The sequence below is a fragment of the Solanum dulcamara genome, chromosome 1 (genome assembly GCF_947179165.1).
Source record: "Solanum dulcamara chromosome 1, daSolDulc1.2, whole genome shotgun sequence".
Lineage (NCBI taxonomy): Eukaryota > Viridiplantae > Streptophyta > Magnoliopsida > Solanales > Solanaceae > Solanum > Solanum dulcamara.
The window spans coordinates 36,944,141-37,016,229 of NC_077237.1; the positions used below are offsets into that span (position 1 = coordinate 36,944,141).

The window sequence follows — 72,089 nt, forward strand, 5'->3', positions numbered from 1 at the left end:
ACAAAAGTTTTTTGAAAAGGAAACAGTAACCAACTTGAACTAGTCCTCGGTCAATGAGGACTCACCACAACACCTTAGGATTGGAAGCCTACTAGTTATGTGGATGATCAGGATCTTCAACCTCAACCCCTATATTATGAGACAATGTAGGCAAAAGGTATGCATTAGTATGTTGGAATGTACTAAGTATGAGGGCCTGACATGCAACGTAAATCATGGATTACAAAGGTCAAGTAAAACACATGATAAGATGGAATACGTAAGGTCATGAGAAAATCATATTGACCAAAGCATTTAAAAACATAAATTCAAATCATAACATACTTGAGAGATCATACATATGTGGGATAGGAACCATAACCGACAATAAGACCATGCGAGCTATAACATGGAATCCGATGATACCCACATCGAGAAGGAGGAGACCACTTTGCCAAAGTAGACTCCTAATCATGAACATGTGCTATTTGTGGATCCACTAGCTAGGACATAAAGGCAACCTACGGTGGCACGTAGTTTATGGGACATGAGGTGCTATTAAGGCTTTTGGTAGGGCCCCCACCTCAAGTCCACTCGGTGCTAAATTAAATTCCACAGAATACATACATAACATAAGATCATAATATCATATATCATAGTCATGATCATAGGCTTGAAATCATAGAGTAGCTCATCTTCGTAACATACTTGTAATGTGAGAATTGTTTTTTGATCATTACAATCATATTTACATAATTCATATCATTAGGCCTTAAGTCACCACATAGGACCCTAAGTCACCTTACTTCATAACTTGTATGTAATTCCATAATTTGAGACATACTTATAATTCATGATCATAATGGAAACACATAGTCATAATTCATACTTTGAAAATTCATGACCATAGCTTGAACTTTGAAATTAGGGTAATTTTCAAAGAAAACACAACCGCTACTAGTTCAAGATCATTGGTTGGATAGTTCCGTTCATGCACCTTAAGATGCCTTGAAGCATACTATTACCTTACCAATATGCCTTAAGATCCTATACCACTCCTCACCACCACATTCAATCAACCTTGAGACCTAATAAAGAAGCACCTAATGCACCACACATTCTCCCACATGACATCAACACCATATTCAAGCCTAGTTCCATAACAATTCTAATACACTCACTCAAAACCCTTAACAAAAAGTCATCAATAGCCTACTGCAATCACTCACATATCGACAACCACGCATTTAAGCCTACCATTCTAACCACTTTATGCCTCCCTTGAAGTCAACATCTCTTAAGAATTTTAAAATCTACCTTAGCATCTCTATATCCACATTTGCATTAACTCCTTCCAAAGGCACACCAACATACTCTTACCTATATATTGCACACAACAAGATCCATCTAGCTCTTTCTCTATTTCTATAACCTTAAATGGGGTAAGCATGTTGTAATTTATCACAATACGAAACAAACACTCTCTCTATCTATCATGACCCATCTACTATCATTTACATTGGAACACACAACCGACCTTGATAACTAAGTACTCCATCTCCCCCTTGCATGAATAACCAAATATTATAGCAAGGTAAGGAGTCACAAAAGATAATGTAGCACCCGGATCTAACAATGCATAGATATCAAAGTCAAAAACTTTAGACATACCAGAAACAACATCAGGTGAATCCTCTAACTCCTGACGAGTCTGAAGGATATAAAATCTGTGTTGGCACTGACCGCCACCCGAAGTAGTAGAACTATGATCTGGATGACCTATAGTCTGGGTTTGAGCCTAAGCCTGGGGTCTAGTACCTCTTCTACACTCTCTTGCATAATGACCTGGCTTTCCACTCCTATAGCAAACATCCAATCCCGCTAAGCATTCTTCCCTATGGTTTTTCCCACACTTAGAACACTTGGGAATAGTAGATCCACTAAAACCACCACCGTATTTGGATTGAGAATTCCCACCTTCACATCGAGCCTTGTTGGAATCCCTCCCTTTCCTAAAAGCTACCAGACAGACCCTCTCATTATGTCTACTTTTTCCACAACTATAACAATTTTTTGTACCAGCCAAGCACTTCCCTAGATGATTCTTACTGCACCTATAGCATGAGGAGTAGGATTTTTCCTTTCCATCACTCTTCCTTATATCCGAGCCGGATGTTTCCCCTTTTGAACTCTTCTGACAATTAAAGTCATTTCCTCTCTTAACATCCCTTTTGCTCAACTTTTTCCTTTCTTTAACATTCATGCTCATAAGAATTATTTTTTGTTTATTTAATTAAGCGGTCATAGCTTGAGCCAATAACATAAGGACATATCGAAGCTCTATATTAGAGATATTGATGCTTGAGGATGGGTCAATTAAAACAGAAGGGCTACCATAATACCCAACCTCTTGGTTGGTTTCTTCTTGATGAGACATACTCTGAAATGCATAGGACACGAGTTATAAGGAACTCCTATAGAGTTCAACTCTATTGCACGACAAGACCATAAAAGAAGTGAAGATTTCCTAGAATGCCTCATAACCTCCTATTCATAGATGTGGCGCGCTTCACACCAATGAACAAGACTCTACTCAATGCGGCATGTTAGACACCCTAGGACACTTGAACCTTGTGCTCTGATACCAAGTTTATAGTGACCCAACCTAGGGCCTAGTCATAATATGACAATCGAGATACGAGGGACCCTAATCATAAGCCATCTCATCATACATCGCATATATAAGGTAAAGAAAAATATAAAGATGAGCATAAGTAATCATTAAGTGGGGAATGGGACTAAGAAAAATTAACTTTATAAATGTCTAATCCAAACTACACCAATGAGTACCATCTAAACATACCTCTAGTATAATATTTGACGGGGGCTTAGAACAAGATTCTAGCTCACCCTAACAATAGAAGAAAGTGAAGACAACAGTAATCATGAATAAAATTCTTATCCTCGGTAGAATGAGGACTCACCAAATTCATTGAAATCTAGAGAAATCTCTAGCCACGAGTAGGATGATCGAAAGTGTCGTCCATCCCTATATTATGAGGCAATGTAGGCTAAATATGTGTTAGTACGTTTGAAGTACTAATTATGTGACATATGTATGAATAAGTAAAAGAATGTAATCAATATTTTGTAAAATGCATGATCAATCATAATGAATATGAGTAAAGTTTAAAAGCAATTTAAATCATAAAAAACTCTTGGTCAATGCATATCATAAAACTTTATCATAAATTCATAACTTGACATCTTATAACTTCAACTTCAACTTGTGTGGGATAGGACCATTCACCACAACTAAGACCATGCGAGTTATTACATGGAATTCGATAAATTCTGCATCGAGACAGGCCGATGACTCCTGCATTAAAATAGGGGAGGATACCTTATCAGGGCATACTCCAAAGGTAACTTAACTCAACTCAACTCAATAGGGCTGTATTGATCCATTAGCTAGGACATGAAGACAACCTATGTGGAAAACGTAGTTTAGGACTTTAGGTTGCTACTAGGATTCCCTTGGATAACCAACTGCGGTATCCAACCGAACCATACCTAGAAGTCTTTCCGATGCTTAGTCAATATCCCAATGAAAACTTATTAAAACATACTCATAACATAGCAGGGAAAGATAGCAACTACCTATCAATCTATCTTTAAAACATATTAGAAATAGCTTATCCACTTGGTGATTCATAAGAATCCATAACTTCGGTGAGAAATGTCCTTATCATCATCTTTAAACATCTTTTGATCTTAGCTTTGATCATCATCATAACTTTAAGTTTAGAATAATAAATCTCAACTTTAACTCATATAAAACTTTCATTGAAAATTATTTAACTCATGATAACCTCATAACTCATCTTAAATTCATAATCATAGCTTGAAAATATAGCTTTCTACATAGGTATAAATCAACATAAAATCATGCAATTCATATGAGAACATGCATATAAAGATCATTGATAACATTTAAAAATAAAATCAAATCATTCCAATGCAATTTATCAAACTAGAGTTCATAATCAATTGTAAATTGAATAAAAACTTGAGAAATCTTTGGGATTTCATGGGTGGAAATATCCCATAAATTAATCACCACATACCTTGTTTTAATTCCCTAGGAATTAAAGAAGAAACCTCGTAGAAATCTAGAAACCCTACTTTTTTTTCTTGAAGAAGAAACCTTGAGAGATTTTGTTTTTGCCTTAGAAAATTTTAGGAGAATGAATTGAATAGGAGGGGAATTTAAAGAATTGAATATTTATATACTTTGAACTTGGCTATAAAAGTGTCTAGGTTCATCAAACTGATCTTTGAAAAACAAACAATTACCCCTCATTAAACTCTGGTCTTGTGACCTATGAGACCATTCTTACGGGTCGTCCAAATAATGACACGTCATCAAAATAACTCATCCTGCAAATCTAAGAAAAAGGCCTAAAAATCAAGGTGGTTCTTTCGACATATCATTAATCCTACAACCCGTCTAGGAAAGTCGAAGACTTGGCCCAAGGAATATTTGAATCAAGGCTCCTAAAGTTGGCTTACGAGGATTTTCTTTGACCCGTTAACTTGAGGATGACTCATCTTGGCAAGTCGTAGCATCTCTCTTGATAGCAAAAACAAACTTTGGTCGAAGGGTCACTCTATGACTCAACACTATGAGCCATAAAGATCTTTACAAGCCATATGGGGACTCGTTCACCTAGATAGGTTCAAAATTTTGAGACTTTTCTCCTTGGTTCCAACTTACGAGGTATTACATATCGATCTCCTACCCAATACGTAACCCATCTCTATTCCTTCTTACTGAATGGCTCTGATAGAATTGAAAGAGTTAAAGGATCGGTTGGAGGATTTTCTAGGTAAGGGTTTCATTAGACCAAGTATCTCTCAATGGGGTGCTCTTATTCTCTTTGTCAGAAAAAATATTGTTCTCTTCGAATATGTATTGACTATCAGCAGTGGAAAAAGGTTACAATTAAGAATAAGTATCCCATTTCAAGGATTGATGACTTATTCGATCAACTTCAAGGAGCAAACTACTTTCTAAATATTGATCTCCAATCGGGTTATCATCAACTCCGAGTAAGGGAATGTGACATTTCAAAGACAGCATTAAGAACTCGGTATGGTCAGTTTGAATTTTTTGTTATGTCTCTTGGACTAACAAATGCCCCTGCAGCTTTTATGCATTTGATAAACAGAGTGTTGAAACAATATTTGGATATATTTTTGATCATCTTCATTGATGATATTTTAATTTAACCACGGAGTGAGGAAGAGCATGCCGATTATTTGAGGATTGTGTTACAAATTCTCAAGGACCGTCAATTCTATGCAAAGTTTAGTAAGTGTGAATTTTGGTTAAGGTCGGTTGTGTTCCTTGGTCATATTATTTTTGGAGAAGGAATTATAGTTGATCCAAAGAAGACTGAGGCAGTTAAAAATTGGCGTAGACTAATGACTCCTTCTGATATTCGGAGCTTTTTGGGCTTAGCCGATTATTATAAATAGTTTTTGGAAGGTTTTTCTTCCATTGCATCACCCTTGACTACTTTGATCCAAAAGAAGGTGATATTCCAATGTTCCGAGGCATGTGAGAATAGCTTCCAAGAGTTGAAAGATTAGCTTACCTCCGCTTCAGTGTTGACTTTACCGGAAGGTTATGATAGATTCATTGTGCATTGTGATACCTCACGATTTGGTATTGGTGGTGTTCTAATGCAAAATGGTAAAATAATAGTTTATACTTCAAGGCAACTCACGCCACATGAGAAGAATTACCCTACTCATGACTTGGAGTTCGTGATAGTGGTATTTTATTTGAAATTTCGGAGACACTACTTGTATGGCGTCCATGTAAATCCTTTCACCGATCACAAAAGTTTACAATATGTGTTCACTCAAACAAATGAAGGTTGAGTATCAAAAACTGGGAGGCTTGGCTTAAGACATTGAGATTCCTACTTAAAAGTGGGAAACCTTAAATATGGATTTCATTACAGGTTTTTCTCGTACTCGTAAGAACCATGATTCCATTTGGGTGATTGTTGATTGAATGACTAAGTCGGCTCATTTTCTCCTAGTTGAGACTTCATATTCAACCAAGGACTATGCAAGATTGTATATTCGATAGTTGGTTAACCTTCATGGTTTTCCATTGTCTATCATCTCAAATCAAGGTACTCATTTTATATCCAGTTTTGGAGATCCTTCCAAAAGGGTCTTGGTACCCAAGTAAAGCTTAGTACAGCTTTTTATCCAAAAACAGATTATTAGGTCGAGCATACTATTCAGACACTAGAGAATATATTTAGAGCATCCTTTATTGATTTTAAAGGAAATTTGGATGACCATTTTCCATTGATAGGGTTTGCTTATAATAACAATTATCATTCTAGCATTGAGATGACTTCATTTGAAGCTTTCTATGATAGGCGATGTAGTTCCCCTATTAATTGGTTTGAGGTAGGTGAAGTTGCTTTAATAAGATCCAAGTTGGTATTTAAGGCTATGGAGAAGATTAGACTCATTAGAGAAAGACTGAAAATGGCCCAAAGCCGATAAAAGTCCTATTCAGATATGAGAAAGAGGAAGCTTGAATTTGAGGTTAAGGATTGGGTCTACTTGAAACTTTCACCCATGAAGGGTGTGATACATTTTGGTAAGAAAAGGAAGCTAAGTCCTCGCTATGTTTGTCCATATCATATTTTGAGGCGAATTGGTAAGGTGGCTTATAAGTTGGATTTATCTTCAGATTTAGCATCAGTGCATTCGGTGTTCCATATGTCATTATTGAAGAAGTTTGTTAGTGATCCTAGCTCCATTTTACCATTGGACAACATTGAGGTTAAAGAGAGTCTTTCATATGAAGAGGTTCTGGTTAAGATCTTGGACCAGCATGTTAGAAAGTTGAGAAACAAAGAAATAGCTCTAGTTAAAGTGTTATGGAGGAATAAAAAGGTTGAGGGTGCTACATGGGAAGCCGAAGTCGATATGACATCCCGATATCCTCATCTCTCTCCTTCTATGCCTAGGTGAGGTATTTAGTTCCTTCATGATCCAACCAGCCCAAATCATGTGTTTAGTTGTTCTTATGGTTTCATATGTATTCATGTTCATGAAATAAGTTTTAAAGTCATGTTTTATCTTATGATTAAAGATTTTATGTTTTATGCATTATCGAGATGTTTTGCATTCATGTTGGGTTGTTATGTTCCTTTTCTATTCCATTCATGCTAGCTTGAGTCATATTCAAGGAAGAATGTTCCTTAGGGGGGAGATATTGTAAGACTCGGGAAGTTAAAAGGATGGAAAACAAGGAACAAAAGATGAAATTCCTGAAAAATTCAGATTTTGGCACCAGGTGTTAAGCACAAAGGGCATCACGGGCCATAGTCCACACCATTCTTCATGGTGTGCCACCGTGGTCAGGTTTATAAAACTCAGTCATGTAGGGAAGGAACCACAGGCCGTGGTGAGCACCACAAGCCATGGTAAGCACTATGAGTCGTGGTGTCCTCTATGGTGGCCCCTCCCCTAAGGCCCTCAGTAACTTTCCTAAGATAGAAACTAAGCCTCATCGCCATGGGTTGTATAGACTTTCAAGGATCATGGTTGGTTCTGTGATGGTCATCACTGCAGACCCTCCTAGATATCCTCCACCACGCCTCAAGTTCATGGATCGTGATGACCTCCACGGACCATGAAGATCTCCATGGAGGAAGTCTTGAAACTCTTCCCTGCAACCCTAAGATTTCTCATCTAAGTCAATTACCACGGGAGACCACAACGAATCGTGGTACCCTTTACAGGTTGTGGTGTGTCCCGTGGTGGCACTCCTCTTTCAAGCTCTTTTTTCGAAAAAGTTAAAGGTACTGATCATGATTACTACCATAGACCGTGGTGAGTTACACGGACTGTGGTGGATCCTCCGCGTAGTGCCAGTTTCCAGTTTTAATGCAGGGTATTTTAGTCATTCACTATATTTTCATTAATGTATATGGATGTTTTATGGATTAGATTCATTATTTAATTATCCTAAATACTCCTAAGTCTATTATTTTCCCTCATTAATTCCCAAACAACTTTAACACTTCTCTCTCAAGGTTTCTTCAATAGTTCATCTTCTTCATCAAGGTTTTGGATAGGGCTTCTTCAAGAACAAGTCTCCTTTCCAAATTAAAAGTTCAAATTCATTTAAGGTTTGTGGGGATTGATCCACGGGTTCCTTTCACCCATGGAGTCCCAAGGTTTCTTCAAAAGATCTCTTGAATTTCAATTAATTTCTAACCCTAGCTTTGATCAATTGCATTGGGCTGTTTAAATTAAGTTTTTAATTGTTATCAATGATCATTATAAGCATGATTCTACATTAATTGCATGATTTTCAGTTGAATTCTGAATGCCCATGCATGAAGCTATTTTCAATTATGATTATGAGGTTCAATGATGATTTACATGAGTTTTTATTATAAGTTTAATAATTTTCAAAAGAAAGCTTTTATAAATGAAGTTGAGATTGATGATTGAATAATAAAAGTTATGATGATGATCAATTATGATCCATTATTATGGTGTGATAAGGATAATTCACACACAATTATGTTTAGATGGTGATAAAGACAATTCTCACCAAAGTTTATGGATTCGTATGAATTACTAAAGTTAATGAGCTACTATAATTATTCTCATGATGAAGTTAATGATGATGTTTTGATGTTTCTAATGAATTCCGTTGGGATATTGACTAAGCACCGAGAGGACTTCTAGCTGGGGTTCAGTCTGATAACGTAGTTAGTTAGCCAAGGGAATCCTAGTAGCAACCTAAAGATCCAAACTACGTTGCCCCTGTAGGTTGCCTTCATGGCATAACTAGTGGATCCACATATAGCTCACAAAGTTAAAGTTGTTCTCATAGAGTCTACCTTGGCAAGTAGCCTCTCTCTTCTTGATGTGGGAGTTACATCGGATTCCAAGTTATAGCTCGCATAGTCTTAGATGTCGATTAAAGGTCTTATCCCACACAATTTCAATTGAGTTATGAGTTCTTATAATGAATATGACATTCTTTTAATGGATTGACCAATGAGATGATGCTTGGTTGGAGCCTTTTGGGGTTTCGATCGTCGTGTATGGCTAGGCCCTAGCTCGGGTTGTGACACTTTTTATCTTTTCTTGGCCCTTCTTCGCACCTTGTCTGGCTCAACATGCAGAGGATGTATTTTCCTATCTAAATATTTCATAGAAGTTTTCTAAGTATCTTTGGGTAGAACAAGTAATTTCCTCTAAGTATGCAAAAAGGCACATCTCTACCTTTTAATATGGAGATGAATACTCATAAATGCGCCTTTCATAATCTTCACTATATTGACTTCGGAACACTGTCATAATCTCTGGACATATCCATGCACTATCCCTTATTTCCTTCGGAGTTGATGAAATGGACAGTTCGCACGGAGCTAGTTAGTGGGTAAGATCAAATAGATCTCTTAGCTGGAAGCTATCCCTTTTATAGTGCCATGCCATTCTTCCTATGCCTTTCTACTGCCATTCCTACCTTTTCTAATGAAAGAAAGTGTCACTACCCGACCTAAGGCCTAGCCGTAATATGTCAATTGAAACCCCAAAGGGCTCCAACCAAGCTTCTTGACATATCTCAAGCATACATAAGGTAAAATAAATATGAAAATAACATAGGAAGAGTCTAAAACATGATCATAAAAGAGATGTAAACTTGACTATATAGACTCTACAACATATGTCCAACAATGCTTTCACTATTTAAGATGGGAGAGGGCTAAGACATGTCCCTAGCTCACCATCAATAAGAATATAACAAAGTCTTTAGAAAGGAAACAACTCATAACTAGTCCTCGATAGATGAGGACTCACCAAAACTCCACTGATATGGAATCTCAACTAGCCACGTGTGGGAATGTGATCCTCAACCCCTACATTATGAGACAATATAGGCAACAATATGAGTTAGTACGTTTGAATATGTTAGTAAGTATGTGGGCATGACATGCAACATGAATCATAAGATGCAATGATCAATTAACGTACATGATGAAAGAGAATAAGTAAAGTCATGAGAAAACCGTAATGATCAAAGCATTTAAGAGACATAGTAAAATCATAGAGGGAGTATACATATGTGAGATAGAATAATAACTGACAATAAGACCATGCGAGCTATAATATTGAATTCCGATGTCTTCCCATACAATGGTAGAAAGGGGAATCTATTTACCAAGGTAGACTCTACCCCGCTAGGTGGGTCATGTACATACGCTATATGTGGATAAGGTAGCTAGGCCAAAACGCAATCCTATGGTGGCACATAGTTATGATACAAGAGACTTTGCATAAGAACCCCGTAAGTTGATACCCTACCTCAAGTCATCATTCGGTGCTAAGTCAAAACTCACAGAATACATAACATAGTAATCATGCTTAGCATATATCATAATCTTATTTATAAACTTCATAATTCATAGAATAGCTCATTTTTATGTCATGCTTGCAGTGTGAGTATAAGCCTTTCAACATCACAATACCATACTTGCATAATTCATGTCATTAGGTTCTTAGGTCACCAACATAGGGCTCTAAGTCACCTTTCTTCATAACTTGCATGTAATTCATATCTTTGAATATAATTATAATCCATGATCATAATTCATACTTGAATTTAGAGTAAATCTCGTATACATAGTCAATTTGAGTGAAAACCATAAGAATACTTTGAAATCATAGAACTTCATTGTCACGACCCAAGCCTAGGGCCTATATGTGATATGGCGAATGAGACACCCGGAGGAGCCTCACCCAAGCTTCTTAGAAATCATATAGCTTTTCATAGGTAATGACATTAAAAAATGCACGAAAAGTCAAAGGGGAACAGGACTACGGGAGAACATCATAATGATAGATTCGTTATAGACTTTCAAACATCATATATCTATGTCCAACAATACCTTCTACATCACAGACTTGGTGCGGGCTAAGACATCTCCCTATCTCACCCTCATAATAAAAGAACAAGTACTAGAAAGGAAATCCAAACGTTTATACAAATCATAAGCTTGAAGAAAATAGGGGTTTGTTCCCAAAATATGGGAACTCACCAAAGTAGTAGCCTTCAATGATCAACTAGCCACGTGGGGTCCCTACATAGTGATATCATATAGGCAAAAGAGTATGTGTTAATACTTTGAATGTACTAAGTAAGTAGGCATGCAATTCAATGAAAATGTTAAGGCATAGAACGATAAGATACATAAGTATATGCATGCATGAGGAAACGACATAATTAACTTTAAAACATTCATTTTGTTGGAAGATGATCAAAACCGACATTTAAGACCATGCGAGCTATTACATGGAATCCAACATAATCCCTTATATTGGCACGGGGAGACTACTTGCCAGGTAGAGCTCCATCAAACTTTAATCATTTCTTTAACTTTAACTTTAAGGGATATTTGTGGATCCGCTAGCCTAAATAGCCTACAAGGGATCCTATGGTGGCACTTAGTTAATGCAACACAAGACTTTACTTAAGGACCCCTTAGGTCGAGTCCCCATCTACATGCTACATTCGGTGCTAGGTCAAATCCCACGGAATAATACATATCATAGAATCATAAATATACATATGCTTTAAGATATCAAATCATCATTCGGTAGAATAGCACATTGAAAATGTTTAGTGATTCAAATATGCAAGAATGGTTCTTATTGCATAGAGAATCCATTATTCACATCATTTCATCTTTCTTTCATTTCATAAGACTCCCTTTCTTATCAGACATTATTTTCATAAATATTCATTTGGAGTCAAGATTTCAAATCAAACTTCATAGAAAACATATTAAAACTAGGTGTGTTCTATTCAATTGAACTTTCAAATCATTAACATCAATGCCAAAATCCATGAGAGTAATAGAATGTATCAATTAAAACATCTTTAAAACAACCCACCAATACACTTTAAAACGCCTTTCATGCTTTCATATAAGAATATTTGATAAATCAACCATTTCATGAAATTTACACTCAACATAAACTAATATAGATAAATAAACTTCAAGTAGTAAATAATCTATACATTTGAAATCATAATATGAAAACCAATAAAATTCATCATTTGAAATTTAGTTGCTAGGTTTAAGAAAATACTTGGGCTCCATGGGTGGAAGAACCTATGAATGAGACCCAAATACCTTGAGAATAAAACCCTAATGTAGCTTTGAAAATGGAGACTTGAAGGACTTTGAATGAAACCCTAGACTTTGCTTGAAATATTTAAGAGAACTTTGAGGGGAAGGGACTTTGAATATTTCAGTCTAAATGTTAGAATGAGGGATTAGAATAGCTTAGGGTTCTTAGATAGGGTTCATTTAGTCCCCAAAATGACCATGTTTTGAAGTTCAGATACGGGGAAAAGACTTAAATTCCCTTTAAAAATCTAGACGGAACTGACCCTATGACTTATTCCTATGAGTTGTAAAAGGGTCGACGAGTCGTAGAAACGACTCGTCCTGCAGGGTCTGAGGAAGACCCAGAGAACTGACCCTCAAGATTTCTTCTATGACTCATTTCTATGAGACGTAGAATGGGATCGTCCTGTAGTGTCTGAAGAAGACCCTGAGGACTGACCCTCAGAAGTTCCTCTATGACTCGTCTATTAACAACGAGTCACAAACTCAAGTCGTCCTACAGGGTCTAAAAATCTGCAAATTTCAAGGTCTCTAAAGTTTCTTAAATGACTCATATAAACTTCTACGAGTCGTCAAGTGGACTCGTAACCCCTTTTTCCCTTGATCAAATTTTCAGGCCTCATGGTGAGTCCTACAAGTCAGTTATACGACTCATAGGTCATTTTATGACTCGTATAGTGAGTCGTAGAACCTGATTTCCTTCCCTTTTCCAAAATTGTTCCTTTGCTTCGACGTTTCAACTTATGGGGTATTACATTCATAATCATACTTCATGTGACTCATAATTAAAAATAGCTTCATGCATGGGCATTCACAATTCAATTTAAAATCATGCAATTTATGTACAAATATACCTATAATGATTGTTGATAATAAAATAAAACATAATTAAAATAGTCATCAAATTAGGGTTACAAACCCAATTGAAATTAATGAGATTTTGAGTCAAAAAAAACCCTGAGACTCATGGGTAAAAGAAACCCATGGATCAATCCCTACATCGCTTGAATGAATTTGAACTTGGAATTGAGAAAGGAGACTTGTTCTTGAAGAAACCCTAGCCAAAAAATGAAGAAGATGAAGATCTCTTGAGGAACCTTGGGAGAGAAGTCTTAAACGTAATCTTAGAGTTTATGAGGGAAAAAATAGACTTAAGAGTATTTAGGAAGATTACATAATGAATCTAGTCCGAAAATGGCCACATACATTAATGAATGCAGGGAAAAGACTAAAATAACCCCAATAAAATTAAACATGGAACCCAAAATGGGCCATAACCATTGACCGTGGAGGGTACTATGGTCTGTGGTTCCCTCTGTGAAGTTGGACTTGGAATTTAATAAAAGAGATTTTTGGTAGGCTTCCCACCACGGCCATTGTAGGACACCACGGTCCATGGTGGTCTTCCGTATTCTCGGGGCTTGCAGGGATAGTTTCAGGACCTCATTCATGGATACCATGATGGTCCGTGATGGCCATCACGGTCTGGAAATCATGGGCATGGTGCAGGACCTGCAGGAGGGTCTATAGGGATGACTTGTCCTGCAGGGTCTGAGGAATACCCTGAGAACCGACCCTCAAGACTTCTTCTATGACTCATTTTTATGAGACGTAGGATGGGCTCTTCATGTAGTGTTTGAAGAAGACCCTGAGGACTGACCCTCAAAAGTTCCTCTATGACTCGTCTATTGACCACGAGTCACAGACTCAAGTCGTCCTACAGGGTCTGAAAATCTGTAAATTTCAAGGTCTGTGAAGTTTCTTAAATGACTCATCCAAACTTCTACGAGTCGTCAAGTGGACTCGTAACACCTTCTTCCCTTGGTCAAATTTTCAGGCCTCATGGTGAGTCCTAGAGTCAGTTCTACGACTCATAGGTCATTTTATGACTCATATAGTGAGTCGTAGAACCTGATTTCCTTCCCTATTCCAAAATTGTTCTTTCGCTTCGACGTTTTAACTTACGGGGTCTTACATTCATAATCATACTTCATGTGACTCATAATTAAAAAATAGCTTCATGCATGGATATTCACAATTCAATTTATAATCATGCAATTTATGTAGAAATATACCTATAATGATTGTTGATAATAAAATAAAACATAATTAAAATAGCCCAATGCAATTCATCAAATTAGGGTTACAAACCCAATTGAAATTAATGAGATTTTGAGTCAAAAAAAACCTTGAGACTCATGGGTAAAAGAAACCCATGGATCAATCCCCACATCGCTTGAATGAATTTGAACTTGGAATTGAGAAAGGAGACTTGTTCTTGAAGAAACACTAGCCAAAAAATGAAGAAGATGAAGATCTCTTGAGGAACCTTGGGAGAGAAGTCTTAAACGTAATCTTAGAGTTTATGAGGGGGAAAAATAGACTTAAGAGTATTTAGGAAGATTACATAATGAATTTAGTCCGAAAAATGGCCACATACATTAATGAATGTAGGGAAAAGACTAAAATAACCCCACTAAAATTGAACATGGAACCCATAATGGGCCATAACCACTGACCGTAGAGGGTACTACGGTCTGTGGTTCCCTCTGTGAAGTTGGACTTGGAATTTAATAAAAGAGATTTTTGGTAGGCTTCCCACCACGGCCCATGTAGGACACCACGGTCCATGGTGGTCTTCCGTATTCTTAGGGCTTGCAGGGATAGTTTCAGGACCTCTTTCATGGATACCATGATGGTCCGTGAAGGCCATCACGGTCTGGGAATCATGGGCGTGGTGCAGGACCTGCATGAGGGTCTATAGGGATGACTTGTCCTGCAGGGTCTGAGGAATACCTTGAGAACTGACCCTCAAGACTTCTTCTATGACTCATTTCTATGATACGTGGGATGGGCTCGTCCTACAGTGTTTGAGGAAGACCCTGAGGACTGACCCTCAGAAGTTCCTCTATGACTCATCTATTGACAACGAGTCACAGACTCAAGTCGTCCTGCAGGGTCTGAAAATCTGTAAATTTCAAGGTCTCTGATGTTTCTTAAACGACTCATCTAAACTTCTACGAGTTATCAAGTGGACTCGTAACCCCTTCTTCCCTTGGTCAAATTTTCAGGCCTCATGGTGAGTCTTACGAGTCAGTTCTACGACACATAGGTCATTTTATGACTCGTATAGTGAGTCGTAGAACATGATTTCCTTCCCTTTTCCAAAATTGTTCCTTTGCTTCGACATTTCAACTTACGGGGTCTTACATTCATAATCATACTTCATGTGACTCATAATTGAAAATAGCTTCATGCATGGACATTCACAATTCAATTTAAAATCATGCAATTTATATAGAAATATATCTATAATGATTGTTGATAATAAAATAAAACATAATTAAAATAGCCTAATGCAATTCATCAAATTAGGGTTACAAACCCAATTGAAATTAATGAGATTTTGAGTCAAAAAAAACCTTGAGACTCATGGGTCAAAGAAACCCATGGATCAATCCCCACATCGCTTGAATGAATTTGAACTTGGAATTGAGAAAGAAGACTTGTTCTTGAAGAAACGCTAGCCAAAAAATGAAGAAGATGAAGATCTCTTGAGGAACCTTGGGAGAGAAGTCTTAAACGTAATCTTAGAGTTTATGAGGGGGGAAAATAGACTTAAGAGTATTTAGGAAGATTACATAATGAAAGCTCAACTAGCCACGTATGGGAATGTGATCTTCAACCCCTATATTACGAGACAATATAGACAACAATATGCATTAGTACGTTTGAATGTACTAAGTATGTGGGCATGACATGCAACATAAATCATAGGATGCAATGATCAATTAACGTACATGATGAAAGAGAATAAGTAAAGTCATGAGAAAACCATAATGATCAAAGCTTTTAAGAGACATAGCAAAATCATAAGAATCATAAAGGGAATATACATATGTGGGATAGAACCATACCCGACAATAAGACCGTGTGAGCTATAACATGGAATCTCGATGTCTTCCCATACAATGGAAGAAAGGAGAATCTACTTGCCAAGGTAGAATCTACCCCGCTAGACGGGTCATGTACATACGCTATATGTGGATCCACTAGGTAGGACAAAAGGCAATCCTATGGTGGCACGTAGTTATGAGACAAGAGAATTTATATAAATACCCCGTAAGTCGAGCCCTCCTTCGTTCAAGTCATCATTCGGTGCTAAGCCAAATCCCACAAAATACTTAACATAGTAAACATGCTTAGCATATATCATAATCTTGTTCATAAACTTCATAATTCATAGAATAAATCAATTTCATGTCATACTTGCAATGTGAGTATAAGCCTTTCAACATCACAATATCATACTTGCATAATTCATGTCATTAGTTCCTAGGTCACCAACATAGGGCCCTAAGTCACCTTTCTTCATAACTTGCATGTAATTCATATCTTTGAATATAATTGTAATCCATTATCATAATTCATACTTGAATTTAGAGTAAATCTCGTATACATAGTCAATTTGAGTGAAAACCATAAGAATACTTTGAAATCATTGAACTTCATAATCATACTTCATGTAACTCATCATTGAAAATAGCTTCATGCATAGGCATTCATAATTCAACTTAAAATCATGCAATTTATGTAGAAACATACGTATAATGATTTTTGATAACAAAATAAAACATAATTAAAATAACTCAATGAAATTCATCAAATTAGGGTTACAAACCCAATTGAAATTAGTGAGATTTTGAGTAAAAAAACCTTGAAACTCCATGAGTAAAAAAAACCATGGATCAATCCACACATACCTTGAATGAATTTGAACTTGGAATTGAGAAAAGAAACTTGTTCTTAAAGAAATCCTAGCCAAAACTTGAAGAAGATGAAGATCTCTTAAGGAACCTTGGGAGAGAAGTCTTAAAAGTGATCTTATAGTTTATGAGGGAAAAGAATAGACTTAGCAGTATTTAGGATGATTACATAATGAATCTAGTCCAAAAAATGTCCAATATATTAATGAATGTAGGAAAAAGACTAAAATAACCCTCATTAAAACTGAACTCGAAACCCACAATGGGCCATCACCATGGACCGTGGAGGGCACTACGGTTTGTGGTCCCCTCCGTAAAGCTGGACTTGGAATTTTAGAAAAGAGATTTTTGGTAGGTTGCCCACCACGGCCCGTGAAGGGCATCACGGTCCGTGGTGGTCTTACGTGGTGGCTTCCTTGGACAAACATTCTTGGGGCTTGCAGGGATAGTTTCAAGACCTCCTTCACGGAGACCATGACTGTCCGTGAAGGTCATCACGGGTGTGGTGCAGGACTTATAGGAGGGTCTGCAAGGGTGCTCACCACGAGACCCACCACGATCCGTGAAGGGATACAGGCCCGTGGTGGTCAAGCGTGGTCTCTTCCTTTGGAAATTTTCTGAGGCCTTTAGGGGAGGGGTCACCACGGAGGGCACCACGGCTCATGGTGCTCACCACAGCCCCTGGTCCCTTTCCTGCAGGACAGAGGTTCAGGGACTCCACCACGGTGGCACACCACGTGGCATAGTGCGTATCACAGCCCGTGATGACCTTTGTTGCCATCACCTACTGCCAAAATCTGTATTTTTTTAGAATTTCATCTTTTGTTCCTCGTTTTTCTTCTTTCCAACTTTCGGGGTCTTATAGATGGATATTCTCTTTCATCAAGAAATATTGCGCCAATTGACTCAATAATGTTTGACGTCATAATTTTTTATCTATAAAATCAACAACCAAAATTATTAAATAAAATTAAAATTACTAAAAAAAATTATACAAAGCAGCAGATTCAACAGTTAGTTGTATTTGTTTCACAATTTTTGCACTTATTTCATTCATCTGATGTAGCAGTTGCTAAGACATATGTAGCAGTTTTTATAATTAGCAAATATAATACATAGTTGTTTAGACAGTTTCAGCAATTTCTTCATGTTTACCTGATTTTCGGATAAATTGTTATGCTCCATCTGTGAAATCCAACATCTTACAAATGTGCGGCGGCCCCTGGATCATATCCCTTATTTGATTGAAATGATCATTGAATTCATCTACGCTATACCTTTTGCCGCTTTATAAAAGTGGTAGACAATTTTTCCTTTGTGAAAGTTATTTTGGATGTTTTCTCCGAGGTGCCTCATGCAACAACCATAATGAGCCAAAGGAAACACAATTTCAACCATTTTTTTAATACTTGAATGTATGTCAGAAATTATACACAATTCAAGGGTATCATCCATAAAGCTTCTCATTTTTTCAAAAAAAATACCTGTACGAGGCATCACACTCAGTGTTTGCTACACAAAATGCCACCAGAAAAATATGATTCTCTGCATCTTGTGCTACGACAGACAACAACACTCCTTTATATTTACTATTCAAGAATGTAATAAAAAAATATGTGAACCTACCATTTTCATCAAGTTTCAAATCCGTCTTACTTTTCGAATTTACTGTCGTAGGCATATAACGGTAAGCATCAAGCACAGTATAATTGTGCTCATATCTCCCCCTTACCAAAGCCTTAGCAATCTCACTCCCCCTCCAAACCTTCTAAGAACTAACCTTGCAGCCCAAGTCAATACAGATTGAATTCTCAATATAATTTGTAGAAGAGTCTTTATCTTAGGAAAACTTATCCTTGAAGTATGGACCGACGATTTTTGATGTGGCATGTGGTTTTTGACTTGTATAATGTTGCAAACCACATATATGCATTTTTTCATGCATTTTGATGTAAAATCTATTAGAACTTTTAAGCTTTACAGCTTTCAGCCATCACTTGATTTTGGGATGTACACATTTGACACAATACGCAATACACAAGTTGATAACCTTTTTCATTCTAAAATTTTTCTTTACACAAGTAATTTTCAAGGCAATATCTAGTTCATGCTTATTCTTGAATGACATACCGATGCAAAAATCAGTTTTGTCAGATTGAGCATGACTAGATGACTGTGATATTTTTGGTATATTACTACCAACTTCAGGAGTAGGAATAGGAGTAGAAGAAGTATTTGTTCATCGGCACTTTTTTTTTTGGAATATTCATGTTCACCCAATCACATTCATCATTCAAAAATTGTTGATCTTGACGGTTCTCAATCACTATTTCAAGCACATATACCCTTAAAATGGGTTTACCTTCTTCTTCCATATAAGTACGCAAACTTATTTGATTGTTTATCTTAAAAGGAGCTACCTTTTGTTTTTCACCGTGACGATGTATGTAAGTGAAAACAACATCTTTCAACTCACAATTCAGTTCACAGTAGAAATTGATTTTGTTTGCAAAATTATCATACATGATATCTCGATCCACGATCGTCGCTATTGTCTCTATCATTTTTTTTATTTTTCCCACACCAAATATAATGATTGTTGGACTCAACTCATTCACCATTGCAATCCACTCCTATTAATATTTTTCCTCCATTGATGGTGTTAAAGGTAGGTACCTATATTATGATTCAAAAAAATTGGTCATAATTTTCTTTTGGTTCTGTGTGCAGTTTATTCAGCAATTGCTAAAAAATATTCAGCAGTTTCTGAATATATTTCAGCAATTGTTGTATTTATTTTAATAGTTGATGCAATAATTGTTGAAAAAACTTCAACAGTTGTTGTATCAACTGCTGCAACTTCTGAAGCACCTACAACAACAATTGTTGAACCGATTTTAATTTGTAGTAACTATTTCAATAATTGATGCAACAATTACTAAATGTGTTTTAGCGACATATAAAATATAAGCAACAATTAGTGCACCAATTGCTAAAATAAATGCAACAATTATTGTAACATATACAATAGTTGTATTTGTTTCATCATTTGCTACATTTATTTCAGTTGTTAATAAAGCAGTTGCTGAAACATATGCAGCAGTTGCTGAAACGAATACAACAGTGACCGAAATAATAGGAAAAAAACTCAAATGAGTAATAGACACAAAACAACAATATTTACTTACCAAAACGATTGAAAATCACCCCTCAAGCAATGCCCAATGCTACACCAATGAAAATTTAGTTCCAAATCGAGGAAATTTAAAATAATTTCCAAATTTAAAAAAAAAAAAAAGAGGTGCTCTACTCTCTTCTTTCTAGCACAATAATACCAACAACATAATACAAGGAAGAAGGAGGAGAAGGAGAAGAGAGGAGAGAAAAAATGCGCAAAATGGGATGGTAGTTAAAAGAGGCGGCACCCTTTTTCCTTTTTAGGTCATTAGAATTTTATATAATATTGGGTCAAAGTGTTAAAAAAAAAATCTTGAAAGAAAGGTCAAAGCTCATTAATTAGTAAGCATAAAATTATCTACAACACTCAATTTTTAAAATTATTATCACTTTTTTTAAATTCTAACACGTATTTGTCATCCTTAATTAAATGTCCCAGGAAACTAGGCCAAGAGAAGCCCGTGTGAGGAATTCGAGCTAATGACTATAAGAAAAAGACGGCTAGTGCAACTTTGTTCCTAAGCTTTCTTTCATCTTTTATATTGAAGGTTTTTAGTTCTAGTGTTGTGGTACTACATAATTGTTGTAGTTTGAAGCTTGAATTGTCGTCCAATTATTGCTTGGTTTATTTATGCAATTCTGCTCTTAGTCATTTGATTCTCTAGCCAACAATTATTTAGTATCTACAGATCTAATCGAACTTGAAAGTGAAATTCTAGATTGCATAGACGACGATTGAACAAGGCAAGTTCTTGAACCTGTACATTGGACAACCGATTCACAATTAGGACATGAATATACTTCATTGTCTTGGTTGATTGTTTTTACAGGAAATTATTAATGTTTTCCTGTTAATACTAATTCCATAAGAATATAGGTTAACTTGAATAGGCAAGTAAGAACTTGAAAAATTCTTACGAGCAATATTAACTTTATCAAGCAATAAAACAGATAGATTAGTCAATTCTAGTGAACATCTCCATATGATTGTTAGCCTCCATAGCCTAGAATCTCTCGTCTCATCAAATTCCACGGACGGTGTTTACAATTTAGCTACTTAGTTTATAATTTTGTAGTAGTGTGTCGATCATACTCGATTCATGGAAATCATTTGGACATATAATTTGTAATAGCTTAATTTAGTTAAGAGATAAGTGTCAAAAACACACTTAATCTATCCCCATTTTTTCAGTTTCTTACATAAATTATTGAGAATGTGAATTTCATACCTAAATTAGCATTTATTAGTTTGAGAAACACATATCTCTTTTTTATTCTACTCTCATCATAGTGTGTGCATTACACTCTCTTTCATTTAATTTGTAATAGCTTAATTTAGTTAAGAGATAAGTGTCAAAAACACACTTAATCTATCCCCATTTTTTCAGTTTCTTACCTAAACTATTGAAAGTGTGAATTTCATACCTAAATTAGCATTTATTAGTTTGAAGTCAAACCATGGTTTTAGCATATGCTAGATTAATAGCGAGCCGACCAACACACTCCATGACCTCCCTACGTGTCTAAGATAACACCAACTGTATGGATTGCAAACATCAATCCTTTCTCGAAAGGGAAATCAAAAGATCCCAAAACAATGATGCCCCTGCACCATAAATTTCTGTAAAATATAACTCTTATAATAGTTGAAACGACCTATAAAGATATATGTATCTTTCCAGAGAAATGAAATAAGCAGAAATTGAAACATCAATGACAATTAAGACATCTGTGCTGTCTCGTACAAGCAGAACGTAAAAGTGCACACTGCACCCACAAAAGTTGGTCAATGTTTCAGATGAGCAATCACACTGCTTTTCTTTTTGCATGTGTCCATTTCAAAGTAAAATTCAATTTTGGGAACTCAAAACTTGTTGAGACAACTAGTCATTACATAAAAAAAACTAGAAGAAATCTCAAACAATGAACAAAACTGAAAAAGTACTTCATGATTAAAATTTTACTGTAATTTAATATAGTCAAAACTACTTAAACATTATGACACCTAAGAAGGGCTAACACAATTTATAATTAATGTGCGAGGCCACATCCTCTGGAAGAAGGCAACCGGGAAGTTGTCGGGACCTGGGTTCAGATTCTACGGAAGTATAAATCGATAATGAAGATAAACCACAGAAGTACTTGCACAAACTTCAACTTACTCACCTATCATCTTCTTCGTACTACAGTATTTTGTGCACGTTGAGCCCCAATTGCCTGTTGTCCTTGAGCCCCTGCTTGTCCACTAGTCTGTTCTTCAGCCATGTTCATTGCTTGGGTCATAGCATTCATAACAATGAGTCCGAGAGGGATCAAATACATCCACTGAAATAAAAACCACAAGAAAAGGGTAAAAGATGAGTACAGGAAATATTTACAAGAAACTCATTCAATCAGACTCACATATTTAGCCCAAAAAGATCTCTCTGGAGGGTGCACTTCGTCGCCCTCTGCATTCTCTCCAACTACAGCTTCTGAAAATATAGGTGTTCTGTTCCAAAAACATTTTTATTACTGACTAGGTTTAACATTCAAACAAAGTTCTAGCTACTTCAAGAAAAGTACTGGGATGAATTCATGGAAATAAGCAACTAAAGCATCATGGCTCAGGGAAAAATTGCGCGAACGTTTTCGGCTTTGCCTTATCATCCTTTTCTTCTCTGGAGAAACTCAAAGCAAAAATATCTGTAATGCTGGTACTAAAAGTAGGGACATAGAGCCCGTTTGGATTGGCTTTAAGTTGGTCAAAACCAACTTAAAGCCCTTTACAGCTTTTGGACGTGTTTGCCTAATGCTAACTTTAAGTCAGAAAGTTCTTAAAGTCAGTCAAAAATGAAAAGTTAGGATTCCTAACCTTTTTTTTTCTAAGTGCTTAAAGTCATTTTCTTTGACCATGAAAATTACTTTTATATCCCTTATATTTTAACTAAATTCCCAAACTACCCTTTTTATTCTTTTAACCCTAAAATTCACATAATTTTCCTCATTTAAGCACTTTTATCCAAACACTCACCTGCTTATTTATAAAAATAACTTTCAGCACTTTAAAGTTCTAAAAGCACTTCATACATAAAAATTACTTTTTTTAAGCCCATCCAAACGGGCTCATAATCATCTGATATACTGTTCCCTAGACATTTTTTTTAAGTTTCCCAGAAGGAGCAAGAGAAGATTCCTGTAATCCTCCACCCCTTGTAACAACCCGTACCTGTAGGCCAAGACTAAGAACGATTTTGAGCCGTACTCTAGTCATATGCTATCAGTGTTATAAAAAGCGACGAAGCGCTCGCTTTACGCATGGAGCGAAGCGATAGCTTGTTGCTCGATGCGACGGTGGAGAAACGAGCACTTCTAGGACTGAAGCAAGAAGTGCTTTCCCAGAAGGAGCAAGAGAAGACTCCTCCCCCTCTTCTTCTTCTTCTTCTTTTCTTCTTCTTCTTCTTCTCTTCGTTTTCTGCTGCGACCATGATAGAATTTTCTTTTTCCAATAAGTTGTTTTGTAATGCTGCTGTCGCATTACTTTATTTTTTTTCTGATTTAAGCTCTCTGCTACTGCATTGCACTACTCTGTTTTTTTATGCCACTGTAAATTTTCTCTGCTTCGTATATCTTTCTCTATGATTGTTATGCTCTGTTTTTTTTTCTGATTTGCAGTATCATCTACTCTACTACTGCGTTGCAATACTGTTTTTTTTCTGGTTTTTTGATATTCTGTGATTTGTCTCTGCGTTTTTTTCCGCTGTTCTCCTCTGTCTCTGTTTTTCCCCTTTTGTTTGCTGTTCTGTGACTTCTACCTCTGTTTTCAATGTTCAGTTTTTTCTTGTAGTAAGCTCTATTTTCTTATTCAATGGCACAAAAAAGAGATCCAGCTTGGGCATATGGAACTCTAATGGGCAGTTAACACAAAAGTCAAATGTGTCTTTTGTGATATGACATACAACAGCAGAATATTTCATCACAAAAAACATCTTATTGGTGGTTATAAAGATGTAAAAGTATGCCCAAAGGTCCCGGATTCTGTGAAGGAAGAAATCAAAAGAGTATTCTACCCAAACAAAAAAAGAGTTTAAAACTCAAAAGAACCATGAAGCATCCATGGTTAATCTTGTTGATGATGATGAAGTTGAAGTTGAAGTTGAAGTGAGTATGACAATGGGGCCTCTCTCAAAATTTCAAAGAAAGCCTTCAACTAGTGGAAGTGGATCATCCATGGGTAGCAACGTCAGGGGTCCTCTCAATCTCTATTTCTCGCAAAAACCAAATAAAAAAAAGAGAAAAGGTGGACATATTGATTTAGAGGGCTCCAGGAAGATTTTAAGGGATCGTGTTGTATCTGCTTTTGCTAGGTGGATGTATGATGCAAGGCTCCCTTTCAATTGTGTTAATTACACCAAGAGTTTTGGTGAATTCATTGGGGCAGTAGGCTGATAAGGCCCAGGAATGAAGCCCCCACCTATCACAAGGTAAGAGTTCCTTGTCTAAAAATGGAGGTGGAAAAGACAAACAAGATTGTAGAGGATTATAAGGTTCAATGGAAAATGTATGGATGTTCCATTATGATGGATAAATGGACAACAAAAATTGGGAAAATGGTTATTAATGTTTTGGTGAATTCACCAAGGGGAGTGTGTTCATTGAATCTTATGATGCTAGTGACTCTTCTAATGATTCTAATAAAATGTTTAACTTGTTTGAGAAAACTATCTTGAAAATAGGCAAGGACAATGTTGTACAAGTTGTGACTGATAACGCAAGTGAGAATAAAAAGGCGGGTGACATGTTGAAGTGTCCCGCATATTTTCTGGTCTCCTTATGTTGCTCACTCTATCAACTTGATGTTTGGCAACATTTACAAGGAAGCCCTGTATTCTACAGGTACATGTGAACAACGTGATATTTAGTTTTCTTTTTTAATCTTCATGTTAACTTTCTATACTTATTAACTAAAAAAAAATTTGAACAGTTTTCGCTAAGGCTATTAAGATACATTCTTATATCAATCAAAGGGCACTGTTGTTGAACATGATGAGTTGATACACAAAGCAAAGAAATTTGGTAAAACCCGCCAAGACAAGATTCACAATAGCTTTTTTGACTTTGTATAGTTTTTGGAGAAAAGGTCATGATATACCCCTTAACTTTGACATTTAGAGCTGATATACCCCTTAACTTTGACATTTAGAGATGATATACCCCTTAACTTTGACATTTAGAGCTGATATACCCATCGTTATGAAAGTGGCTCATATATACCCATATTGTTACACAAATGACTCACTTATACCCTCATCGTTACAAAATTAGCTCACATATACCCTCCACCGTTACAAAAGTGGCTCACATATACCCTTTTCATTTTAAGGAAGTGAAAAAATTATTTTTTTAATTTTTAATTTTTTTAAAAGATCATGTACGAGTATATTTTTTTTCCAGAATGTCAAAAAAATAAAATAAGAAATATATCCATACATGAAATTTTTTTCTAGCAAAGTTCAGGGGTATATTTAATATTTTTAACAAATGAATTATTTTTTGACTTTTTTTATTATCATTATTTGAGCTTCTTATTCTTATTTCATCTTTTTTTCTTTCATTCTTTGGTGTAAAAATAATAGAAATAAAAAGAAATAAGTGTGAATGGAAAAAGAGAAAAAAGTAAGGAAAAATTTTAAAACTATTTTTTTGTGGTTATATTGTAATTTAAAACTAATTGTTTTGATGCTATATTGTCATTTAGTTTTTATATCCGTAAAAAAATAGGGACACGTATAATAAATTTTACAAGAAAGGTAGTGATAAAAATAAATTTAACCATCAAAATAATAAATTCAAATTAGCCGTTAAATCAAAAAGTAAAAAAAAATTATGTGTGAGAAGAATCAAATATACCCCTTATGGATTATTATTTTTTTTATAAAAAACTTAAAAAAATAAATTTAAATTAATCTTTTCACCTCCATTAGAAGAAAAGGGCATATGTGAGTCATTTGTGTAACAATAAGGGTATATATGAGCCACTTTCATAACGAGGGGTATATCAGTTCTAACTGACAAAGTTGAGGAGTATATTAGGCCATTTTCCCTAGTTTTATATGCAAAAGAAAAATTTGAGAACCTTGTGTATGTCAACTGAATGAAATGAGAGTGTCTATGCAAAGGAAACTCTTGGGAAAGAAATTGTGAGACACATCATTGGTCCATATTTTTGGAATGACATTGTTCAAGCACTTAAAGTTGGTGGTCCTTAAGTTAGAATACTTCGTTTGGTAGATGGGAAGAAAAAACCACCAATGTGCTACATCTATGAAGCCACGGATAGGGCCAAAGAAGGTATTGAAAAGGCATTTAATTATGATGACAAGAAATATGGGAGAGTTTTTAAAATCATTGATGCAAGGTGGACGGATCAACTTCATCAATCTTTGCATGCAGCGGGACATATTTTGAACCCGTGGATTTTTTATAAAAATAATGACATGAAGACTTTAGACAAAGAAGTGTGGGCGGGATATCATGCATGTGTTGAGAGAGATCCAGATCCAAATTTGAAAGACAAAATATGGGAGGAGCTTGGTGTGTACATGAAAGTTGATGGGCTACTTGGAATGAAATCAGCCCTTAGACCCATAACCCTTAAGGTCACCAAATGAGCATTTCAACTTTTAATTGTGTTAAGGTCACCAAATGAGCCTTTCAACTTTTAATTGTGTTTAGAGCTTTAACTTCTAAGTTATTACTTATTAACTTTTACAATAATTCTTCTACAATTGAATAGTGGATGGATTATGGTTATAATGTCCCAAACTTGCAACAAGTTGCTATTAAAGTTCAGAGTTTAATTTGTAGCTCATCCGGTTGAGAGAGAAATTGGAGAGTGTATGAACATGTGAAAAACTATTAAATTATTACTAAATTAAATAGGATCTTAATTGTACCAAGTCCCTCCTACTTTCTACAACCTCTATGAAATTCATACGCAATTTACAGATTACATTCGGGTTCTATTTTCATTACTGTCATTACATTACATACTTTCCACGGAAGTGCTATTCTTGATATGTGATGAGTTGGTATTTTGCCAACTCATTAGACTCAAATTCATGAATTATTGTTGTGTTTGGATGCTAATTGAAAGGGTTTTAGGCCCTAGTTCTCTTGTAGGTAGGCATTCTTTAGAGAAATCAAGTTTGGAGAATTTAAAGCTAAAAATCACTGAACCACACCGGCAAAGGAACCGACATCCCACAGAAACCAACAGGCGTCTCGCCGACTTGACTAGAGCAAAGTTGCCTCAGTACCGACGTTTCATTGGCGTGGTACAAAGCTTGATTTGCATTCCGCCGATCTCAATGCAGATGCTCTAAAGAGAACTGGAGGATAAAGTGGCGATGGGACTGGCGCTACACAAACTTGGATCGGCATTCTACCTGTCCAGCATAAGTAAGAAGACGGAAGCTGAAGGACGAAAAGGTACTTGAGGGGTGAAAACGTACTTGAGGATCTACATACACTGAGAAGATTGCAACAAAGAGCAGTCAACTTCAATGGGTTGCAAACACTATTGTTGTGGGTCAACCGGCATAGGCAACTATGGGAGGTGAAATCTCTCGTCATGATTCAAAATTTGAAGCCAAACTCTGGCTTGAGTTTGTGTGTGCTCGGACCATGCCTTCCAAAAATGATCAAAGGGTCCATAATGAGACTGCTATACTCATTGCTTGCTTGATGACTAGTGTACATGTCAACTATGGAAAGATAGTTGCAGTACAAATGCGAAGAAAGGCACGGCAAAAGGCTCTCTATATGCCCTTCATGGTCCTAATCAGCAAATTATGTGCTCGCGCACATGTGAGGTATTTTCCTTTTGATGTTGCTTCACCCGCTTTTAGGGTGATTGATATGGATCATAAAAGAAATAACGAAGCACAAAAGATCAAAAAACGTAAATTGCAAGTCTTGGGTGATCATTCTTCCATTCTTGATACTTCGGATGCACCAACTCCCGACGAGTCGTGACATGCCTCGATGAGAGAGGAATCTATTCCGAGAAGATCATCATCACAACTGCCACCCGATCAAAGTGCCTACCGCACATTAATGGAAGTAACCTACTCCAATGACCGCAAACTAAAAAAGCTTGCACAGTCTTTACCTGCCATGCTTGTGGCCACTGCTGAAAAGAGCGATGAGGAGTTTGGTTAGTAGTGTAGACAATCTATGCAAAAGGGTTGATGGTAGAAAGTGTTATTAATATTCTGAAGACTGATATGAATGACGTGAAAGGGAAAGCTCCTTTAGATGAAAGTGATATGGCTATGTTGGACACCCTTGGACCAATAGATGCGCTGATGCAAAGCATGGGAATCTCCTAAGGAGTAGCTGATGAGGAAGTAGTGGAGGTACAGCGTGCTATGGAGGCATCTTTGAGGACAGCTTAGTCACAAGGAAGTGGGGAGTCTAGCACACATTCGAGCAGCGCGATGATGACACAGATGATGAGGATGATGCAGATCATGATAATAATGAGGACTGGAGGAGTGATCTAGGGGTGATTTCCCCATTATTACCTTCTTATGAAGGTATTAGGGACAATGCTAACTTTTGGTTAGGGGTGATTAGTGATTATTTGTGTTGTGATTTTAATGCCATAATTGACGGATAAGTTTTATTATGTTTTGAATGTATGATAACTGGTTTAAGAATCCTTTCCTATGGTTGATGAACTATGTTTTGTGAGGCATCTTATGGATGATAATTAAGGTTACCCGGGTCAATTCTACATTTCTTTATTGTTCTACTACCCATTCTTGGAAACAGCGCTTAGTGCCACCAATAGGCCTTGTTCTCTCAATGAATTTATGAGCGTGTGATTCAAATATCGTCTTTGTGAATAGTAGTTAGTTGAATTAACTCCGAGGGTTTTCTTTATTCCACGATTTTTTCTCAAGAAGCAAAATTTTTCTTATCTTTTATATTTCTTTTGAGGCCTTTTGTGTCGAACCGGGTTGGTGTTTCTCTATGATAGATTGAGAGGCAATTTTCTTAAAGGAAAAATGCCAAGTTTTAGTTTTAATTTGAGTCTTGTGTCACATCTCTTGCAAGAGGGACCAGCAAAAATTTTTTGGCAAATAAAGGTTTAAAAATGATTTCAAAAGGGAAAAAGGAAATTTGAAGTAATCTTGTGTCATGGCTTTAAAATTCATTGTTTGGCATTGTGATTTACAAGCGGGAGTGGAACTTTTTGCCATTGCAGTTTGTCAAAAGTTATTTGGTTCAATTGATTTTGAAACTAGCTTGTGATTTTGTGGGCTGTGATTAGGAGTGTGCAAAAACCGAACCGAAAAAATATTATTGGGTTATTGCTAGTGGGTTATTGGGTTAACATATTTTTAATGATTTTATAAAAACAAATTATCGGGTTAACGGTTCGATTTCGGTTTTTAGTATTGGTTTATGGGTAAACCTATAACCCATTAAAAAAGTATTAATTTACTACTTTACCCTTCATAAATATTAATAATTAACCTCACTAGACACTATATGTCTATATCACTACTCTACACAGTTTACCCATTTTACAGTACTATTTCACACCGCATTAATCTTTACTCTTTTCTCAAAACTTAAAAATAAGTTTGTAATTGTAGCTTTTACAAGTTTGTAAACACATATAATTTGATTAACATCAAAAATTTCATATTATGTTTTGGATGTAACATGTAATTGATGTAGCCTTTGTACTACATCTGTTGTTATTAATGCAATTTCTCATTATCTTTCTTGTTTCACTATATCAAAGCATTTACAATTGATTTGCTTGTTTCATGAATGAAAGAATGTGAAGGAAGACAAAAATGTTGGTGCTAGCTCAAATGTGTGCACATGCCTTCGGTGAAAAGAAGAATGGGTGTTTGAAATGGGAAAACTAAAATGGGAGAAACAAGGTGGAAGCGAATCGAAAATGTGAGTGGGATACTCGATTAGTAAAAGCATTAGGGAGGCATCTTAGTCACTTGACCAAATGATACCATTCCTTTTGCCCAAGCCTAAGTTAAACCCGCAAGTCCTTGGGGATTTTGAGCCTTGTCGATCTACATTAGTGGCAATCTACATATAGGGCAAGCCTATGGTTTAATGTGTGTATACTCGACTTCGTTTGTGAGAGTGAGCTTTTTTGGCATGATCTATAATTCCTTGAATTGACATTCTTTATTGTGTGTGGAATTCTCTTGTATGAGTGGCATTGCATCCTTAATGTGAATAGAGATGTCTTGATTTCAATTGAGTTGCATGAATGAGATAAATTTGTGTGAATCTTTAGGCAAACCTTGAAAAATTTGTGTGAATCTTTAGGCAAACCTTGAAGGTGGATGCCATTGACTTGAGATGCTTTGAAATTGTGCTTTAATGAAAATTGATCCTAGTTTTGTGCTACAAAAGTATCTTGTTGGAAAGAAAGAAAACCTTTACCTAGTGAATGGTAGTGCAATCAATTGTGAGTTGTGTTTGTATATAGAGTCTAGTTTGATTATGCAAATCCTATCTTAGGTGTAGCTGAGCTTAAGTTCTATGATTAGTGAGTGCTTTCCTTGAGAACAAGCAATAGTTCAAGTTTGGGGGTTTGATGAGTTGGTATTTGCCAACTCATTAGACTCAAATTCATGAATTATTGTTGTGTTTTGATGCTAATTGAAGGGGTATTAGGTCATAGTTCTCTTGTATGCAGGCATTCTTTGGAGAAATCTAAGTTTGAGAATTTGAAGCTAAAAATCGCTGAAGCACACCGGCGAAGCAACCGATGTCCTGCAAAAACCAACAGGCATTTCGCCGGCTTGACTGGAGCAAAGTTGCCTCAGTACTAGCGTTTCATTGGCGTGGTACAATGTTCAATCAATGTCCCGCCGATCCCAACACAAATGCTCTCGAGAGAACATGAGGATGAAGCAACGATGCAACTGGCACTACACATACCTGGATCGACGACAAAAGCTGAAGGGCAAAAACATACTTGAGGGTCAAGTGCTTTCTTTGGAAGGTTCCAAGGACTGAATTAGGATTTGTGTAATTATGTACCTTTATGCTTTTCCCAATTGGGGGTAGTTAGGAAGAGAATTTTAAATACATACTTTTTAGAATAGAGTTAAGAACTACCGTTTGCTTGTAGAGGACGAAACCTCAGATTTGCATCTTTCAAAGTTGTGATTTTAGATTTTGATAATCAAATTAGCTTGAAATAGAGATTTCTTTTATGGGTATTGTCTCTATTTCTTCTATTATGAGCAGCTAAATCCTTAAAAAAAGGTGTGTATGCAAGATGTGGGTGTAAACCCCCAATGGGTATTGATTGATCATTTCTAAAATTGATTGTATGGGATGGATCTATTGTTGTCTTGATGGTTTAATCTAAAATCAGTGGTTGCAAACATTGATTGACCTCTCTAAAACTATTTTAGCTTTTGAAAGCAAAATAGAGTTGGGTAAGACACAATAGTGAGGACTTGGTGAAATTATTCTATGGGTTTGAGCCAGAGATGGGATAATTCGAATTATTTTACATTTAATGATATGAGCTATAGATAGTCTATCTACTCAAGCAATGTTTGGTGTTTTATTGAAAAGGATCTTGATGTTTGATAGAATTCAAGGGACATACCTATGATAGTTCGAGAGAATGTAGAATGTAGAATGTAGCCAAACCAAACACTATCCATGTATCAATCAATTTGGTAGTGATCAATCTTTGCCTATTGAGTTGAAACCCCATCGCAATGCACACACCCCTAGTGTTTTCCAACCTTGGTAGATCTTATTTTTGTTGATTCCCTCTTTTTGATACTCAATATTGACTCCTTTTAATAGTCCTTACAACCCCCCATTTTTTATATATATGGTGTTGAGAATTCAATTTGCTAGTTCATTTTGAATTGAGAAATCAACTGAGAGTGATCCCATCTCCCAATTCTTATGGTTCAACCCCGACCTCTAAAGTTGGGTATTGTTTTGCAATCGACCGCCTATGTCTTGAAAAATGGGACATAGTTGAACGTTCATAAATATGCTATTTGCCTTACATACTCGATACAATTTTTCGTACTAACGCCTACTTGTTGAGGACGTTGTGCTTCATTTCACAAGTTGACCAAACCACAGACTGATTGAGACTACGAGCTGTGAATTGGTGAGCTACATCTCTTCCTAGAGTAGCCGAGTCTAGTATTTTGAAGTCATATGAATATCCAAGTTTATGGGTAGGTCGGGCCCTGTCCCAACCATAGCACGGTTGTCAGACTCTTAGAAGCTTTTGTAGATAGGTGACACTTGTTTTGTCAGTTGATTTCAGTGGTCTAGTGTGGTATATATATATATATATATATTGTCGATGACTTCATGGCTAGGATGACCATCTCTATTCTTCTATTATTCCTTATTTGTCGATTATGAGAGTTACAAGTTGGTTCGCTCGATCAGGTGTGGCATTGAGTGCCGGTCTCGCCTCTCTAGGTTTGGGGCGTGACACCCCACTTGACTAAATTGACAGATTTGGCTTTTCAATAGTCAAATCAATCTATAAAGTGACCCAAATACATTTATTTTTTCAATATAAAATCCAAGTATTTGGAAACTATAAGAAAGATACTAATCGTTGGAAATATTTTTCAGATGATAATGTTTAAATTATAATGTTCCTATGAAATCTCCTTGGAGGTTTAATAAGGCTGCCTTTCTAGAAGAGAAATAACAAGCTTTCAAGACAAATGGTGTAAAATTAACACAACCAGTAGATCATTTATGAAAAAAAATACACTCTTATGATAGTACAAGTTCAGGGTGACACGCAGTGTGCCAGGTACTTGAGGCTTCTCTAAAGGAGATTACTAGCTTATATGAACTCCCTGATAACAATGCATAGCATCATGATATAATATATTTACGTAAGTTAATTTGTTAACTCTGTTTACTTGCTTTATGCAAAAGAAGTATACAAAGTCGAAGAAAAAAGAAAAATAAAAAATTACAGTGACTTGCCTGGGTGCCTGCTCAGTAGGTTTTAGGACTGTATGCGAGTTAAAGGACCATTTTGCAGGCTGAAATAGAAGCACCAAACTTAATATCAGTCATAGGATTAGCATCTTATTACATGAAATTCCATTCCTCTCCAGCACCATAAAAATCTGAGAAGGGAAACAAAGAGAAAAAAGAAAAAGAAAAAGAACATAGGCTTCAAATACAGGTTTTTAAGGGGTTCATGCTCTTGAATTGTTAGGAAAAATACACCTGCCACATGGTGAAATCGTGAAGTACTAGCTACAAACATATATGACCATTTCAAAAGAATATTGATATATGAGGTCTACAAGATTACCCGCAAAAGAACATGTGTAGAAGAGATATATGTGCAAGTTGGAGGAGGTTTGTATGTATTAAGCCTGACGTTAATGTTACTTGTTCTAAAGTTACATTAGTGATTGTTGTAATTGGAAATTGTGTAGCAGCCCTACAACTCGGGGAAACTTTATTCATCCTGTCAATAAATAGAGGAAGGTCAGTCTTGATTATACCGGAAATTGCCTTGAATGCAGGTTGGTGTGACATTGCATTTAAGATAGAAAACTTCATTAATGCCCCCAAAAGGCAGGAGATTGCAGTCCCTCCAAGATTGACAGAATTCAACTACCCCTATGCTAAAGCCGTACAGGAAAGTAAATGAACTTCTAAGACCATTTGCAAAGCAGAGGTGAGAAGCAAGAAGGGTAGAATAGAAATAGATGAAATTTCGGACCCTCGAGGAGAAGGACTACTGACTAGATGAATGGCTGGTAGTATAGAACTGGATTGCAAAAGAAAACTACACTAGCAGATATAAGGAGGTGGTCAAACCTAGCCTGGAAAAACACCTTTGGGGTCAATATATACGAGATGTACGATGAAAATGTTCTGTTCGAATTTCCCAACAAACACAAGGCGGAACAAGTTTTGAAAGGTCAATGGAGCTGGAGGAATATGAAATTCAACCTTGTAAAGGTGGTCACGACGGTAGGATGTACATCGAGTTCCATTATCAGAAAGTGAAATGCATTAGAGCAATCGGGGTTCCACTACATCTTTGATCTCACAAGGTCTTCTATGAAATTGGCCAAATCTGTGGGGGTTGGGTAGACACAGAAGAGGAGACAGAAATCAGGAACCATTTGAAGTGGGCAAGAATTCTAGTGGCTAACGATGGGAGAAGTGTGCCAAATGAAGTTTCCATAGTTCACAATGGCATAACCTTCGTCATCTCGATTTGGGTCTGAAAAAAACCTAGATTTGAATTTCTGCCGGAGTTGGACAGCGGAGTTGCCGAAAAAGAGGACACTAGTAATTATCCAGTCCATGAGTTTACCCAAAAGAAAAAGAGGGGAATGGTCTGTGGTGAAAGTCTGGCTGTCCAGAAATCCCACTTATTTAGGGATTTGACTGGCAGAGACCATGTGGGGGTCACATTCCATACAGCTGGATCCAGTGGCCCCATTGAAGCATGTGAGGAGCACATGCTGAACTTAAGTGATTTAAATTTATTGGGCCAGACCCAAAAGCCCAAGGAAACTTCTTCTTTTAACTTCAAAGATGGGTCTGATCTTGCAGCCTTAAGTAATATGTAATGACATAACACTTCAGACGAGTGTTTGTCAAACAGAAGTATTAATTGAGGCCATTAACGACTCCTTTCAACATAACTTTGACCAAGCAACCATGCAAAGTTCAGCAGACATGGAGGCCCCTCTCAACAGTGTCAAAGTCGTCAGAAAGGAGGTCAGGGAAGAAGATTCTAACATGGTTTTGGTAGAATCAGAAAATCAGGGGAATTTGAGGGAGAAGGTATCTCGAGAACAAGGTGACAGGAATAAGATCGTGATGCACACCACAACGGAAACAGAGGTAAAGTGGGATATTGAAGATGCAGAACTAACTGAGTGTTCAACCTCAGTTGTTGATTAAAGAGAGAGAGAAGGAGACCTCACTGTGGATGCAACAGAAGATGTTGAAATTAGGCAAATTGCTGGGGGCAGATTTCCAGGAACTACTATTACAGGTCGAAAGTTGTAGAATTGCTAGAAGAATGGAGTCGGATGCAATGTGCAGAAAAACAAGAGTCAAAGGGGCACAAGGATTAAAGAGCTTAGTAGCTTTTGATGTGAAATTCAAAAGCGGAGGGGAAAGGAAAAAGGGGAGGAAGAGTTTACAATCTGTATGATGCAGATTAAACTAGGTTCATGGAATGTGAGGGGATTAAATTGCAGGGACAAAAGAAGATTAGTCAAGAGTATGTTGACTAGCTGGAATGCATACATAATATGCATTCAAGAAACAAAATTGCAGGGGAGCTTAACTGAAATAGTTAGACAATTGTGGGGAGGCAGATGGGTTAATTTTGCTTGTTTGGAGGCTAGTGGGAAAATAGGGGAAATATTGATGTTGTGGTATGGAAGGGAGAGATTCTAGAAATAGGATCACACACTCTTACTTGCAAGTTTGAAGCTCAACTCCAGAATTTATGTTGTCATGTTACCGGAGTTTATTCTCCGAATTGCTATATTGAAATGAGATTAGTATGGGAGGAAATAGGGTCGGTTAGGGGACTAATGGAAGGGCCAGGAGCATTCTGTGGGGATTTTTATGTATGCAGATACATATCTGAAAAAAGAAATTGCACTAGAAGAACAAAAGGGATGGAGGAGTTCTCAGACTTTATTGAAGATATGAATCTCATAGACTTGCAACTAGAAGATGCAAACTACACATGGTTCAAAGGGGACTTACATGAAGCTGCTTCAAGAATTGATAGGATGTTAATCTCGACAGATTGGGATGATAGTTTCAATAATTTGAAACAGATTCCCTTGCAGAGGATTACCTCCGATCACACTCCTATTGCTCTACAAGGGGGGTCTTGGGAAAGAAAGAAAAGTTACTTTAAATTTGAAAATTGGTGGTTGGGTACTGAGGGCTTTACAGACAGAGTCAGAGGTTGGTGGAATAGCTTCAGCTATGAAGGAAGACCTGATTACATTATGGCCTGTAAGATGAAAGCCTTAAAGAACAAGTTCAAAGAATGGAGTAAGAGTGAGCAGGGGAACCTTGGGTCGCAGAGGAAGAATTTTCTAGGAAAATTGGTTGCTCTAGAGACAATATCAGGGATAAGAATGCTTACAACAAAGTTAAATTGTTGCTCGAGTATGAAGATCTGATTAAGAAAGAAGAAATTGCTTGGAGGCACACTATGGTTGAAGGAAGGAAACAGAAATACTATTTTTTTTCACAAGGTTGTCAATGCTCACAAAAGGTACAACAATATAGACCAACTTTGTTTTCAAGGAGAAATAATCCAAGAGAGTGCTAGAATTGAAAGGGAGATGGTAGAATTCTATCAAAGCCTACACACTGAAACAATTCACTAGAGACCTGCCTACCATTTTCCAAACTGTCCAGTTCTAACAACGGAGGAAAAGGAGAGTATGCAAGGAAGGTTCGAGGAAGAAAAGGTGTTTAGATGTCTAAAGATGCGTGCTACAGACAAGGCACCAGTGCCTGATGGCTTCACCATGGGATTTTTTATCAAATGCTGGGAAGTAGTGAAACATGACATCATGAATGCTTTCCATAATTTTCATGAGCAGGACATGTTAGAAAGGATCTTCAATGCTACCTTTATAGCACTCATTCCAAAGAAGAAAGGTGCCAAAGAGCTGAACTGCTGAAGGATTTCAGGCCAATCAGTTTGATAGGTAGCATATACAAAATATTCTCAAAAGTACTCACAGAGAGGCTTAAAAAGAGCGATGGCAAAACTGGTGGATTCACAACAAATGGCCTTTATTAAAGGAAGGCAAATCATGGATGCAGTTTTGGTAGCTAATGAAGCAGTGGGGTCTAGACAAAAGCCAGAAATTCTTTGCAAACTTAATATAGAGAATACGACCATGTCAATTGGGTGTATCTATTGAGTGTGCTAAGTAGGATGGGTTTGGACAGAAGTGGATACACTTGGGTAAAATTTTGTATATCAACTGTGAGTTTTTCAATTATTGTCAATGGATCCCCAACAGGGTACTTCAGGCAACAGAAGGGCTTAAGACAAGATGACCCTTTGTCACCATTCTTATTCTTATTAGCAATGGAAGGTCTCAACAGCATGGTCAAAACAGCAAATATGAATGGATGGTTAAGAGGCTTCAATGTGGCCAGAGAAGGAAGGGATAACCCTGGAGGTGACTTAGTTGCAGCATGCAGATGATACCCTCATTTTTTGTGATGTAGATGAAGAACAAATCAAAATTCTGAGGGTAATATTGATTCTATTTGAAGAGATGTCTGGACTGCACATCAACTGCAGAAAGAGCTTTCCATATCCTATCAATGAGATCACAACCATGGAATCCCTGAATGCAATTCTGGGTGGAGAGATTGGTAGTCTACCAACGGTGTACTTGGGTATGCCTTTAGGAGCAAAATCAAAGTCTAAGGAAATTTGGAATAGTCTACCACCATCAACTTCTACTACCAACCACCATAATCACTAGTTACTACCCACAACACCATCCTCAATCTACACTCACAACCACCACTGCTAGCAGCCGCCACCACCACCACCAATCGTCATATAATTATTTTAAAATATTAGATTAAATTTGTACTTTATCAAACTTAATATTTATTATTTGCTAACGGAAGACAAATTTTACACATTCAGGTGTTGAAAAAAAAATACAAGGGAAAAGGGTCTGATATACCCCTCAACTTTGTCATTTAGAGTTGATATACCCCTCGTTACAAAAGTGGCTCATCTATATACCCTTACCGTTACAAAAGTGATTCGCATATACCCCTACCGTTACAAAAATGGCTCACATATACCCTTTATCTAGCAGAAGTGAAAAAATTAATTTTTAATTTTAAAAAAAAATCTATGTAAGGGTATATATGATCCTTCTAGCAAAGTTCAGGGGCATATTTAGAGGGTGTTTGGATAGGCTTATTTTTGGGTGTTTTTGGCTTTTAAGCACTTTCTAATTTTTAGAGGTGTTTGACAAAGACAGAAAATGTTTTTAAGCACTTTACTTTAGGCTTAAAAAGTAACCAAAAAAAAAAGCCAAAAGTCAAGATAGCTATCTACTTTTGGCTTTTGGCTATTAAGTCACTTAAAAAAAGCTTATCCAAACATCCCCTTAATCTTTTTCACACATAAATTATTTTGACTTCTTTGATTATCATTATTTGAGTTTCTTATTCTTATTTCATTTTTTTATTTCATTCTTTGGTGTAAAAATAAGAGTAGTAAAAAGAAAGAAGTATGGATGAAAAAGAGAAAACAATAAGAAAAAGATTTAAAACTAATTTTTTTGTAGCTATATTGTAATTTAAAACTATTTTTTGCAGCTATATTGTAATATAGTTTTTGTACCTGTAAAAGATATTTGGGGCATCTATAATAAATTTTACAAGAAAATTAGTAAAACATAAATAAATTTGACCATCAAAATGTAAAGTTCAAATTAGTCGTTGAAACACAAAAGTCAAAAAAATACATGCGAGAGGGATCAAATATACCCCCATATGGATTATTCTTTTTAAACAAATTAATTTAAAATTAATTTTTGTCATTTCCATTAGAGAAGAAGGGTATATATGAACCATTTGTGTAACAATAGGAGTATATATGAGTCACTTACATAACAAGGGATATATCAGCTCTAAATAGCAAAGTTGAAGAGTGTATCAGGCTCTTTTCCCAAAAAAAAATCTTAATTATTAAGTACAAATCTTAGCACATATTAATATTCAAATGTGTATTCAGATTCAGACATCTAAATCTCAATGCACATCTTAATTTTCAAATATGCATTCAAATTTAGATGTCTTAATTTTAATAAGAACAATGAGGCCGTAAAGTTAAATAGATTGGCATGCTATGCAACCACCTGGTACAAAATGAGAGTGCCAAAAGTGTTGAGATTTATTTTCGGATTAGTGGACCCATTATATGACAAGATAGCATTCAAGATGAATGACTTGTCACTTAAGGCAGCCATGGAACATTCTAGAGAATTAGAAGATAGGGTCAGGGGAAGAAGAGTATCAGGGGAGCAAGGTAAGAAAGTCTAGGACAGAGGTTCCTTTGAGAGGCATTAGTTCTAGCAAGGGAGGTGATGTACATGGACAAAGGTAGAACGTTCAAACTACAGAGAAAATAAGAATTGATGTGGGGAAAGAAACTTCCACAATCCATAGATTTTACTTCTTTTTTGTATATTTTGGTGCACAACTGCATACAAGATATTGTAGGGCTCATTATCAGCCGAATTTTGAACCATGCACCAGTAGCCCTCAGGGGTTTCTAGATTATTGCAAACTGTCTGGTTTCTCTATTACATACCTCCTTATGGGATGGTATATTTTTTCACAATAGAACACTTCACTTGTAAAAAGTATTTAAAAGAAAGTTGTGTGAAAATCGTTTTGCCTCAATCATTAGGTCTAAACCCAAAAATCAAAGTGAAGCAAATATAGAGGTTTGTTGAAAAACGAAGCTCTATTTCCATAGGAAATCCAAAAATATTATGTTATCTTCCAAAAGGAAATTACCAAATAGCTTTTGGTAGCAGTTCTTAGATACTAATAAATGCTATCAGAGGAGAACACTTAAATTGGAGTAGGAATGACTGTCCAGACGTTGTACTTAAATTTAAGTTACCATTCAGACAGCTTACAACTTTCAAATAGAGTACAATCAATCTATTGCCCTATCAAAATTTCAAGCTCAAATTCGGGTACTACAGATTACTCATATGTGATATGCTTCATATAAGTTCGGTTGAAAGAATGGGCAGGTTGGAAGGTGGATAGGGGTATAAGACTTATGGATCATACTTACAAACTTCAATTGACGAGGGTGCTGGCATGCACCAGGGGAACCATAATTAACAGCCAAAATATTCACACCGACCTGCAATGAACACATTAAAGTCAAATTCCTGATAAGGATAAAAATGAAAGATTTGCACAACAAAGAGTACACTGTATCAACTTAATTTGCATAGTAACGAAAACTCCGACCTCACATGTCTTTACTGAAATTCAAGAGACAATACTTAAACTAGACAAGGTAAACCTCCTTTCTGCCTTAACAAATGCTGCTATCCAAGACAAAATCATATTCTTAACCAGCTCCATCCAACAACAAAAAAAGAAAGAAAGGAAAAGGGAAATGGAAAAAACATATTATATCGGAACCAACATAGTCCACTCAGGTAATGAGTATTGGGTTGAATATTACCATATGTATGACAAAGTGCTCCTCCAAACCATCCCGAGGAAGACACCGCTGAGGCAAACATAGTAATAGCAATTAGATAATAAGCATGTCATTTGAAGCTTGCAGTATTCCAAGAAAATACCAGAATGATATGTCAAATCACAAAGTAAATTCAACACGTGTGAGTTGTGACAAGGGAGAGCACCCAAGTTAGATGTTTACCCTCCTCAAAAACAGAAACTGGTGCATAGAGCCATAATATGAATGATCTAGTTTATCCCCCTTCCCAAATTTTATTCCACTGTTTTCCTAGATGTGAACACTTTTGAGAAAAAGTTGTCAAGAAGTCCCTTGCCTACTCAATGAATAATTTTATTCTATAGAAGTCTACGGCTGTCTGGCTGCTCCGCCGCCTCAGCCTCTAGTCCCCAGTCTCTTCATATTGATCTTTATTTTGTACCCTGGATTTGTCAATTTTTTTTAAAGTAATTATCCACAATTACATAAATCTTCCTAGGGAAATATAACCTTTCAGAAGAACAACCCAAACAAGAGAGCTTTAACTGCACATACGCAAATGCAGTAGCACCAGGAAGAAGATTAAGTTCCAATATTTCTATTAAAACTCTTTGAGAAATTGCAGCATTAAAGTTGGACATATGAAACTTCTTCTTTTCTGACAAAGAAAGTTTACTGGCTAAAACGCCCTTGCTAGGTAAAAGAAAACATCTCTAGAAAGTTGTATTAAATCACATGAAAGTTTCTTCCCTGAAAGAAGGTGTCCACATAAAATGCCCTTGCTAGACAATTGCTCTGTCATTTACCACAATACTCAACTTTTTAACCCTAAGATTTCATTGTCATAGGGAAACATAAGTACCAATCAAAAAGATTCAATGTCATAAGGCATAAAGGCATGGGCATGCATCAGATCACACAAAAGCAAAGTATTCATTTCATTTCAAACTACTCCTTCCTTTTGAATTTCCAAATGTATAGACAATACACATCACAAAATGCTAATAGTTCAAACTTACTGCTTTCACTGAGGAAACAACGTATTCTCTGCCAGGAAGGTTCAATATGTTGGATGGTACTCTTATTCTGTAAAAGTCATCACCTTTCAAGAGTTTCTGCATCAAATAAACTCACAATGACAAGTCACAAATACAAAAAAGGCATTATGATTGTAAGAATGGAAAATTCAATTACTTTGAAACCCTCCTTCTCTGTTCCAGTAAAAGCATTTCTGGAGAAGCGAAGCTTTGTCAGCGTTTGCATCTGTGACAGAAAGTGTCAAAGATCTATTACTGGCCGGATGATGAAAAGTCAAACTTCATCGAAGACATACTCAAGTAATTGCCAAAAATCTATTGGTGACAGTAACCAAGTGTTTTTAAAGCAAAAAACAAGTGACACTATACACTCATATCTCGACTTGACAACCAAAATTGCGGAAAATGGAAATTTAGAGATCGATGGTGGGGACATGTGAGCTGAAGTGAAAAGCAAGAAGAAAAGTTCGCGCCTCTTTGAAGTGAAGTGCACAATTAAGGGTAATAAGAATAATGTCAAGCAACTATGACTTTAGTACAAAAACATTAAATTGCAATTAAAACAATAAATTTCAACATCCAATATACAATATTGCGGATATCACCTACTCCTTAGAGCTGATGTTCATAGAGGCAACCAATTTTCATTGCAATACCACCCATGAAGCAATAATTCCTCGCTTCATTGCTTTAAGCAACGAAGCAATGATTTGTAATAAAACAGAAACCAACACTGAAGACATACTCTCTTATAGACACACACTCACCTTAGCTATTGTATTCTCTCTCCAACAAAATTTATGAGTCCAATTATATGGAATGACTATTAAGATAAGACTTGAGAAGTTCTATTATGTTAAAATGACAGTACAACAAAACTAGAGACAATTCAACGCCTTGAAGAATTTGAATAAAAGTGGGGCTCAAAGCACCATCTTGTTAATAAAATAGTGAAAAAGTATTACAAAGTGTAGAGAATTGGTTTCTGTTTTAAGTAACATGTCTATGGAACAACTTTAAATAAAAAGGGCAATTAATCTGGAGCAAAGGGAGTCCGGAGTAGTTTCTAAATATTAGTTAACCACCATCCTCAATAGTCAATAGAGTAACAACTTCATGCAATTTTTCTTTTCTTATTAGAATTAGGTAAATTATCCGCGCTTTGCGCAGTGATGAACTGCCTCATCAAGCTTACATATGATTATTCGATAAAATTCATATTTTTTGTGTGTACACTAAATTGTCGTGAACATTTTATAGCTTTTCTGAAAATCTTAAAGTACATTTGTTTTTTTGTTTTTTTGTACAAAATATATGTGAGTCACAGAAATAATACTTAGCCTTAGCAATACAAAATATGAGTTGTGCAACCAAGTGAAATTTTACTATGAAACAATCATGTTACAGTGTAAAACGTGTAATGCATGATAGTTTCACACATTTTAAATTATGGTTTTTTTTAGTTTAAATCTCCTCAACTGCACCTCTTCACATCCCTAACCCATCTGCCATCCCAACTTACTTTACAAATTTACTAAAAAGTTCAATATTTATGCTAATTGTTTTTAACTTTTTCACGACTTTTAGCTATTTTAAGACATTTCTCGTAAATACAAAAAAAAATTATTTATTTTATCATGTCAAATTTTTTTTTATTAATAAATTTGATTGAGTGATTTTATAAAAGAAAAACTCAAAATTGAGTGATTTTATTAATACAAAACAAAGTTGAATACAACAACAACATACACAGTGAAATCCCACGAGTACAAACAGGTGCGACTCTTGTGCCCTCCCATCAATATTTAAACAACCTTATTCGACAACCAAAAGGCTAAGTTTCCCTAGTCCCTCTGTCCAAATAAAACTCTTGCAAGTGACATCTGGTCAAAGTCATCCAAACATACTTCACTTGAAGTCATTATTGTGTACAAATTTATATTTTTTTTTATGACCATGATGTCCGAGCCAGCTTTTGCGCATCTCAACTAATTCCACGGGATGCCTGTCATCTCCCACCAGCAATAGGTACCAGGTAACTCTGTCCACCAAATCTAGGACAAATGGTAAGAGTCACCTAGTGTTTTTTGTCTCCGATGAATTTTGAACCTGAAACCTCTCAACCAGTTCATTGACCACTACGTCACACCGTTGGGTGTTGTACAAATTTATATTTTAATGGAGAGGTTAATTGCATATTACTTCTTTTTACTTTTTATCAAGATAAGGTACCACATTGCTATTCTTTTATTAGGCTGCAAATCAAAAATATGGCCTCGTAAAAGAAACACACAACTTGCTGATATCAATCTATTTTGTGCAATTTCATATTACCCAATAACTATAATAAAAAATAGTTATTGGGACAGTTACAAGAAATAATACAAATTACAATTACTTAATATTACCAATCTGTTTTCGGCAATCTTTATATCACCCAACAACTTTCATATAATTACAATTAAGGAGACAGTTACCAAAAAGAAATGATACTACTGATTACCTTTAGGGAGACAATCATATGAAAGTTTTAACAGAAAGTAATTAATTAATAAACAATTATTAAGGGAAAAGACCTGGGAACCATGAGAAGAAGATTTGAGGCGAGCAGTAAAGGTGCCGGCAGGGGAGAAGTCGGAATCACCAAAGGCATGTTCCAGAGGGAACTGGATCTTTGAATCTGAATCGGGGACCAACCTCCTCCGGGTCGACTGAGGTGTTGCTGAGTTGACGTTATTGGGATCGGTTCGGGATCGGATTCCACCTTCGAGACCAAACTCCTCGTCGTCGGCAAGAAGCTCGTCGGACTGGAAACCACGAGACGTCGTAAGGATCAACAGCAGGAAGAAACCCGCTGCAACTACAGATTTGGTTCTCATTCTTGAAGGAGTTGGGAAGAGGGAAAAGCAAACACGATTTTTTCGGAGTGCGGACTAGCCGATGTGAAGACTTCTAATAAAATCAAATAGTGTTGATATAATTTGGTTTGGTGTGAATAATAAAACCAAATAGTATCACTCAATTTGTTGTTTGATTAGTAAATTTAAAATAATTTATTTTAGGATTAATATTAATAATTATATTAAGATAAGTTATTTTTTTCTTTTGTATAGTAATTTTGGAATAAAATAGGTAATATGACAAATATATTTCTTTAAAAAAAATATATCTCATTTTTCATATTCATGTATATTAATATTATTTTTAATAGGAAAAAGGCATAAATTTTCCTGTAAAGTTGTATCGAAAAGTCAGTTACACATTAAATTATCATGACGACCTATTATATATCTAAACTATCTAAAAGTGAAACTATTACGCCCTACAACTGACGTGGAAAAAATAAATAGCAGCGCATCAGATCCTATAAAGTAAAAAAAAAATAAAAAGTAAAATCACCTCACCCCCCACATCCTTTCTTCTTCACACTCATCTACACTCTTCTTCTTCACACCCACTTTCATTTACTCCCATTTTGAATCTTGATTTTTTTCTTTCAAAACCCATTAAAGTAAAAAAAAATAAAAAAAAAAATCACACACCCCACGTCCTTTTTTCTTCACAGCTACCTACCCTCTTCTTCTTTACACCTACCTCTATTTACTCTCCATTTTGAATCTTGATTTTTTTTCTTTCAAAACCCATTAAAAAGAAGAAGAATTCTTCTCTTCATTTTGATGGAGAAGACGATTGGGGTTTGGGGAGGGGGGAGGGGTCGGATGGGTGGTTAATAATTAATTAGGAGTTAATTAGTATAAAATATACTTAATAAAAGAAAATTTAATTAATAAAGAAAAGAAAAAAAAGAAAAAAATCGAATGGGTAGTTAATAATTAATTAGGAGTTAATTAGTATAAAATATAGTTCATAAAAGAAAAGTTAATTAATAAAGAAAAGCAAAAAAAAAGAAATATAAAAAATTGGATGGGTGATTAATAATTAATTAGGAGCTAATTAGTATAAAATATAGTTAATAAAAAAAGTTAATTAATAAAGAAAAGAAAAGAAAAAAATATAAAAAATCGGATGGATAGTTAATAATTAATTAGGAGTTAATTAGTATAAAATATAGTTAATAAAAGAAAAGTTAATTAATAAAGAAAAGAAAAAAAATATAAAATATTATAATTTCTGACGTGGCAATGACGAGGCACACACGTGGCGTCACGTGGCAGCGAGTATAATACACTACATACTATGAGAGTGGTGTTATGCCTTCAGGTGTGTAATAGTTTCACTTTTAGGTAGTTTAGGTATGTAATAGGTCGTCATAATAGTTTGTGTGTAATTGACTTTTCGGTACAACTTCAGGGGGGATTTTATGTCTTTTCCCATTTTTAATACTATGAATAATAACATTCACAATATTCACTACTCCTTATTTTTATTATAATTCTTCATATTTTTTTATTAAAAAGTTACACTATATAAATATTGTTATAAGTACATTGAATAGTGAATTATCCATTCGGTTTATTCATGAACTAGCAAATTCATGTACGAATCTTTTAAATGTTAATGTATCTACTAGTTTGGGCATTTAATATGGTGACCTTTGGGATGATATCTCAACCTATAAATAGAGGTATTATTCACAATTGTAAGTGACACTTGATCTCTTTCATCTACTTGTCTTATCTTCTTTTCTTTATAGTTATATTATTGTGAGATTAATAGTACAACACGTTATCAACACAAATTGTCTCTAATTTTAATTTTGTTCACCACGTTATTCAAATTGAGTTTTATACCAATTATTTGATGGTGATGATGAGATGGAGTAAATAGTTGTTGATCAAATTTATTCGACAAAATAAAAAACAAGGAAAACCAACAAATTATATGATGCTAACCCTATAGTAAATCTGGACATGTGCTATATATATGTCACTTTAAGATGCTAGAGTACAGATGTATGTTTTATTTACATATTAAGTTCTACTTTATTCAATAAGTTGATTCAAGCTTGCAGATGAATCACCGATGAGGAAAATATCATTGCCCAAGACTAGATACGCATATACTCATGCAGCAATTGATGGAGGGAGTCGAACTTGTGAAATTCAAGAAAATTTTTATTTTGTGTCTTAACGAAAATTAATTCACTTAGTTATATAATGATAAAATAATAATAATATTTAAAGGCTTGAGGTTGATTCTTAATATATTTGGGCCTACTATGCCATTGATTGAAGGGTGAGACGATTAATTCAAGTCACATCATACCAAAAGGATAAGACATCAGGTTAAAGTCTGAATGCACCATAACGAAAAACATTTGATGGTAAGACGGTAGATTCAAAACCGCACCAAAAGGGTAAGACATCAATTTGAATTTTGATTCACCATGATGATAGGTATTGGGTTCGAGTCTCATATAACTATGGTCTAACACGCCTTATATGGATAAGACATTAAGTTTGAGTCTCAATGCACCATAGTGATGATAAAATGATGATTAAGGTAAAAATAATATATTTTTTGATGAAAAGTCATGACATTCATCCCATTGAATTTGCTCCATTCCCTGAAGTGAATGTGGTAGCAGTACATGATAAATTTGAAATTCGCCTAATTGATTTGCTCTATTCTACTATATGAATGTGGTAACAGTGAATAATAAGTCTGAAATATGACAAGTGATTGAATTTATGAATAAGGGTGTGGAGATGCCGGAAATTAAAGAGGTTATTTAATTATATTTTAAAGGTTTTTTGTACTCGGGTACAAGTTAAGGAACTTGAGACGTTGGTTGTTCTACCATCTGAACTCTTGAAGTTTGCATTGGACTGTTTACATGCTAAAAGGCTGAGATTTGTGTATAAACTTGTACTTGTACTCTTGTTACCTGCTGGTATATTTGAAAGCTTATCTTGGTACGTATCACGATCCAATTTCTTAGGCCGTGATGGCACCTACTAACACTTACCAGCAGGTAAGCCTAACCCTTAACTCTTAGCTCAGAACCATAGGCAACGGGCTATCAAGCAGAAGATGAATAAATAATGCGAAAAGTAAGGAACAATGAGAAGAAAGTGAACAACTGAACAAACACAAGAAACCACCCAAGACCTGACATTAGTCAGTAATCAAGCATCTAAATCAAAATAGAAGTACAAGCCTTTTACAAATACAATACAAGTAAAGACAGTCTTCGAAAATAAGTAAAAACTATCCCTATTCTGGCATGGATGGAAATCAGCAACTCCGGACGCTAGGAGCTCACCAAATCTTCGAATCAGAAGCTGCTCCACACCAGTCCAAATCAATGGCGAGAACCCGTACTATAATCTACAAGAGCAGAAGTATAGTATAAGTATCAAACGAATGGTACTCAGTAGGCATAGGCTGATGGAGCTCCACAGATAAGACAAGTATAAATCACAGGTAATCAGGAAAATATAGTACAAGTAAACAAATAAGATCGAACACAAGGTAATATATATAACTAACTATAAAAGACAGAGTCAAAGAACGCACCTGCATGCATAAGCCACAACCTATTTACAGATAGGAGCACTAAAGGAGCAGACTAATCAAGGATAGAAGCACCGTCTATCATAGCTAACCACATATCAACTAAGAACCAAACCAACTGATTCTAACAGGAAAACCCCTACAACAACAACCCATACTAAAACACACTACAAACTAACTACAAGTACAACAAGAGATAAGAACATGTATAATCAGACAATAACGAATCGGACCCCCATACCCCCAAAAGGTACAAACATACCCCCTACCCTCATAAATCAGGGGACCACACCAAACAAGTATACTGGTGATAGGCAATGCTAATGAATTCAAGTTTGTAGTAAAAACCAGAAACATCATCGGTGGCTCTCAGCAATCAACAAGTATAACAAGTGTATAGACCCACCCTGGCCCTCGGCCTGTCAGGTGGGACCTATACGACTCCCTTATCCAGTTCCGTGGTGCACCGGCTAGAGGGGCCTATAGAGGACGCGGGAAGTCCATATACACTACCTAAGCCCAAACCAGGTCTTACATAGACATATAGTATCCCCATAGTGATAATGGAGAGTGAGTGGCCAAGCCGATGTAGAAAAGGGTCATGCCACACCGGATAATCAAGTACAGGCAAAAGGCATCCCAGATGCAGCCAAAGTATAAGGGAGACATTATGCCAGATATCAATAGAAACTGAGCGCATCCTCAATTCCTCTAAACTGCCAGTATAAAACAGAGCACTTCCTCAACGCCTCGTAAATCTCAAATCATTTTATCAAAGTAGTCTAGGTGGTACGACTCTCGTTAAAAACTAATTTAAAAGTAGAAAAAGTATAAGAATGTCCTCTTAAAAGTAGTAGTGAAAATCCAATGAAATACCAAGATCGTACCACAAAACGAGTGAATATGCTCAATCAATGCAACCATGCCATCACCAGCATCCAAACAAGAAACACACAAGACAAACAGTAACATCGAGATAAACCATACAGTCAAGGCAAAAATGGACTAAACTAGGATCCAATCGCTCCTCGAGCACGGCTTTGGGCCTAATCAAAATGTATTAGATGTAGAGGCATCCTAAGCCTACCGTTGAATAAGAGCGAACAATCGAGACATGGCTTAGAATCAGATAGGGGAGAAATATCTCTAGGATCGATGCCTTACCCCAACATATGCCATCTTAGCTCCCAACGAGCATAGCTAAGCCAAACCTATGGCTACGATAAGCCACATAGGTCTCCGGCACTAGTACTAAGTCACACCAGCAATCTCAAGCTCCTACTAAGGGTGGTAGCGGAACTGAAACTTACCGATATCGGTACTGGTCCATTCCGATCTGATAAGTTTCGGTAGGTGTAGGGGTAGGGGGTCCGATAAGGGGAATGGGATAGGTGGGCGTGGGGGTATCGATCCAATTTGTGTCGGTACCGGTTCGGTTCGATCCAAAATTTCCTCCAGAAAATTTAATTTTTTAAAATATAAATTAGCCGTTATATAGCCGTTGGGAGGGTCCACCCCAATGGCTCTATTAGCCCATCAGGCCCCTAAACACACCCTCTATCCCCCTAATTTTTTATAATATCCTAAAGTTTATAAAAAATACAATTAGGTCCTATTTTTTAACTATAAAAATCCTCACCCCTTTACAATTTTTTCACACTGCTTTCTACTCTCTCAACTCTCAACTCTTTCAAGTTTCATTACTTCTAAAATATTTTATTAAGTGTTCTTAAATTCTATTAGTTGGAAAATTTTGGTGGATTATTTTAGAGCATGTTCAAGCTTCAAGTTCATCAATTTTTGGCTTTTACGTCTGCTTTTACGCAGAAGTTCGGTACATTCGTTCAAACTTATAATTTGCATCTCTTTAGTCTTCATAGTTTACTTAATTATTTGTTTGTGTTTAATTTATTTATTATATTTAATTTACCTATTTCTATAATTTTAATAGTTTACTTATTTAGTCTTTACTAGTTTACTTATTTATTTGTTTGTCTTTAATTTACCTATTATATTTAATTTTCCTATTGTAAAATTTTAATATGAATTCAGGTGACAAATATTTTAAGAAAAGGTAAAAAATCAATTTTGGGTAGTGTTTGCTAATGTTTTAATCGAAAAAGCTAAATTTGATGGTAGTTTTTCTAAATTTAAAACTAGACAACCACCATTACGTATTAATACAAATGATTATATGGATGTAAATGAAACTTGTTTTGATATTGATAGTAATACTCAATTAGACCATGCATATTTAGATAGAAGATATGGTAATTTTGATGAATCACTAGATGATGATGATGATGATAATGTAGTTAATAATGATATTGATACTTTTGATGATGATGAAACTGAGCCACCTACAACTACTAGTCCTTTTCGTGCTCCCGCTCCCACTTCCCCCTGTACATCCTAATAGAGCTAAGCCTAAGTCTAAACGTAAAAAAAATCTGTTGTTTGACAATTTATGACTCAAAGTGAAGATAAAACTAAAGCAATTTATAATAAATGTAAACATATCATGAACCATAAAACCACGCGGAAGGCTGGTGGTACAAGGCATTTACGAAATCATTTGATGGGTTGTTGTAAAAGAGAATTTTTGGAAGCTAATGCGATAGCGGATGCAATTAAAAATGGTATGCCCCTTTCTGATGCATTTGTGGGAGTAGGTGACTTTAACATGGTATAATCGACATTAAACCCTTCTAATGTTTCTAGCCTTAGTACAGATCGATCATATAGTAGAGAAAGAGATCTAGAAGAATTGGCTAAAATGATTGTTGTTACTGGATTGCCTTTTAGTTTTGATGAAAATCCTGATTCTATTCATTATATTAGATTAGTGTATAATCCATCGTTTAATGATTTTTCAAGAAACACTATTAAAAAGGCCATTTTTGATTATCAAGACCAACACTTTTATTATCTTCGTTGCTTATTTAATTGTAATACTTGTAGAATAGCTATAACTTTTGATATGGGCCTTAGTGTAAATGGTAATAATTTTTTTATAATTACCGGTCATTGGATTAATGAAAATTTAAATTTTAAAAAACGTATTTTGGGTTCCAAAAGTTGTGAAATTTGAAAAACCAGTGCTTATATTGCTCAAACTATTTTAGGAGTTACATAATTTTTTGGAATAACTATTAAAATAATGTGTGTCACTTTAGACAATGCTTCTAATAATATATTTGCTAGTGATATTTTAAAAGGTGTACTTAGCCCTATTTATGATGATGGTTTTCATATTAGATGTGGTGCACATATATATAATTTAATTGTTAGAGATGATATAGTAATGTATAATAATGGTTGCATTAAATGTGAAGCTGCATGTCATTTTATTTTAAATGTCAAGTAAAAATCTAGACGTAAAGAATTTGAAAATAGGTGCCATGAATTTAATCTCCCATATAGAAAAATTTCAAAAGTTGTTGCTACTAGGTGGAGTTCTTTATATTAAATGCTTAAGGTAGCTTATGAAGATAGAAAACCTTTGCAAATGGTTTGGAATGCTTATAACGCAGATATGGATTATAGACTTTCAGAAACAGACTGGGATAGCGTAAAAGAATGTGTGGAGTTTTTAAAAGTTTTTTTCTTAGCTACAAAATAAATTTCTGGACTTTATTATCCTACTATTTGTTCCATTTTACCAAATATTTGTGCAATTTTGACTAAATTTTATGATTATCAAAATAAACAAAAATTTAAAGATGATTGAAAAATTTTAAAAATATTTTTTTCCTATTCCTCAAATTTAGTTAACTGCTTGTTTATTAAATCAAACATACAAAGAAGTTGGTGCATCACTAATGGTTGAAAAAAATTATTTAAATTTAGGTATTAAAGATGATGAAGAACCTAGTTTATCCACGGTTAAATATAGTATTAAAAATGAATGTAGAAAATTATATGACTTGTATAATTCTACTATTTTAAATGAAATACTATGTCAAGAAGAGCCCAAACATCTAAGTGTAAATATTCTGAAGATAATAGTGATGATATGTTAGAAAGTTATCTAGGACTTACTTCTAACGAAAAAAATGATTTTGATGAATTTCTTAATCAGAGAACGAAAAGCATTAAGGATGTAGAAGACAAATCCGACCTTCTGAATTGGTGGAGGAACCGCGGCAAGGCATTTCCAAAGTTTCAATAGGTTATTCGAGATTTATTTGCTATTCAGACATCTTCAGTAACTTCGGAGGGAGCTTTTAGTGCAGCTAGATTTCAAATAAAAGAGCATAGGTATTCGTTAGCATCTGACAGTTTAGAGATATCAGTATTATTTAGGGATTGGATTAATGCGGAGCATAGAAATTTTGGGCGTCCGGCACTACCGGCCCAATTTGAATATGATGTTGACAATATTTTGGGAGATTCAAGTGAAGATAAAATAGATGTATTGGAGAAACAAGCTATACAACCACTTACGGAACAAGTAACTAGAGAAATGTTAGAAGAAAAAAGACGAGACTATTTTGGAAAGTACAAATATTAGATAATTCGAGGCCTAATAAAAACAGAACCCTTCCTAAAAGGTGGTTGCGTCGATTAGGTACTCTTCTAATATTTATAAATTATAATATAAATTGTACTAATTACTTTCTTATAAATAAAATATAGGCTATTCGCCTTAATTTTTTTTAATTATTGTCTTCAATTTAATTCAAGTATTTTTCATGTATTTTAATTTTCAAATATTTTAAACTTTAAAACTTTAAAAGTTTAAACTTCTATTTTCAAATTTAAAATTTAAACTTTAAAAATTCAAACTTTTAAAGTCTGAAATTTGAATTTTAAAATTTTCAAAGTTTAAAATTTGAAATTTAAACTTTAAAAATGTATTTTGGACGAAATATTAAATTAAAAATGTATTTTAGAATTTTTTTAATCATTAATTAAGTTAATTTAACTAAATAAAAAAATGTTAAATTTTAAAATACCGATCTGGTCCATCCCGATTCTGTCTCGGTATGTATCAGACTGGGACGACCATTATAGGAATTATTGATTAGTGTCTGTACTGCTTCGGTCTTGTTTCAGATGGAACCATTATTTTCATTATCGGTTCCGGTAAATACCGATCCGAATGTCTCGATTCTAGTACCGCTGCCCCGCTTAGCCCCTATTGGAAGCTACGCCTAGCTACAAGGCATCGGAACACAAACTAAAGCATCTAAGGCTCAAACCTAGCCTAAGGCCATCAGTACCAATCCTAAGAAGGATAATCACACCCAATCATAATGCAAGCGAAACCACAAATCCAAAATGAGGATCTTAAGAGACTACGCTAGTCTAAGGTTCAACCGGAGTCAAGGAAATGGAATAGAAAGGAGGGAGGCCCTAAATCCGGCCAATACCAACCTAAATCACATGCAGTATATACTAAACAATATCTTATAGATCTCAGTCAAAGGGGGAGAATGTAGCCTACCTGGAAGCTGACCACACGTGCTCCAAATCCACTCTATAATAGTTATTAATGCCCGAATCACCTCCAAATGCATCCACGCTATAAAGTTATTGATCTACACATCAATACGAGCGTTTTGACATCAAGAACATAATTTTTAGAGTTAGACCCAAAATTGGATCTAAAATGGAATTGTGGGACCCGCAACAAGAATCCCAAATTCAACTCCGTAAAAGAGTACATTTGAGCTTAGAGAACTTGTGTTACAACTTATAGCTCTATTCGATGCTAGAAATGTATAAAAATCAGCCCATGCATAATCTCACCATTAAAGGATAATTCAAGAAGGAGGGTAGTCCCGTAGGGACGGAATTTACCTCAAACTACGCTTCAACGGGCGAAACTAATCACACCAAGATGTTCCTTGCAGAAAACCCCACAACTTAACCTAAAGAATCGCTGAAAATGGAGTTAAAATGGTCACACAATCAAACTCCAAATTTCATAGCAATCTTAACTCGAAAATGTTAAGAATAACAGCTAAATTCAAGATTGTACCTCACAAGAAGCCTCCCCTCAAGATTCCGAACTTACCAATAAATTCCCCACGAAATTCTCTTAAAGATAGCCTCTAGAATCACCTAATTTGATTGAGAATCAGGAGAAACCAAGGTTTTAAAATGACAACTATGGTTGAGTTCTTCCTTGGCCTCTCATTAAAAGACCAAGGATCTGAACTTCGCGAACGCGGCCTAAGTGACCCGCGATCGCTGAAGGAAAAGGGCATGACCTCCGCGAATGCAGGGAGAGTCATGCGAACACGGAGGGAAAGGATACAAAGCTCCGCAAATGCGGAGGCTTACTCCGTTGCACCCCGCGAACGCAACAAGGGTCCAGCGAATGTGAAGACCAGTTCACCCGGCCTCTGCGAACGGGACCCTATGCCCCAAACTTGAAGGGTGAAATACCCCTGCACCAGCAAGGCACTGCATCTGCTGTTTTGGCAAGTTAAAAATCTCCGACGGGGTGCTCGGAATTCGTTCTGAATCTCATGCACGCAAATGAAATATGCTACCCCACCAAATTCGACCTTCCCAACTCAATGACGTAGTCAAAATTTCTATATGAGTCGTTACGACTGATTATGGGTCCCACTCCCAATATCATTTTTAGCCAAATTCTATAACAAGCCTCAGAATTAGATCGGAAACCTCAAAAAGTGAACGAAAGGTCCTTTTAGACCAAAATTGATATTTCGGAGCTAACTATGCTGACATAATTTTGATCTAAGCGCGTTTTCCAAGAATATTGACCAAAGTCAACCATAGGCCAAGTTTTAAAGACAAAAGCGCCAAATAGTCCCAAACTAGTATCGATTGCCTCGATGCTCCTGCTGACCATGCTATCAGCCTAATTTAGCCATTTCGGAGCTGATGGAACTTTCAGAATTTGTTCTGAGGTCATTTACTTGAAGTTATGACCGAAGTCAACTTTTCAAGTCATAAAAGCTCTAAAACAAGGAAACAGGCCTAAAATCCAAACGAACGATCAGGCAACCGAACAGTTAATGCCAACAAATCATAAATGACTTGGGGCCGCTACAAGAAAGGTGTAAAAGCTAAAAAAAGTTCGAAGATGAAAGAAATGACTTGGAGGGTCATTACAACATCCATTACTAAATGAACTTTCATTTGCGAAAGTAAAAGTACAATCACAGCCCCAACCTCGAAGGAGTTACATACTCTATCTGAACATCGGCTAATGTCAACAACCCCAAAACAAGGAGGCAACCCGAGGCAAAGCCCAAAACTCCAATCTCAACTTCAAATCCCATAATTCAAGCGGGAAAATACAATCTTCCAAAATTGAATACTCCACTCCAAGGGACGGTTATCCCACAAATGAAAAGGACATACTGAGCCTAGCCCAGTGACTTACTTCATCATAGGAACTTATGAAAAACTGGCATCATGTGCCCACAAATCACTCAGTCGCCTTAAGTATGAGCTAGCCATCCTAGTCCAAGAGAAACCAAGCTGGTAGGTGATGTACAATCATGGACAACTGATCGATAATGGTATAAGGGCATCTACTTCCACTCACAGAACCACAAGCTACCAAATACGTAAAGACAAGACCTCATATCCTGAACAAATTTAGAAATACGGGTTCCATCAATTATTTTGACCCATCCTGTAGATGAACCTTCCAAGATACCCTTTATTCTCCAACCAAAGCTAAAGTGTGAACCCGCTAAGGGATACCACCATTCTAGCCCCAGAACACAACCAAGACCTCGTAAGCTACCAACTCAACCGCAAAAAACCAACCACAACAGCAACAAGGCACAATAGGAGATGACATTTCCCAAATTTTCAACTAGCCATAGCTGATACCAAAACCCTCAAAAGAGAAAGTTCAAAAGGTTGGAAGAATGGGCCACAACTTTGAAACCGAGGGCAAGACTAAAGCTAAGGGAAGAGACGACTAACTAGGATTACCATAATACCTCCGAAGGCTATGCTACCTTTCTCAAAACTCCAAAAACCATAAATCTCCCAACTACCAACAAACCCAAACCTAATAATGACATAAAGAACCCAATCAGGTTGGTAAAAGAGAATAAACATCGACTCTGCAGCCTAAGGACTAGAAATACCAATAAGTTATAGAGAGGAATCAACAAGTAGAATCTACTACAAGTCCAAAGATGCTACACCTCTATCACATACTACCTTGACAACCAACCTTACAAGTACGAACCAAACGATGCAAAGTAATGAGAACAACCATCTACGCCAAGAAAACTAGAATGGCGAGGGGGGGGTTACTAATCAAAGCAAAGCTAGTTAAGCATAATGGTACAAAGACCCATCCAACCATTAACCCAATGGGATAACCTGCAATAAGGCAACCTTCTAATCCAAACAAATCCACCAGCACTACAACTCCTAGAATTAACAAAGCTGGTCTAGCCACCTATCTAACAAGGATCGACACCACAACAAAACTAATGATATGGGAGATGAAAAAGAAGGCTAACTAGCCCGGCCACTACTCGAAATAATACCGCATAGGCAAGGCACAAGGAGTTTCTCAACCGCCACTACTCAAAATAGGAAATCGACCTATTTGATCCACTACTAAAAGAAATCAACTGCGGAGCTAAGACACACACATAAGTCTAGATAAGGCAACCACAATAGTCAAGAGGTAACCAACAAGACAAATTGACACGTATGGGTATAAAAACCCCAAAACTATACCAAATCAACCATATAAAGCAAAACAAAAAATCAAGCGAATATCACCAATACCTGGATCCTTGGCCTCAGACTGACTCGTGGAAGCATGGAATGGATTGTGTCCGACCTCGGCCTGAACACCTGAAGCATCACCAGCAACCCTCTGAGCACTACCTCTACTTGGAGGCAGTATAAAACCATGATACTGACCTGGTTGAGCAAACTGCTTATGGGTCCCACACCGAGGGCAAACTCTAGATCGATAACCAAGCTCTTTATAGATACGACAAAGTCCAACAACTCTGTTCTAGTGATATGAGGAGTATGAAATATCTAAAATATCGGATCTCGCTTGGGATGCTTTAGGGACTGTGGTCAAGTGAACCGCAACCATAACACTTTGAAGTTGAATGCCCTGTAATATTCCAACAGCGATTAGAAAGGAGCAAATCTGATCCTATCAAGCTCAAGCCCGCATTAGAACCACCCTGATGGGGATGGCTGCCATAGCTATCCCTTCCCCTAGCAGAATACACCGAGGTTTGGCGACGTTCACTAATAAAATGGCCTTCCTCACCACTCATAGCAACCATCACCAATAATATCTCGCCGAAAGGGCCTAGATGGGATAGAATATGCTCCAACGCCTAAAGGTCCAATATGCTCACCTCGAGAAGTTTGACCTGAATTATGTCCACTATAAGCTCTATGACCTATCTCAAAACCTCCTGGAACCTGAGGTACTACCGCCGTAGGCCTGATGGGTCAAGAAAGAAGATGATCCTCTCCCTGAAGTGAGATGATTCATCACTATGCTGATGGCAAGGCCTCTTACCACTACTTTCGTACGCCTCAAAACACGCCTGCTCCACTACCCTCATATGGCTGACAGTCTGGAGAAGGTAGACCCAGCTTCTATAAAATGCTTCAATGCCAAATGGAGCTGTAAAGATAACCCCCTATAAACTTTCGACTCATATCCCAATCCAAGGAGATGATGTGTGTTCATTCCCATCCCACTCAAGAAATTCCATGACATATTCTAATATTGAGGACGAACCCTGTTGGGGAACTACTAACCCATCTATGGCCTGAGAAACATCTATCGAAACTCTGGTAGAACCTGCTGACGTGGCAAGGTAGTCCACTGGAAACCTTATGCTATCCATCTAAGAGAGAGTAGATTATAAAGGATCAGTTTGAAAAGTTATTCAAAACAAGGACACATAATAAGGAGTCAAGAGCAGAATTTCCTAAATATGCCCTATAGCCACCCGAAGATAGGACACGAACATCTCCGCACCAATCCGCAAGAATCTACTAGGCATTACCCTTATACCAACATTGCCGGTCAACCTAGATCTCTAATACCAACTTATCACAAACTAATTTCTCAGGAAGTGATGGCACCTGCTAACACTCACCAGCAGGTAAGCCTAACTATTAACCCTTAGCCCAGATCCAGAGGCAACGGGCTATCAAACGAAAGAGGAATAAATAAAGCAAAAAGTAAGGAATAATAAGAAGAAAGAGAATAACTAGAATAAACACAAGAGACCACCCCAAGACCTGGCATTAGTTATTAATCGAGCATTTAAATTAAAATAGAAGTATAAGGCTTTTACAAATACAATATGAGTACAGACAGTCTTCGAAAGCAAGTAAAGACTAGTCCTATTCTGGCATGGACGGAAATCGGCAACTCTAGATGCCAGAAGCTCACCAAAATCTCCAAATTAGAAGCTGCTCCGCACTAGTCCAAATCAACGGCAAGAACCCGTACTATGATCTGCAAAGGAAAGAAGTATAGTATGAGTACCAAATGAATGGTACTCAGTAGGCATAGGTCGGCTGAGCTCTAGAGATAAGACAAGTATAAATCATAAGTAATCAGGCAAATATAGCTCAAGTAAACAAATAAGATCTAACATAAGGTAAAGCAAAAAAGGAGAATAAAGAGATAGGATATATAAAAAGGAGCACTAAAGGAGCCAACAAATCAAAGACAAAAGCACTGTCTATCACAGCTAACCACATATCAACTACAAACCAAACCAACTGATTCTAATAGGAAAACCCCTACAACAACAACCCAGACTAACACACTCTACAAACCAACTACAAGTATGACAAGAGATAAGAACAGGTATAATCAGATAATAACCGACTAGACGCCCATACCCTGGAAGGTACAAATAATAAAAAACATACCCTTGACCCCCATAAACCAGATGACCACACCAAATAAGTATAATGGTGATAGGCGATGCTAATGAGTGGAAGTTTGTAGTAAAAACTAAAAACATCATTGGTGGCTCTCAGCAATCAACAATGACAATAAGTGTATAGATCTACCCTGGCCCTAGACCTGCCAGGTGGCACCCATGCGACTCCCTTATCCAGTTCCATGGTGCACCGGCCAGATGAGATGGGGAAGTCTGTATACCCTGCCTGGGCCTAAACCAGGTCTTACATAGACATATAGTATCTCCGTACTTGTATCGGAGAGTGAGTGGCTAAGGCGATGTAGAAAATGATGACGTCGAGCCAGATAATCAAGTATAAGCTAAAGGCATCCCAGATACAACCAAAGTATAAAAGGGCGATACCACGCCAGATATCAATAAAAATTAAGTACATCCTCGATGCCTATGAACTGTTAGTATAAAATAGAGCATGTCCTTGATGCCTCGTAAATCTCAAACTATTTTATCAAAGTAGTCTAGGTGGTACGACTCCCATTAAAAACTAATTTAAAAGTATAAAAAATATGAGAATGTCCTCGCAAAAGTAGTAGTGAAAATCCAATGCCAGGAGTGCTCCATAAAATGAGTGAATATGCTCAATCAATGCAAGCATGCCATCACAAACATCAAAACAAGAAACACACAATACGAATAGTAATATCAACCTAAACCACACAGTCATAGAAAGAAGGGACTAACTTGGCATCTAATCGTTCCTTGAGTATGGCCTCGGGCCCAATTAATAAATAATAGATATAGAGGTATCCTAAGCCTACCGTTGAACAAGAGTGAACAATCAAGACATGGCTTAAAATCAGATAAGGGCGAAATATCTCTAGGATCTATGCCTTACCCCAACATATGCCATCTCATCTCCTAACGAGCACAACTAAGACAAACCTATGGCTATAATATGCCACAGAGGTCTTTGGCACTAACACTAAGGTACACCAACCATCTTAAGCACCTACCGAAAGCTACGCCTTGCTACAAAGGCACCAGAACACAAACTAAAACACCTAAGGCTCAAACCTAGCCTAAGGCCATCAATACCGATCCTAAGAAGGATAATATCACTTAACCATAATGCAAGCAAAACCATAAATTCAAAATAAGGATCTCAAGAGACTATGCTAGTCTAAGGTTCAACCGGAGTCAAGAAAATGGAATAAAAAGGAAGGACACCCTAAAGCCGGCAATTACCAACCCAAATCACTTATAATATATACTAAATGATATCTAATAGAACTCAGTCAAAGAAAGATACCGTAGCCTACTTAAAAGTTGACCATACATGCTCCAAATCCACTCTACGATAGCTATCCACCCCCGAATCACCTCCAAATGCTTCCATGCTATCAAATTATTGATCTACATATCAGTACGAGCATTCTGAAACCAAGAACATAATTTTCAAAGTCAGACCCAATATCGGGTCTAAAATGGGATTGTGGGATCTGTATTGGAAATCCCAAATTCAACTCTGTAAAAGGATAAATTTGAGCTTAGAGAACTTGTGCTACAACTTATAGCTCAATTCAATGCTCGAAATGTATAAAAATCATCCCATGCATAATCTCACAATAAAAGAATAATTCAAAAAAGAGGGCAGTTCCGTAGGGATGAAATTTACCTCAAACGACATTCCTTGGTGAAAACCCCACAACTTAGCCTCAAGAATCGCAGAAAATAAAGTTAAAATGATCATAAAATCAAAGTCTAAGTTTTATAGCAATCTTAACTCAAAAATGTTAAGAACAACAACTAAATTCAAGATTATACCTCACATGAAGCCTCCTCTAAATATTTTGAGATCACCAATACATTTCCCACGAAATTCTCTTGAATATAGTTTCTTGAATCGCCTAATTTGATTGTGAATCGAAGGAGAAAACAAGGTTTTAAAATGCCAAATATACCTGAGTTTTTCCTTGGTCTCTCATTAAAAGACCAAGGATCTGACCTTTGTGAACGTGGCCTAAGTGGCTCGCGATCGCAGAAGGAAAAGGTAATTACCTCCACGAATGCAGGGAGAGTCACACGAATGCAAAGGGAGAGGATACAATGCTCTACGAATACGGCCCCTAGCCCATGAATGCGGAGGCTTACTCCATTGAACCCCGTGAATGCGGCAAGGGTTCCGCGATGCGAAGACCAGTTACACCTGGCCTCTACGAACGCAACCCTATGCCCCTAAATACGAAGGGTCAAATACCCCGACACCAGCAAGGTGCTGCATCAACTATTTTTTGTATTCAAAATTTTCATATGAGGTCATTACGAATGAATATGGGTCCGACTCCTAATGCTATTTTAAGCCAAATTTTACAACGGGCCTCGAGATTAGATTGGAAGCCTTGGGAAGTGAACAAAGGGTTGTTCTAGGCCAAACTCGACATTCTGGAGCTAACTACATCGGCAAAATTTTGATCTGAGTGTATTTTTTTCCATGAATATTGACCAAAGTCAACCATAGGCCAAGTTTTGAAGGTAAAAGCGTTAAATGATCCCAAACTCATATTGATTGTGTCGATACTCGTGTTGAATATGCTACTAGCCTAATTTGGCCATTCTAGAGCTAATGGAATCGTTAGAATTCCTTTCTAAGGTCGTTTACTTAAAGTTATGATCGAAGTTAACTTTTTAAGTTACAAAAGCTCCAAAATTGAGAAACGAGCCTAAAACCCAATAAACGATCAGACAACCGAATAGTAAGTGCCAACAAGTCATAAATAACTTGAGGTTGCTTTAGGAAAGTTTTAAAAGCTAAAAAAGGTTGGAAGATGAAAGAAATGACTTGGAGGGTCATTACAATACGTTGAATATTTCTTGTTATTTTGTATTTTCAATTTGGTATCTTTGGAGATTTACAAGACACTTGTTTAACTCACCCACTTGTATGGATTGCTCGATCACTTGATATTCTTGTAGACTTTATCTTCTTATGGCTGTGACTTTGTCAGTATTGGCATGCCTTTTCATTAGGACGCTTTGCCATCTTGATTCTGGATTTTTGTTTCATCTTAAGTGTGGAAGTTGTCCATTTTAAGTATGAATTAGAAAGCGACATTTAATATAGTTCTTGGTTCTCTTGATTGTTGGGTCTTTACCATTCCTATATAGGGCTCTGGTCCTTCTTGGTACTTGATCATATTTGGTGTGATGGCATGACGTACATATCGAGCAAAACTTGTTACTTAATCTCTTTTAAAGGTGGTTTTAAGAATTCTTGACACTTGAATTTTTAAATATCAAACTCGATACCCGTGATATGTTTGCTTACTTGATTTATTTATTATCTTTACATTTATGCTACTCATGACCTAAGAAAAGAAATTTGAGATTCTAAAGGCTTCAAACTTGTAGTTTTACACCACTAAGTTTATGCTTAGTGATAGTTTTTTCTATCGTAGAAAATGTCCGAGGAGATGCGTGAAGTTTTCCATTGGAGATAAAAATTTTGGGAGCTTTAAGGAAGATCATATTTTCATATAGGCATATAATATTTTGTAGTTGTTTTGGGACATGCATATGATCTATGAGGTGCTTGTGTATATGTATTTATATATTTAATTTTGAGAGCTGATCCATTCATGACACCATGAGTTGTAACTTAAATTTGGTTGCTGGTTTTGTTATTTTAGGGCATGTAAATCCAAGTTTTGTAATGTATTAAATTTACTATTTGAGTTGTAATAGTTGAATGAAGCATGAACCAGTTAACTTTGGTACTCGTAAGTTGGTAATATTTTAGAACGTGAACTGTAGTGGTATGGAATGGTACATGGAAGTCTTGTAAGGTATTTTTTAATTATTTTGAAAAGTCGCCCTATCATAAATTGAAACTTTTATTTGGTTCTATTGAGGTCAAAAGTATTTTTAAAAGGAAAATTTTTATACCTTTAACCTTTTCTAGAGGGGCCAAATGTCACTACTAGATTATATAAATATATCTTATGTTAAGCACTTTAAATGTTGTAAGTATTATAAATATTCTCTTTCTAAGTAGTAGCATCTCTCCAAGAAGGTCACTACAAGTGTTGGTATCAGAGCCAAGGTTTGTGACTCTAGGACTTTTATTGTGATTTGCTTGCATGTTTGATTCCTTTTTGAAGGTTTGGGCTATATTATTTTCTACTATATGGTTAATAGTATCTTTAATGCATGTAGATTACATATGCATCATGTACATGGCTCTAATGCAATGTGATATTCTCTTATGAATGAATTAAGTTATGGCCTATTCTTTTAATAGATCTATGGAAGCTGCCCATGAAGGTACGGTTGACTCTTATTCCCAGCCTCATGTACTGGAAGGGGTTGGAGAAAATTCCTCAGATAAATACGATCCCCATACTAGTGGGTCTGAAGTGGAAAACCAATAAGATGTAAAAGCTGATTCACATCCTTATATGAGCTATAGTACTCAAGTTATGAATCCTCATTTCCAATAGATCGCTAAATTTTTCCACCGTATGGCTGAAACGATGTATGATTCTACAAGACCCAAAAAATTGGAAAGTTGGAACCTAAAGGAAATCTTCAAATTTGAACTGACCCGATGTTTATGAGTCACTTTATGACTCGTAAATCCTTCTATGACTCATAAGAGTGAGTCGTAGAGTGGCCTCTTGGGTATTGTTCAACGCCTCCCTCATGAAAGGTTCTACGCTCAATAGGATAAGTCATCGTCCTGTTGACAAGTCATAAGAATGACTCATTTCAAAACCTCAGAGGCTAATGAACATGCATATTTTTAGGCCTGCAATATGGGTCAAGATAATGACTCGTGGTCGAGATTATGAGTTGTAATCACGACTAGTAAGTGAAAGTTCAGAGACCCTCAAGTTTGCAGGTTTTGAGACCTGCAGGACGAGTGCAACTAACGACTCATAGTTATGAAGATGAGTCATAGAAACGAATTGTATGCAGACTTCAGAGACTTAAATTCAGGATCTTTTTCTCAGACATGCAGGACGAGTCATCTTGACGACTCTTCATTTCTCCTACCATTTGTAGTAACCAAGTAGTAGGGTCAGATTCAAGTTTTAATGAAGGGTATTTGTGTCATTCCCCAAATTTGGTTCAATGAACCTAGACTCAATTATGACTAAGTTCAAGCCTATATCTATCTAATCCTTTGAAATTCCTTTATTCTAAATCACTCTTTAAAATTTCCTAAGGCGAGAACACAATTCTCTCAAGGATTCTTCTTCAAGCTACAAGCTAGGTTTTCAGATTCTTTCAAGGTTTCTTCTCAATTCTAAATGATTTTAGTCAAGGTATGTGGGAATTGATCCATGAGTTCCTTTCACCCATGGAGTCCAAAGGTTTTCTCCAAGTTTTCCTCAATTTTCAATGGTTTATGAACCCTAGTTTTAATAAATTGCATTGGGCTATTTGAATTATTATCAATGATTATTCTAAGCATGTTTCTACATAAATTACATAATTTTAAGTTGAATCATGAATACCCATGCATAATGCTATTTCAAGTATGATTATGAAGTTCAAAGAAGATTTTTATGAATTAATTATAAGTTTAATGGTGTTTTAAGAAAGTTTTTCATTAATGAAGACGAGATTGTGATTTAACGATAAAGTTATGATGATGATAAATTATGATCAAGATAGTTATTATGGTCTGATAAGTATAATTCTTACACAATCATGTTGAATATAGTGATAAGGACAATTGTCACTGAAGTTATTGATTCCTATGAATCACTAAAGTGAATGAGCTACTCTTAATATGTTTTATAAAGATGGATTGATAGGTAGTTACTATATTTCCCTATAATGTTATGATCATATTTTAATGAATTTCATTGGGATATTGACTAAGCACTAAGAGGACTTCTATGTGTTATTCGGTTTAGTAACGCAGTTAGTTACTTAAGGGAATCCTAGTAGCAACTTAAAGACCCAAACTACGTTGCTATAATGACCCTCTAGGTCATTTTCATTTTTCTCTAATATTTTTCAGTGATTAGAGCTTTTCTGTAGCAACCCTAAGTTATTTATAACTTACTGGTACTAGCAGTTTGGTCGCATGGTCGTCTATTTTATTTTTTTGCTCGATTCTCTATTTTAGAGCTCTTAGAGTTTGAATGGTTGACTTCGGTCAAAAATCTATAAAAACGATCTCATAATGAAATTCTGACGGTTCCATCAGCTCAGAAATGGACAAATTAGGCTAGTAGCATGGTCGGCATGAGTTTGAGGACATTTAGCGTGTTAGTGTTTGAAATTTGGCCTAAAGTTCACTTTGGTCAACATTTTTGGAAAATGTGCTCGAATTAAAATTCTGTCAGTTCGGGCTTAGGCTTCATTAGCATTATCTCCCCTTGGTGACAGTTGTCTTCTTGGAGCTATCTTTCTGAAAATCGCAAAGAAAGACTATTAGGAAAAATAAGTCTTATGGTAAATAATATAGCACGACATGAATAATGAAAGAGGTTAGAATTCCTAAATGCCTCATATCCTCCTACTCATAAGTGTGGCGCACTTCACACCCATGAATAAGACTCTACTTGATGCGGCATATTAGACACCCTACGATACTTGGAAAACCTTGTGCTGTATAAAGTTTGTCACGACCCGACCTAGGGCCTAGTCGTAACACGGTGATTGAAACCCCGAAAGGCTCTAACCAAGCCTGTTGTATATATTATAAGCATGCATAAGGTAAAATATAAAAGCGAAAATATCATAAGAGAGTCTAAAACCATGAATAGAAATCTGAAATATCTTATGACAACATAAACTCAACATATATCCAAATAGATGCCTCTAAACATGAGTATGGACGGGGGCTAAGACATGTCCCTAGCTCACCCTCAATATACAACATAAACAAAATTATTTTTAAAAGAAGATAGTAACCAACTTGAAAACTAGATCTCGGTCAATGAGGACTCACCATAACACTGCCGAATGAAGGATGCCTACTAGTTACGTGGACGATTAGGATCTTCAACCTCAACCTCTATATTATGAGACAATGTAGGCAAAAAGTATGTATTAGTACGTTGGAATGTATTAAGTATGAGGGCATGACATGTAATGTAATTCATGGAATGCAAAGGTCAAGTAAATTACATGATAAGTTGGAATACGTAAAGTCATGAGAAAATCATATTGACCAAAGCATTTAAAAACATAAAATCAAGTCATAACATACTTAAGAAATCATACATACGTAGGATAGGAACTATAACTGATAATAAGACCATGTGAGCTATAACATGAAATCCGATGATACCCACATTGAGAAGGAGGAGGCTACTTTGCCAAGATAGATTCCTAATCATGAACATGTGTTATTTGTGGATACACTAAGAGGTTGTGTGAACCGAGTACTCACCTCTAGTTCTTAGACTCGGGTACTTACCTCCAAGCCTTGATATTTTGGGTACTCACCTCTTAGAGATTTGGGTATTCGCCTCTAATCCCTTTGTACCTACTGTGGCACGTAGTTATGTGATAACAGACTTTATATAAGGACCCCATATTTTGAGTCTCTACCTCAAGTACACATTCGGTGCTAAGTCAAATCCCATGGAATATATACATAACATAGGATCATAATATCAATATCATAGTCATTGTCATAGGCTTGAAATCATAGAGTAGCTCATTTTCATAACATACTTATAATGTGAGAATTGTCCTTTCATCATTACAATTATTTTTGCATAATTCATATCGTTAGGCCTTAGGTTACCTCATAGGATACTTAGTTACCTTACTTCATAACTTTCTTGAAATTCATACCTTGAAAGAGACTTATAATTCATGATCATCATGGAAACATATAGTCATAATTAATACTTTAAAAATTCATGACCATAGCTTGTACTTGAAATTTAGGTATGACATAGATGCATGATCAATTGACTTAAAAATCATGAAATTTACTTGAAGATATGCATGATCATAAACTTTATATCAGTCCATACATAATTCATATAGATAATATCTTTTAGAAGTATGAATCAAAATACTCATAATTTACATCATGAACCCTAAAAATCAAAATAGGAGAATTCATGGAGAAACTCTTCAATTTAATTCAATAACCATTAATTTATATCAAAATAGACTCATAATCATATTTTAAATCAAAATTCATGCAATTGGGATGGAGATCACAAAACCCATAAAATACCATACTTTAATTTGATAGAAAACCTTGAGAAATTGATTGGGCTTCATGGATGAAAGGATCCATGAATCAATACCCACATACCTTGAGTGAGAACACCAATTAATTTTGAAGAACTTGAGAATTTTGATGGAGAAATTGAGTGAATTTGCTTGATGTCTTCAATGGAAACCCTTGAGAGCCTTTTTTGGAGAGAGAAAATATTTGATAGATGAATTGTAGAAGAATGAATAGAATTAGAGGTTTAGGTTAATATATAAATTTGAATTAGGTTCTAAAAATATCTAGGTTCATTAACTAATAATTTAGAAAAAGTCTAAAATGCCCTTAAAAACTTAAATTCGACAAGAACTGATTTCCAAGTCCGCGATGCAGACCTGTCGCGATCATTTGGCTGGAAAACTGTCCCCAAATCTGCGATGCGGTCCTGTCGCGGACTACACTGTTTTGTGGTTTCTTCAAAAATCTTTCTTCCAATCTATGGGTCCTAAAAATCCACCGAGACCATTTTCCCACAGGTTTTGACCCCCTGATTAATATTCCGAACTCAAATTTTTTAAAAAGATTAAGGATAATGTATTATATGAGCGGCCTATTTTTAAGGCATTTTTAAGGTATCTTGTGGGCATTTTTTAGGGGTGTTACAGTTATATGAGGTCTATGAAACATGAATGTATGGAGACTTACAGTGGTGGAGATAGGAGATCCCGCCATCAGATCAATAGAGGTAACACCCTGCTCTGAGGTAGGTATCATCCTAGTGAGGGTCAGCTTCACTTTATACCTATCGAACCCATGGCGAGAGCACCTCAGGTTCTAGGTGGTCCTGTTATAGGTTATGGTACCCACGGTGGACAGAGTTTATGATAGACTTCTCAAGGTTTGCTATCTGGGCATTCGGGTTTTGGGGCTCTAACTAAGTTAACTAGTTCATCTCAGTGGGCTGCATTTGGTGGAAAGTGCTATATGTGCAGTGAGTTTTGGCATCCTTCTAGAAAGTGTCCTACAGTCACACATCACAGACAACATGCTTGACAAGATCGGGTTCATAGGGCCCAAGGACAGCCAGTTAGAGGTAGAGCCCCGAGTGTTGTAGTTAGTGGTACAGGTGTTTAGTTCGAGGCCAGCACATTCCATCCCATGTCTTCTGTAGGTCATACAGAGTAGAGAGTCCAAGTATCAATCAAAGTGTGTAAAATTTATTTCTAGGACCTTCTCTGCTTGTAGTACTTGGGTGTTGGGGTCTTTATACCTACCGGTGATTACATGGCTTGTTAGATTCATCTGATGATTCTGGTAATTATTTTACTTGGAATTATGTGAGAGTGCTTATTTTTCCTAATTACTTGCCTATTGTTTATTATGACAACCTTACTTGAAACTAGTGTTTATCTTCCCTAGATGATTTTTTAGTAGTAGATCGTATTGGTTTTACTGTTATATTGCAGTAGTGGTAGAGTTATTACTTGTGGATGTGGAGCTTAGTTGATTGTTCTCGGGGATTCTTGTTTAGCCATCCTAGAGTTTTCTTGAGTTGGACTTTTCCCCTTTCTAGCGTGTCCCCACCCCTAATATGCTTAATTGGCATGAGGTTACAACTGAGAGAAGGGTGTGTCAGTAGTTATGGTCCTTGTGGTCTACAGTAGATTTTGTTCGTTGATCCTTTCTTGTTTTGATTTCCTATTCTTAGTTCTTAAGGTAGAGAAGTTAAGCTTGGGCCTTTAGATTTGGCTGGGTTGTTTCTTCATGGTAAGTTTGATGGTTAAGTGATCTATTCAGCTCATTGTACGATGTGGTATCAAATAGCTATGTTTGAGATAGGAAGGCTAGAATTAGAATTGCTATTATTTATTCTAAATATGGAGATGTTTACTTTGAAGTGTCATGTAAAAAGGGTTTATTGGGATTCATGGAAGACATAGAGTAATACAGTTGTGTTCGACCAGCGGCTAGCTAAAATGTGGTAATTATGGAGCGAGAGTGTTCATATTGATGAGTCTTGATTTATCAGAATTGCCTTGGTGTGCTCTTGTGACTTATAGACTTTTAGGTGGTTAATTAATACGTCTCAAAAATTTCAGTCACAAGCTTGTTTTACCTTATAACTGGGACTACCTTCAATCTCGGTGATTTTGTGTCATACCTTGGTTCTGCTAGTAAACTACAACGGGTGTGTCAATGGTCCAAAAAGTCAGATTGTTGATTTGGGTCTTCTATTGGGGTGTGCTTTGACTAATTTAGATTTTGACTTCTAAGGGCGAATGGAATTTCTCTTAGAAAGCTCAGCATCAGAATGGAGTCCAAGTAATTCTTAGGATCATCTCTTAATTTCTTTTTAAGGGTGAGAGGTTCTCGTGTGTCATTGTGGTTAGCCGATAGTGTTCCTTGTAGTGTACTTTTCCCTAGTTTAACTTTATTTGAGTTATTTTTGGTGGGTTGATCTACTTAATCGCAACCTGCTGACTTAGCTTTTCTTGAGTTTAAGTGGTTAGCTCAGACTTACATTGGCGGATCGACTTGTGGTATTTGCTGTGATGGTTCAGTTCAATTGGGTCATTTTTGGCAGGCTTAATATGCTAATAAATTACTTATTGGGTAGGTTTTGCCCCTGGATTGGCGGGTTACTCAAATTTGCACTTGTGAAGTGGTATATGGACTCATGGCCTTAGTTTGATTACTTTTGGGGGTTAGATTCTCATATTGGTTTTAGTTTTCTGGAAGTTCCGTTGTTAGTAAAGCAACATTGAAGTTGGTCTCAATGCGATATTTCTACCCGTGGGTTTGGTTGCCCATTGGAGTAGCCTTTTCAATTTTGAAAGATAGACTTCAGATTAAAGTTATTAGTTTTGTGAATTATTGGGGTTGAACTTTGGGCTTGTGCCCTAGGCTGAGTTGATTATTTAGTTGTGCCGCTCTTTGAGGATCCGGTGGTGCTTGTCTTTCCTTCGTGGTTATTTGGATAGTGTTCAGGTGGTATTTGCATTTCATTCGTGGTTATTTGGGCAATGTTCAAATTATGCTAGGAGCGTTTACTATGATCTGGGATGGGTGAGATACCCATGATGACTAAGGAGTCTTGAGGTAACTTCCGAGATAAACCAAAGTTACTTAATAGTGCTCTCATACTTAGCTTGAGGTAACTCAAGTCAATTGCCTCCTTGTTCGTGAGGTAACTTCCGCTTTCATAGAGACTGATGGCTTATCCCTCAGCATTTGTGGTGGCCCTTCTATGATCGCGGAGCCTTGGGAGCTTAGCCTCTGTATTTGCAGACCTCTTTCTCAGCGTTCGTGGAGGGCAATTCACTAGTCTTTTAATTAAGACCACTAATGCAAGATAGCCCGAACCCCATTGTCATTTCTTCGATTTTGAGAGCTAGGGAGCTCCATTTTGGGCGATTCCAAGTGAATTGGGTTAGTGGGAGTCATGGCTTCGTATTGGTAGTTTGGGGAAGCATGCAAGGCATCGGTTTGAGGTAATTTTTTCCCCAAAGTAGCTGCCCAAGCTTAGTTTAGGGCTTTAATGGTGAAATTATTTGTTGGGTTGTTTTCTCCCGGTTTGAGCATCGATTTGTGCCTCATTTTGGAGTACAATCTCAATAATGCGTTTAGAACATTTCACAGAGTCATTTTTAGGATTCTCATCGCGGGTCCCACAATTTCATTTTAGACCCAATTTTGGGTCTGTCTCCGAAAAATACGATTTTTGTGTCAAAACATACGTATTGACAAGGTGATCAACATTTTGATAGCGCAGAGGCATTAGAAGTTTTTTTTGGAGCGAAAGGCTATCGAAAAGAGGACTTAGAGTATGCGTGTTCAGCCTCGAGATAGGCTACAGTCTCCTTTCTTTTGATTGAGCTTTTTGAGATTGTGAATAACATAAATTGCATGTGGTTTGGATTATATGTGAAGGCTTGATTCCTAAATCCTTGGTTTTTTGTCCCGATGTAAGCCTTAGGCTAGGTTGCCTTTATGAGACTTCTAATCTAGTTGGTAAGATTGTTAATTATGCCTCAATTTTTCCTTGGTTAGCCTATTTTAGGTGGTTGTTCGATGTTTATGGTGATTGGCGGATTTGCGCCTTAGGACTGATTTTTGGATAAGACTTCATTTATGTAGCCCTAGTTAGCCAGAATTTATGAGGCTTAGTGTCCTTCGCTATTATAGCACCTTTCTTGAAGCCTTGTATAGTGATTTCCATCCGGTTAGGCTTGTGATCTACTTTCGTATCCCATTTCTGGATTTAGAGCTAGAATTCCCTATGTTTTCTTGTTGCCATTTGGCGGGTCTAGCTGTAGTTGTATTCTCGGGGTTGTATTCCCAGTTGGATTTAGAGGTTTTGATTGACTAGTTGAGCACCGTTTTCTCACTTTCGTCTTCCTTGTTACCCTGTTAGATTTTTTTTCCTTCTTTTTTTAAATATAATAACACAAAAGTATAAGGAGGGGGACATAAACCTTACCTCCAAAACTATGGTGGTTCATAAGTCAAGTAGCCTACTAAGGCTATTCGACCTATCCCCAATTACAAGATGGAGCCAACTTAGACTATGCAGCTAAGAGAGGACTCCTCTCAATACAATAATTCTAAAAAAGCATAAATGAGGGAGACTCTCCGCATACATAAATATAAGGAAAAGTATATACAATTATAGTTAAGGAAAACCATAATAGACAAAGGAACAACCCTACAAGAAGATCACAATTCTGTAGTTGGTTGATGTTGTTGAGGATCTTGTTAACGAGCACAACATGCAAAACTCAAAAATATGATCTACTCCCCAGCAAGTTATTGCAAGTTATTGCTAAAAACTGCTCCTAGGTGGCTTAGTGTGTGACCAACATCTGCCTTCCAGAAGCCTTCTTGAAATATGATTGAGAGCACCATGCTTAACCAAACTACAACTTCAATTTCTGCCCAAATTAGATGCTACAGCTCTGTAGTGTACCTAGAACCAAAATAGAAAAATAGGAAAAGGAGAGCTCATGGTGGTTTCTTGATC

General features: G+C 36.3%; 2 protein-coding genes across 7 annotated transcripts; both read right to left on the reverse strand.

Moving 5' to 3' along the window:
* Window positions 1–1,777: 1,777 nt before the first annotated feature.
* Window positions 1,778–2,242, reverse strand: LOC129892681 (uncharacterized). The gene has a single exon (XM_055968266.1). The coding sequence runs from the start codon at window positions 2,240–2,242 to the stop codon at window positions 1,778–1,780; it is 465 nt and encodes a 154-aa protein (XP_055824241.1).
* A 7,438-nt stretch (window positions 2,243–9,680) lies between these two features.
* LOC129887392 (uncharacterized) lies at window positions 9,681–44,485 on the reverse strand. 6 transcript variants are annotated; one of them, XR_008764000.1, is made up of 11 exons: window positions 44,101–44,485; window positions 41,682–41,750; window positions 41,507–41,602; window positions 40,491–40,538; window positions 40,089–40,160; window positions 33,203–33,261; window positions 22,580–22,667; window positions 22,343–22,501; window positions 20,188–20,226; window positions 11,139–11,180; window positions 9,681–9,959 (listed from the first exon to the last, which is right to left on the reverse strand). XR_008764000.1 is itself a non-coding variant. In XM_055947433.1 (10 exons), the coding sequence occupies exons 1-8, from the start codon at window positions 44,401–44,403 to the stop codon at window positions 22,346–22,348; spliced, it is 891 nt and encodes a 296-aa protein (XP_055803408.1). In that variant the 5' UTR covers window positions 44,404–44,485; the 3' UTR covers window positions 9,681–9,959; window positions 11,139–11,180; window positions 22,343–22,345. The 6 variants fall into 6 exon arrangements, 5 of the variants coding, with proteins under 5 accessions (XP_055803408.1, XP_055809778.1, XP_055833314.1 ...); XM_055947433.1 differs by lacking the exon at window positions 20,188–20,226; XM_055953803.1 differs by lacking the exon at window positions 9,681–9,959 and having other exon boundaries at window positions 10,919–11,180.
* Window positions 44,486–72,089: the final 27,604 nt, after the last annotated feature.

Coding starts and splice junctions, on each gene's coding strand:
- LOC129892681 (XM_055968266.1), bottom strand. CDS start 2,242: ATGAATGTTAAAGAAAGGAAAAAGTTGAGCAAAAGGGATGTTAAGAGA.
- LOC129887392 (XM_055947433.1), bottom strand. CDS start 44,403: ATGAGAACCAAATCTGTAGTTGCAGCGGGTTTCTTCCTGCTGTTGATC. Junction 41,751..44,100: donor CTTCTTCTCATGGTTCCCAG/GTCTTTTCCCTT, acceptor TTTCTGTCACAG/ATGCAAACGCTGACAAAGCT. Junction 22,502..22,579: donor GATCTTTTTGGGCTAAATAT/GTGAGTCTGATT, acceptor TTTTTATTTCAG/TGGATGTATTTGATCCCTCT.